General features: G+C 37.2%; 6 protein-coding genes across 8 annotated transcripts; 3 read left to right on the top strand and 3 right to left on the bottom strand.

Moving 5' to 3' along the window:
- Positions 1–5,193: 5,193 nt before the first annotated feature.
- LOC108252177 lies at positions 5,194–6,423 on the bottom strand. Its single transcript, XM_026822354.1, has 3 exons — positions 6,310–6,423; positions 6,005–6,241; positions 5,194–5,480 (listed from the first exon to the last, which is right to left on the bottom strand). Exons 1-3 carry the CDS (start codon positions 6,421–6,423, stop codon positions 5,250–5,252), a joined length of 582 nt encoding a protein of 193 aa, XP_026678155.1. The 3' UTR covers positions 5,194–5,249.
- Positions 6,424–9,290: 2,867 nt separating this feature from the next.
- LOC103507525 lies at positions 9,291–14,341 on the top strand. Of its 2 annotated transcripts, none has more exons than XM_008472002.2 (8): positions 9,291–9,349; positions 10,030–10,160; positions 10,648–10,755; positions 11,212–11,430; positions 12,235–12,390; positions 12,858–13,083; positions 13,477–13,645; positions 13,823–14,341. In XM_008472002.2, exons 1-8 carry the CDS (start codon positions 9,321–9,323, stop codon positions 13,973–13,975), a joined length of 1,191 nt encoding a protein of 396 aa, XP_008470224.1. In that variant the 5' UTR covers positions 9,291–9,320; the 3' UTR covers positions 13,976–14,341. The 2 variants fall into 2 exon arrangements, with proteins under 2 accessions (XP_008470224.1, XP_026678163.1); XM_026822362.1 differs by having other exon boundaries at positions 9,306–9,332; positions 10,019–10,160.
- Positions 14,342–14,457: 116 nt separating this feature from the next.
- On the bottom strand, positions 14,458–19,628 carry LOC103507526. Of its 2 annotated transcripts, none has more exons than XM_026822361.1 (7): positions 19,608–19,628; positions 17,069–17,311; positions 16,534–16,798; positions 15,907–16,234; positions 15,533–15,650; positions 15,054–15,189; positions 14,458–14,834 (listed from the first exon to the last, which is right to left on the bottom strand). In XM_026822361.1, exons 2-7 carry the CDS (start codon positions 17,120–17,122, stop codon positions 14,497–14,499), a joined length of 1,239 nt encoding a protein of 412 aa, XP_026678162.1. In that variant the 5' UTR covers positions 17,123–17,311; positions 19,608–19,628; the 3' UTR covers positions 14,458–14,496. The 2 variants fall into 2 exon arrangements, with proteins under 2 accessions (XP_026678162.1, XP_008470227.1); XM_008472005.3 differs by lacking the exon at positions 19,608–19,628 and adding an exon at positions 17,558–17,702.
- A 567-nt stretch (positions 19,629–20,195) lies between these two features.
- LOC103507527 lies at positions 20,196–26,684 on the top strand. Its single transcript, XM_008472007.3, has 3 exons — positions 20,196–20,324; positions 21,711–24,981; positions 25,136–26,684. Exons 1-3 carry the CDS (start codon positions 20,316–20,318, stop codon positions 26,116–26,118), a joined length of 4,263 nt encoding a protein of 1,420 aa, XP_008470229.1. The 5' UTR covers positions 20,196–20,315; the 3' UTR covers positions 26,119–26,684.
- A 934-nt stretch (positions 26,685–27,618) lies between these two features.
- LOC103507528 (lissencephaly-1 homolog) lies at positions 27,619–33,984 on the top strand. The gene is made up of 7 exons (XM_008472008.3): positions 27,619–27,858; positions 28,263–28,369; positions 29,394–29,599; positions 29,862–30,101; positions 30,844–31,030; positions 32,742–33,027; positions 33,350–33,984. Exons 2-7 carry the CDS (start codon positions 28,332–28,334, stop codon positions 33,617–33,619), a joined length of 1,227 nt encoding a protein of 408 aa, XP_008470230.1. The 5' UTR covers positions 27,619–27,858; positions 28,263–28,331; the 3' UTR covers positions 33,620–33,984.
- Positions 33,985–40,031: 6,047 nt separating this feature from the next.
- Positions 40,032–44,371, bottom strand: LOC103507538 (phosphoacetylglucosamine mutase-like). Its single transcript, XM_026822355.1, has 2 exons — positions 44,312–44,371; positions 40,032–41,408 (listed from the first exon to the last, which is right to left on the bottom strand). The coding sequence occupies exons 1-2, from the start codon at positions 44,369–44,371 to the stop codon at positions 40,260–40,262; spliced, it is 1,209 nt and encodes a 402-aa protein (XP_026678156.1). The 3' UTR covers positions 40,032–40,259.
- Between the last annotated feature and the right edge of the window lie 7,238 nt (positions 44,372–51,609).

The following is a 51,609-nucleotide window of genomic DNA, read 5'->3' on the forward strand; positions in this document are numbered from 1 at the left end:
CACAGTCGTTCCTAAATGATTTAGGTTCCCTTTTTCCTTAAGATTTCCTATTTCCTTACGGTATCCATTTTCCTGTGTTGTTTATTTTCTTCTGCTTTAATACTAATGGCGTCTGTTTGTCATAGGCCACTTTCGATTTTTCACCTATCAATTTGTTCAAAAAATGTTTTCCTGTTAGGTAGGTACTAACAAGTTTTACTGGGCTCTAGACAAGTTTTTTTTTTTTTTTTTTTTTTTTTTTTTTTTTACCATTTTTCGTTTAAAAAATTTTTTTTTTTTTTTTTTTTTTTTTTTTTCTTTTACCATATTCGATTGATAAGTCCCTACCTACACCAGGTGCTTTACCTAGGTACCTACCTTCAACTTTAACCTGTCCTACACATTTGTGAGGAATCCCAGCATGCAGAATGTTATTTTGATATTTATTATAGATTCGTCATAATATCCTGGGGCAAACTTGAACTCGGGAGGTCAGGCTTCTAAATAGTTGTCTATTAAACACGTAAACACCTACATACCTAAATATGTATATGTAGCTATATACTTACATGTTGTAGACGAAATTCGTAAATAACAACAAAATGTATTAATAGACCTATGTAGGTATAACAACTTATTCAGAATTGGAATTTTATTAATGAACTTGAAACAAAGTGTGGATTTTACCTGATGCCTAGGTATGGCCTTGATGATTTGGGTTTGACCTTTGACAACAAATATACCATCTAGCAGCTACAGTGCTACACTACACACCTTCATAGGAAAAATAACATCTTTAAGTACCAGTTTATTTATGTAAAATTTATCGAGGCTGAGGTATTGATCATCTAGGACCAACTCAACTTTGATTTTATTATTATTATTATTATTATTATTATTATTATTATTATTATTATTATTATTATTATTATTATTATTATTATTATTATTATTATTATTATTATTATTATTATTATTATTATTATTATTATTATTATTATTATTATTATTATTATTATTATTATTATTATTATTATTATTATTATTATTATTATTATTATTATTATTATTATTATTATTATTATTATTATTATTATTATTATTATTATTATTATTATTATTATTATTATTATTATTATTATTATTATTATTATTATTATTATTATTATTATTATTATTATCTATTATTTTTACTACCTAATTGATTCCTAGGTAATTTGACGTAGCTCTTTCTGTAAAAGGTCAAGATCACTCCATGGCCAAATTTAAATTTCACGGACTGTGTGATATCAAAATAAAGCCCAAATTATCCATAGTTCATAAGTCCATATCCTGTCCACAGCCAATCCTAACTTAGTGAGCAACATGTCATTGTGATCAGGAACAGTCCTTGTGGACGGTCACCCGTCGAGATGCTCACCATGCCCGACCTTACTTAACTCAGAGGATTGTCAATATTAGTAATAAATGTAATAATACCTTGGTAATTTACAATTTGAATTGAATAAGTTCCTATTTGTCAATCCTAATGTTACTGATGACATGTTCACAGGTGATGGATTAGGTCATAACAACACAACATGTGGTAGGTAGGTAGGTATACATTGTTTTACATTTACATTAACCTAGTAACTATAACTACCTAGTCGGTTGGAATTCAGGTATTTGATGACATCTTGAATTAAATATGGAAGAAAATGCTGTTTTACCTGCTACCTACGTGATTTCTATTGTATTAGGTATTACCTGTCTGTTGTCATTTAATTTGTAGGTTGTAGGTAGTTGGCAAACCTCCTGGATAAGATGGTCCTTGGATTACGTCTTTCCTCCTTGAAAGATACCTAATATCATGTTATGTACCTATATGTGCACTTACAGGTACCTACATAAGGTCTTATACTCGTACATCCAGGTACCTAACTACTTACTTTACTCCTTAAAAAAAGAAAAAAAAAGCAGGTAACTTTTAAATGAAAATATCTGCCTACATTTATAAAACCTAAAACTGTAACTACCTACCAAGATATGTGATTAATACCGTAGATACATATTCATATTTCATCTTTTATCCTGATAATCACATCTTTGTCCAGCAATCCCAGTTCAAACCCTTCTCAAGACTATTTCTCAATGTGGGGTTTTTGGATTGTAGTCACACCCTGTATCTAGTTGCAAAAATAGACAAACCGTCATTCATTCGTAACAATTGAATGAGGCTGTCAGTCAGAAGTCAGAACCATCTTCGGAGATGTTGGGATGTTCTTGTAGAATTAATTATTGAAAAATCCTTCCTATAATCTTTTCACTGATTGAGTCGGGATTTCTCAATGATCACGTAGTAACTAGTAACATACGAGTATACTAACTTCACAGAAATGAGTCTAAATCTATCTACACTGGTTTGCCATGGGGCAGGCCAGGTCTTCTATTTGTCCAGAAACTAGTCATCTTCACTGTTGCTTATCTTCGCTGCCTACATACTTACTTTCTGTCACCGGCTGTGAAGCACAATTTTCCCCTTAAATGAGAGAAGGTCTTGAATGTTCGATAATTTACTATGGTCTGTCTTTTTCAGACTGGTAGGTATGTGTTCTCCCTGAAAGCAATAGTGTTCCGTGTTCAAGAACAAAATAATGGTACCTACAAGCCTACAATTTACACCTACACCTACTAGCATTACGTAACAAAGAATAAATTTGTATGAACGCCTGACAATTGTATAATTATGCAATGTGCTACACATTGACTTTTCCTGGATGATATCGCGCCTACCTTGTAAGCGCTAGGTCGCGGGTTCAATTCCCACTCGGCACTCGGGGGGGAACTTTATCCTAATGAAATAAGGTTCTTTCCTGGAACGTCCTGCCCTCTTCGATTTGGGGACGATAAGACTTCTGTTTTTTTTTTTTTTTTTTTTTTTTTTTTTTTTTTTTTTTGTAATTTATTGTTAATGTAATAAATATGTCTTCTTATGTTTTAGGTTGCCAAAGGTGACAAGGAGTTGGTACTGTCGATTCTAGCAGCAGGGGCGGCCTTAGAGTTGAAGGACGGGGATGGCAATACCCCCCTGCATATCGCAGCGCAGAATAACAGTGTGTCTGTAACTCAGGCCCTGCTAGGATTCGGTGCTGAGGTCAATGTCAGGTAAGAATAACAGTGTGTGTGCTGGTATTTAAAGTACGCCCTCCTGATTACCAGGCGAGTGTCTTGACCACTACACCACCGAGGCAGGTTAAACCACTTAGTCAGCTTAGCCTTTGTTTGAGGCTATTTCGGGTTCGAAAAGCACTCAAGACAATTTACTGACGAGCTGAGCTAATTAATAGATATATAAAAAAATAGAAACTTACCGTCCGACATTTTGTTGTGATAACTAAAACTTCTTATCGTATCTTATCGCTTGGAAATCACAATGATTGTTTAGTAGTTTACTAAGTAGATAATAGATAATAACACCTATTTTAATATGTGTGAACAAAGTTCTAGGTTTGGATCTTCACAGCACAGTGGTCCAAATGGAACTAGAGCCAAATGAGGATTGATCATGGACAATATGAAAATCATTGGAGGTAAACTGCTCATCCCACAGTGGCGTACAGGTGCCATCTGATGAGGGACATGCTACGACACAGAGCTACAGAGCTACAAAGCTCAAAGTTTTTTTTTCCAAGTGTTTAGATTTTAGATGGAGGGAATTGTAACTGCCAAGGTCTACACTTTCCCGAAAGCGAAGAGAGAAGAAAGACAGGATAGGAGAAAGCCAGCCGTTCCGAAAACGAACCTTATCCGTTCAGGATAAAATGCGGCCGGGTGGAAACGAACCTGCGGCCTAGGTAAGCGCTAGCGCTAGGCCACAGGTTCGATTTCCGCCGAAATAAAAAAAGGTGATGAAATACCCGTTTTTCGAGTGGATTTTAAAAATGAAATACCGCGCGGCTATAGCCTAATTAGCTTTGGAGCTGTTAGCGTGTCTGTTTTGTAAGCGCTACGTCACGGGTTCGAATCTCCCCAGGGTGAACGTCATGGTTCGTTCTCGGAACGGTTGGCTTTCTCCTATCCCTGTCCTTATTCTCTCTTCGATTTCGGGACGATAAGACCTCTGTTGTTACAGTTCCCTGTATCACACCTCTCGTTTACTTTTTAACTAGGGTTGCCAACTTTTTTTTCGGCATATACGGTACAAACTAGCAAAATGGTGAAAAAATACGGATTTCCCGATTTTTACCCGGAACAAAGGCATGCATAGGCCTAGAGATCCAGATTTATGAATCATGCTGCATGCATCTGTACGCTGTACGTTATACATTCGTACTATGTACGTTACTACCTACACTACACTACCTACTTGACTCGCGGGTTTTTGTGTTTTTCGTATGTAAATTTCGTATGTACTTACCTACCTATCTTTTTAAACTTTTTTTTTCGTAATTTTTTCTGTTTATTAGTCAGATCCCGTACTTTCCATAGATTTAGAAAAAACCGGAACAAAAGTGTGTTCCGGCGGAACATTTGATTTTTGACAAAAATACGGATTGTTCCGGGAAATAACGTACGGTTGGCAACCCTATTTTTAACCCGTCCTTCCTTTATTAAATTACAAAAGTAATAATAAAAGGTATAAGGGATGGGCTATTGTATTTGCTTCGGTGTCGTCCGTGTGTCTGTCTGACCCCATAGAAGGACTTATCCAAACCTAGTCGATCTATATATCAAATTAAAGGTCTTTTTACCAGGAGCACGAAAGTGGTGGTGCAAATTTTGTAAAAAAAAAAACTGGTTTTTGGGGGATTTTTTTCACATCTTATCACACAAATGAGCTCTGATCTCGAAATTTGTCGCGACGACCTATAAACTCAAAGCGACTTTTAGATAACACTTTAGTCGTTATTTTAAGACCGGTTTTAGCGTCACCTGTGTTAAGCTACGCCGAGCAAGGCCAATAAATGGATGGGTGACTTAAACATTATTCCACCTATCTAATTTTCAATAATTTTACAATTAACAGTGAAATCCCAGTACCTAGGTACCTACTTATTAAATTAAAAAAGTAAAATTAAACATGGCAATGCCGAATCATTAAACCTATTATTAACTCAAATGGTTTAACCACTGACCCACTGGGAGCAATCATTATCATTTCGGTATTTTATATGATTCAACATCAGATGAGTAATACCTAATACCTACCAACTGAGATCAAACTATGAAGGTAACTTACATGTAACGGAAAATCATACCTCCTGACGAATTAATGTACCTACTAACGCAAATTACATTAATTCGTCAGAAGGTATTATTTTCCTTTGTTCATAAATCATCTTTAGCCCTTGGGAAGCCTTTGTGATTTTTTTCCAACCCACACTAAAAATGTGTTTAGTACTTACCACAACATGTAGTGCTGTTTTCTGCTCGTTGTTATACTGATTTACATCATATTGTTTTCTCTCAAGGATTCGATTTACATCGTTCTTGAATTTGATCGAATGATACGGGAATTCCTTCTGAAAGTCGAAATACAAAGCACGTTTTGAGATGATTTTTTTTTTTTGAACATTTAAGAGATGTGTCTAACGTTATGAGTGCTATAAGGTGTTTGAGTAGGGCTGTAACGGGACATTTGAGCTCCATCAGAAAAGCATTGAGTAAAGTAGAAAATTTCTACAAGACATTTATGTATGTAAGGTACAATATCTAATAAATAGGCATGTATTTTAACTTTTTTTTTTTTTTTTTTTTTTTTTTTTTTTTTTTCCAACTAAGCTAACTAGGCTGGCTTTTAACATTTTTAACCAACGAAATGATTCGAGTTAAGGATTTTGTACCTATATAATTTGTTTGTTCATATACGAACCTATTGTAGCACCCTAACTCCGGATTAGATAATCCGATTTTCAGCATTTTCGCGCCTTTAGGAACCATGCAGGAACCCAGTTTTTTTATTCTCCATCCGCTCATTGAACTAGTCTATTCTCTATTCTACTCTAGAAGCACAAGCTACTATAAAACCCCTGGCGATGGCGCTCACCCAATCAATCCAATCCACAGCATCCGGCTTCACAGCATACACAATATCCTTGGCTCCTTTCACTATCTTCTCCGGACGTAGCAGATCTCCGGCTTTGAATCCGGAGTCCTCCTCATTGTTCTTCTTCTCCGCCTCCTCCTTCTTCTCTTTATCATTGCTACCAAACAATCCCTTGGCGAGGCCGGTTAGAGTACCAGACTTCTTATTTCCTGAAATTAAACACCAAACAATACCTTCCTGTAGTACGTAAAATAAAAAGATCAAGGGCTCTTGTAAAAGATCATAATTTCACAAATAACGTGAACCTCTGTCAACAATAGCCCGTTGAGTTTCAACGGACCAGATGCGCTGAAGATGAAATATTTACCATTTTCCGGGACAGGATGTACCGCTTGAGGTTTGGTACAGCCACAGCCCATACTGTGACTACATTGAATGAATAGTCTAGTGACTAGAGACCTTTATTTTAACTCTTTGATTGTATTTCGATTAGAAGATTAGATCAACAGGTTTCTACGAAATTAGGGGTTCACACACTCATGTATTTTGATTCCGCGTAAAATCCTATCGGAAGATTTGAACTTTCCCTTAAGGACAAAAAAAAAAAAAAAAGGCTTTCACAGTGTTAAGTCTCATTTACAAATTCAACATAATGAACCAAAACCAGAGGCGGATATAATAGGCAACCAAATTGCAAGCCTATTAATTTAACTGGGGCACAAGACACAACTTTCCGCCGAGACTGACAGCTCGCGACTGAGGAGCTAAGGAGTTTATTAAACTCTGGCCGAAACATAGACAATGAACATACATATTAGTCTCTGGTCAGAAGTAATAATAGAGTAAAGGTAGAGGTTAGGTATACTCAGCTCATCAGTAGTGGAGCTGTGAAAATTTCTTGGCTTACTGCAGTTAAAGGGAAATACATACCTACTTGCGGTAGATACACATAACCTTTTTAGGATTTTCCAAATAGGTATATCAATAATCTCAACACCCAAAGTTTATCTACAAACCATACTAGACACCGGTCGCCATGAGCATTTGTATTACATAGCTACTCATTTTCCTCACGAGACTAAGTGGGCCCCGCAAGCCCGCAACAGCCAGTCACGGAATCAAGCATGAGTATGATAGAATTTTTCGACCCCACCGGGAATCGAACTCGAGTGTACCGCGTGACCACACCATGGGAGCTGATAGCTTTTTTTCTTTTAAGCAAGTCCACACCAGTGAATGTATTGATCAACAATGTTGTTTACATAAATACCTATGTGTGCGCGTGTTGATGCACACCGGTGTGAATTGAGCCTTACGGTGTCGGGAAAAACGTTCCTCTGAAACTCGAACCTTTGTTCTGACACCGCACTGAAACCCCCCCAGCATTATAAGTTATGCTCCTTCACTACAACATATCGTGCTTGAGTTTATTTTAAGTTCCGACCACCCCAGATAATTACACAGACAAAGATATAGCTTACTCGATTGACAAATAGGAACTTATTCAATTCAAATTGTAAATTACCAAGGTATTATTACATTTATTACTAATATTGACAATCCTCTGAGTTAAGTAAGGTCGGGCATGGTGAGCATCTCGACGGGTGACCGTCCACAAGGACTGTTCCTGATCACAATGACATGTTGCTCACTAAGTTAGGATTGGCTGTGGACAGGATATGGACTTATGAACTATGGATAATTTGGGCTTTATTTTGATATCACACAGTCCGTGAAATTTAAATTTGGCCATGGAGTGATCTTGACCTTTTACAGAAAGAGCTACGTCAAATTACCTAGGAATCAATTAGGTAGTAAAAATAATAGATAATAATAATAATAATAATAATAATAATAATAATAATAATAATAATAATAATAATAATAATAATAATAATAATATGCCCTATTCCAAACTTAGTGCACATACACAGGTAGGTTAAAGTAAGTTACAGGTATAGGTATAAGGTCTAACAGATGTACCTCATTACCTACCTATTAATAGATAGTAGAAGTATGTAGGTACCGACCCAGAGTGCTCTTAACTAATCACGGTCAAATAAACTACGGGCTAAAAAATCCCCAGAGGGACGGGCCCAGCTTGTTATTTATTTATTTTTAATCTCGTTTGATAAATTTAATAAAAAAATCAATATCATACCTAGTAGAAGGAAATCTAGTATAGATAACAACCATATATGGTAATATGTAAATATGCTAATGTTATAATAATGCGAAGTTGTGTGTGGAATGTTTGCCAGAAATCAGAATATCTATCTGATTCCGATTTGCCTTAGGAGCTAGAAGCTAGAAGTGGAAACTTGACAGCACACAGACATAACTAGTGGAGTAGGTTGTGAAAAATATTACCTATGTACTAGATACATAACTAGATACCTATTAAACTAAGGGAACTGTTAATCCCGTGGTAACACTGCACTTGTCATGCAGAAGGTTCCGGGTTCGAAGGTATTGTGTCTCTTCTCTCCCATCAGGTGAGGGACATACTACGGGATGAACATGCTATGCGGCAGAGGAGAAGGACATATCAGAATTTAAACTATGTAGTTTCCACCTGCACATTGCATAATCATTGTATTCATTGTTGGGGAATTTCCCCTCAAATGAAAAGTAAAACAGTGGAAGCCACAATAAAGTAGCAATATTTTGATAAAACCCCTTGATATGAACTGATTATTTTATTTGTTATCAGATCAACATTTTCATCAGACAGGACGTAATAGTCAGACAATTGCAGGGGTGGGTAAACTAAATGAAAATCATCTGCGGAGAATAATAGTCTATATTACGGTAACTTTTTACGTTTATTTGATTTTCTAGCTGGGAACAGAAAAACTTGGTCGCAAATTTTCTGCCTCGGTGGTTTGTGCGCTAGACTTTGGATCTGGAGGTTGGGGTAGGTTCGAGTTCAAGTCAAGTCATGAAATTCAGCGAGGTGTAGGTTCTTCTTGGGAGATTTGATGACAAGGATTCTTGTCAATTGGTCGGCCCCTTGGTTTGGTAACCCCTGTGTAAACCAGCGCTGGGAACAGAAAAACTTGGTCGCAAATTTTCTGCCTGGGTGGTTTGTGCGCTAGACTTCGGATCTGGAGGTTGGGGTAGGTTCGAGTTCAAGTCAAGTCATGAAATCTAGAGAGGTGTAGGTTCTTCTTGGGAGATTTGATGACAAGGATTCTTGTCAATTGGTCGGCCCCTTGGTTTGGTAACCCCTGTGTAAACCAGTCGTCGGGGAAAGCATTAGGAATTTCTAGTGTCCGACTTTACTCGTCATTCCATTCAGTGTTCATAGTTTGTGATGAATTCTTTAGTAAGTCTGAAGTTGACGTAGGTAAATATTTCTGAGGCATCGTAAGGAATAACTGGTGATTCAATGGACAGTATTACGCACTCAGGCATAAGGGCCTCTCCAAATCCCCTAAAGGTCCGAGGTTTAACCAAATTTCATCAAAATTGGGCAAACCGTTCGCGAGTTATGATCAAACTTAAAGGAAAAAAATATTATTTCATTTAGCTCAGATTTTATACGGTAGGTAAATAGGTAGGTAAGTCTTATATCATGGTGATTCAATGAACAGTATTACGCACTCAGGCATAGGGGCCTCTCCAAATCCCCTAAAGGTCCGATGTTTACCAAATTTCATCAAAATTGGGCAAACCGTTCGCGAGTTATGATCAAACTTAAAGGAAAAATCGTACAATTAAAATTTGTAATTCACTTTGTTTAGCAAAATAGTGCGGGGCGGTAGGGTACGTCCCAATAATGTATTCAAGTTACCTACCAAGTATTGGGTTTCTAACCGAGGGATAGCTGTTCGAATCTCAGCAGCTACAATTTCAAACAAATTATTTCCCTTTAATCGGCCTCATACTACACATAATAGGTCAGACAACAAAAATTAAAATATTCAATATACATATGTACATACTGATGTAGGTAAATATCAAGTATTGAGTATTTTCATTAAATGTACAATCCCAATATTACACTCCAAGTATTCCCCCAGACCATGTCTAGGTATTTGTGTTAAGTCTGCCCTGTGGCTCCAAGCCTCCCTATTATTATTATTCCAAGTCCTTCCCCTCCACGCCCGCTCCTCCCACTCAACCTGTGTATCCCCACATGTCTCGTGCAGACTCGGCTCTACTTCCTACAATAGTAACAACTACCTACTTTTATGCAATTAAAAAGACCAATATTTTCCACTGCAGAATTATTTTGTTCTTATATTTTGTCTCTTGACCTTTTCTGTGATTCTACCTAGGTACCTATTACCATTTATCTTCTCATTTCGAAAAATCTTTCATTCAGTAGGTACCTACATAATATACCTACCTATCAGGTCTGATGGAATAATTTACAGGTGTTTGTAGGTAATTTGTGTAATTGTTGACAATTTCTGTACAAAAATCAACAATCAGATAAGAGTAGGTAGTACAGGTACCTACCTAAATGATTACAGTGGTTATAGATTATTTACCGTACAATGACAGTAATTTGGACAATTACACAAAATACAAACCACAGTAGATAATATGTAAATCGTGTAAATACCTACTCTGTACAACTCTCACGTAAAAACCTATAATATTCACACCTCAATATTATACCATTTACAGTATAGTCGGCTCTACTCGACATGATATCCGACGAGACCCGAACAAACCCGGCGTTCTCCGAATTAAACTGCCGCCCAACCCCAATGTGACAGACTACTTGGACCAAACGCAAGGTAAATAAAGTGTTCAATGCTACTGTACTATTAGTTTTATTAACATTTTAACATATGCTACCTAGTAGTGTCTTTTGTTATTGTATTAAAGTTTACATTTTTACCTACATCAATTTTGGAAGATGATCAACACTTGTGATTTCGTTTTTCTTAAAAGTTAGATAAATTATGTAGTAACTTCATGAAAAACACTTTGCTGCTTGATTTTTAGGTTTCTTTGGAAAACCAGGGACTCTGTAGGTGCCTTTTCTACAATTTAATGAACAATTATACTGTCTTGTTAATTTCAGACTGTCTGATTGGTTTGGCTCAGGTTGGGAGCGGTACAGCATTATATTCGATATTATAGTTAGTAATCACAGACTGTCTGATTGTTTGGCTCAGGATGGGAGCGGTACAGCATTATATTCGCTATTATAGTTAGTAATCTCAGACTGTCTGATTGGTTTGGTTCAGGTTGGGAGCGGTACAGCATTATATTCGGTGAGAACTGGACGCACGGGCAAATAGAAAGCAATGGATTCACGCGGCGTAAGATGCGAAAGCCTCACAAGTACAACAAGGCGTTTGCCCGACAGATGGTCACCTACATGCAGGAACACATGGACTTTGAAATGCCACCAAGTACATCGTCCGAGGAGATGAGGCAATATGAAGCAGATTTCATTGCACGTGGTAAGTACGGGTATTCCAGTAGAAACGACGCTCTCTGTCTTTATAGAGGATGAGGCAATATGAAGCAGAGTTCATTGCACGTGGTAAGTACGGGTATTCCAGTAGAAACGACGCTCTCTGTCTTTATAGAGGATGAGGCAATATGAAGCAGAGTTCATTGCACGTGGTAAGTACGGGTATTCCAGTAGGAACGACGCTCTCTGTCTTTATAGAGGATGAGGCAATATGAAGCAGAGTTCATTGCACGTGGTAAGTACGGGTATTCCAGTAGGAACGACGCTCTCTGTCTTTATAGGGGATGAGGCAATATGAAGCAGAGTTCATTGCACGTGATAAGTACGGGTATTCCAGTAGAAACGACGCTCTCTGTCTTTATAGAGGATGAGGCAATATGAAGCAGAGTTCATTGCACGTGGTAAGTACGGGTATTCCAGTAGAAACGACGCTCTGTCTTTATAGAGGATGAGGCAATATGAAGCAGAGGTCATTGCACGTGATAAGTACGGGTATTCCAGTAGAAACGACGCTCTCTGTCTTTATAGAGGATATCTGGTTCTAATTCCTTAGTATTTCAATGAACAATAATAGTGTTTCAATTGAAAATATTCCAGCTGATAAAGGAGGGTAACTCGCGGCGCCGACTCCAAATAAGAAAAGGTGCAGTGAAAGGAGATGATTAAACATTAAATTTCTATATTTTCTGGTGTTCTCGTGTTGACCCACCCAGCCCCTCAATGGAAAGTATTGTTCTGATGAGGGACACACTAGGGAGGTATTTGCATTATTAGGTATCTCGTTTTTCAGGTAACAAAACCACCGAGCCACCCTCTGTAGAGATGGCATGGAATCGTACCTTGCATCCAGATGATGAGTATTATGCATACGATGATCGAACTACCAAGTTCCCCATAACTTCACTGCATTGGCTCCAAAACGACGACTATAAGTGGACCACATCCGGTAAGTATGGGTGTATAGGAATCCATTGTACCTACACGGTGGGTATTTGTATAGTGTGCGTGACTGTCTGGAATAACACACGCTGCTGTTGGCATTGTCGAGGTGAGGCCATCTGAGGCGCTGGTATAAATGCCAGGGAGGAGGGGATGTACGAGTTTAACAGAATGATGAGACCTTTGTTTGTAGATAACAGTGCAATAGTACTAAACAAAGGACGCGGCACACAAGGGATAAAAAGACCGCTTTAAAATAATAATAGAGAGTTTTTGCAACCAAAATTAGCGTCCCATTAATGAACTTTTTAACGTTATTTGACGAAAACTCGTTTCTGCGCATGTGCAGAATTCAATCAACGTTAAAATTTAACCTTCTGTTATAAACTCGTATAAAAGTTTCAGCTTTGTATCAACTATCGGGGTTATAGTATAAAGGCTTAATCCTGTCCGCATGTTTTCCCCCCCTCGCAGCGGAATTCGCTGAAATCTGGCACAAGGTGAAGCTAGCACGCATTGGTAACATTTCATTCGATCCATTCCCCGCCAAGACTACACGGAGCAGAGTACATCAAAAACGCATTGCTGACGAGATGACTGTTGTGGATCATTTTGATATACATGCTATACCTACCATACCTGAAGAGTATCTATTCTTCACCACAACCCCGAAGCACATACCCTCCATCGAACTCAAAATGTGAGTATCAAGAAATACCGACCTGACGTCAAAATTTGTCATAATGTAACATAGCAGAGCGTCGCGCGTAGTCATGAAAAACATGCGTCTAATCCAGTATTGTTAGGGCTTCATAGTCTGTCCCTCCGTCAACACATGTACATAAGTAGAATAACTCCCTAAAATACACAAAACAATGTATGAAACCAAGTTGTATAGAAATAATATTAATGGCCGGGGCCATAGCCTGAGTTTAAACTCTCAGATTCAAGCAATCTGATTGGTTATTTTTATTCAACCAATCAGATAGCTTAATTTGAGAGTTAAACTTAAACCGAGTTTAAACTCAGATTGTGGTCCCGGCCATAAGAAAATCACGAGTCCCATAATCTAATCCTCACATATTCTCCCCAGGGGATCACCGGATTATTTCAACGACTCCATAGATGTGAATCTGCTTCCCAAGCCTAATCTCACTCAATACAAGGGACAGTTTGATTCCGCAGAACATGTCCTCAATGTACTTATCGACAAATTCAACATCAGCTCTGAACCTCTCTACTCATCTGAATACTTCCTTCAGGTAATGTATAACATCAGCTCTGAACCTCTCTACTCATCTGAATACTTCCTTCAGGTAATGTATAACATCAGCTCTGAACCTCTCTACTCATCTGAAGTTTGGTTGGAGCTCTTCCAACCAAACCACACTAATTCCCTTTTATGGAATGATAACAAGGTGTTGATTTGACTATTGCAGACCATGTACAAGAATCAGCCTACATTCTCTACGCCAGAATTTCTGCGCCGACGACACGAGGAGAGAAAGAAGAAGAAAGCAGCGGCCAAAGCAGCCAGTATGGGAATACCGACGCCTAGTCCTGGCATGGAAGTGGAATATCCCGATATATGATCACTTCTAAACTGTTATAAGCCCGATCTCCGCCATATTGTACATGGCTATATGGGTTTCCAGGCAAAGCGACGTCTCGTTGACCAACATAGAATAGAAATACCTTATTTATTCTACTCTAATGAGACTAAAAATTACCACAGCAGTCTAAACAAGGTCTCGTGTTAATACAAATTGGTGTCCTGGTTTTGGTATTGAATAAACAACCAAAGGCTGCTTTATTAGCTACGAAATAATAAAAATTAGTTTTTATTTATCTTTCTGGTTGTTTTGACTGCCCCATACAGCAGCTCCAAGAAAAATTCCACTGAGATGATATTATGTTACTATCTTGTAATATTAACCGAATTTGTATCAAGCAAACCATTTTAATGTTTTTATTTATTTTTATTACCTAAACTGCAGAACGCGTCAGTTATTACTTAGGTTCGGGAGACTGGAAGTTAGTGTAGACAGTAAACTATGAAGAAATAGGCATCATATTTGATAGATCACAGCACAAGAGCTCAAATCTCAGCGTTTTATTTAGGAGTTTTAGGACGATTCTTGGTAACAACGGAAATATCATTGTATAGTTCATGACTATCATAGTGTGACTTGACTGTATAGAAGTATTCGCTCTCCCGGGGTGGGGTGCGGCTTGCTATCTCTCGATATCTTGGTTTATCCGGTATATCAGTCAAATCATCAGGTAGGTGATAGATGGAATCATTATAGTCCGGTTTAGGAGCAGAGTTGGCATAGTACTCTTCAATAGTATCGGACCCGGCCGGTCCAAATTCAGACGAATAGAATATATCCGAGTGAGGAGAATTCACGTAGACATCTGGAGACCAGGATACATTGGGGCGGGTAGTATCTGAAGATATACACAAACCAATAGAAGACAGTAAACGTCGAACTTTTTTTCAGGGCAACATTGGCAGACTTGGATTTAGAACACTTTTGTTATGATTTTAATTGTTTCTACAGTAATTGGCCCTATCTAAATATTGCAAAATGTTCGACCCACTACAATATACTATTTATATTATAATATACTACATGTGTCATGCAATAGATATAGGTGTGTACTTACAGTAGGTCCAGCCCTTGTATTTGGCTCGGGTTCGAATCCTCATTCTCTTGGTGAACTCCATTGAGCCGGGAGTAACAGATTCATCTGAACTAACACTCTCATTGCCTATGATGTATTCCTCTATTTGTCGTGCAACCTGCAACCAATATAGGAGGAATTTTAGTTGTGTTAAGCATACATGATCGTCACAAATGTTGTTCCCCGCTTAATATACTTCTCTAATTAACTTGGACTTGAACCACCAACCCTCCAGATTCAAAGGTTAGTAGCAATATAGGGAAAGCTATGGTTTATATCAGTTTTTGATCTAATATAATTCGTAAAAATTCGGAATTCTACTTTTCCATTAGCTATTACACTTGTAATATACTTTTCCATACTTTGGTGATATAGGCCACAGGAAGACATACGGCATTTTTAAAAAGATTTTCGGAATCGAACCCCGAACCTTCTGGCAAATGTTTGCATTGCTGTTGTACCTTGCGATGGAAGAGAGTTTCATTGGATACAGGATCATCTCCAAGCCAGGAATATTTCCTCTTCACTTTGATCCGAGTACCGTTTGGATGTCTGAGGGGGACAGGTCCTGTCAGATTCCTGAAACAAGAACCAACAAACTGAGTTCCAAGTTTAAACTCAAAGAGTTTGCATTAAGTTAGCGTTATTGTCAGTTTCACCATAATTCAGAACTCTCGAACGGTTTGTCAGATTTTGTTGAAATTTTGGCAAACATGTTCAACACCTAAAGGAGATTTGCTCATTATTGTTTGAAACCGATCAGGGCTTCGTAATGCCCATCTTAATTAAATGGAACTTCTGTTTTCTGTAACTGAAAATAAACAAATAGACTCACGTGTCCTCAGGTCGATTTTTCATAATCCACATCTCGCGTTTGTAGTTCTCGATTCTCTCCCTTGTATCGAATTTGTACACGACAAAGCTGAATGGATTTGGACCATCTGTTGACCAAAGTCTTACAGTTTCCCTAGTAGGATCCGTGGTCCACATGTAAGGGGGAGGATCTCGCCGCCAATCGTACTTCTTACGAGTGCTGGACTTCGGGTGTTTCCGATGACCTTCGGAAGGTGTATGGGAGGAGTGATGGGCGGAGCGTCGGTTCCGATGATGAACGAGTGCGCCCGAACTCGGGTCCGTGATGAGCGTTCGAAGATTGTCTAGCACTAGGGGGGAAGGCAAGAATGAAACGAAGTGAGGTTAAGGATTTGGCCCGTGGCACAATGTCAATCTAATTATTCTAATTCATTTTAGTGAGTCTGTCTGTAATTCCCTAAGTAACGGAAGTTAGTTAGGTCGCAGGTTAGACTTTGACTTAATTTCGCAAAAAAAAAAAAAAAATTCAAACACAAAAAAGGCTCAACAAAGTTTGGGTCGATTGTCGACTGGGTCTTTGGAAGCTCCGTACAGGTCCCTTTTCTAAGTTCTATTGAGTTGCAAGTTACAAGTATGAACTAAATGTTACCATAGGAGGGAGATAACAGTTTAGGGGATCCCTGATATTCCGCACTAGAGTTGAGTGGAAGAGATGAGACACTAGCATTGACGAGATTTTCTTGTGAATTATTACTCAACAACTGGCTACTTGAATTCTTATCCAAAGTACTTGGGTTCGAGTCCAATAGAGGAGATATGGATATACCGGGGGGATCCGAGGTGTCCGGTTGTCCTTGTACACACAGGGTGGGGTAAGCAGTCAACTGTATCGTTATAACTATGGTGTATATCATCTGGCAATAAACAAACATACATTATCTTGCTGTTATACAATGGTATGAGAGTGTAAAGTGTTTGTTAGAGAATGTTTGGAGACAGTTCGGGTATGGTTTCCGAGTATGCTTAGAGTTCAATAACACGATATTGTACAGTGTAGACTATGGTCCTTTGGTATAAGATTTGGTGGTTATTGTGCCATCAGTTGTGCACATATGTAGTTATTTATACAAAACAGCGTCAGATATTATATTTAAACAAAGTTGATCACAAGCAATCAGCCTTACCGAATTGAATTGTGTAGTAATTGTCATTCTGATGATATAAACTGTATTGATCATGAGATGATGAAATCAAATGTGTAGATAGGAAACAACCCAACGGTTTTGTTCTTGGTTTATTCTCTTTGTCCCTCCAATGGACTTTCCTCGACAATAATATAAACAAGGGGTGTTCTGGTTTTAGCATTTAGTCCTGCTTACACTTGGGGGCGAATTCGTTGTGACTCATTGTGAATAGAAGGGATTGACCTGGAACAAACACAAACATTAGGAACCCATTTTATTACCTATTGTTGTTGAATTTTTCAAGCATATGAGAAACAACTAGCTTTTTTATTTTTCAAGCATGACAGCTACCCGTCCAAAGACCAACCAGCAATTTATGACAAAAAGTCGGGACTAGACAAACAGTTGACAAAATGTTATTATTTGATTCCTTAATATAACAACTTAGTTCTTAGTAAAATAACTAAAGGTAAAATACCACGCCTTTACCTGGATTTAAAGAAAACAATTTAAAATTTCAATTAAAATACGGATTTAAAAGCAATTTTTATTTCTATTAAATAAATTTAGTGATTCGGACAAACACTCAACCGCCTGGAGAAAATTTTGAAGCCAAAGAGAATCACTCACACATTAATTAATTTTCATTTAGGCAATATTATTACTACATAAAAACATTTTAGGTGAAAATAAAACACCAAAATAAGGCAATTGAGTAAATGAAATAAGAAGCAACCTGACAAGGGGAAAAATCAAAACATCTAAATAACATATAAGACAAAAATACAATTGTATCTTCAGCCCGATTCGATGTCAGTTTACAAAATGGGCAATACGTAATATTTCATTAATGTTGGTAATCATAAACAACAGACTTCTTGACGTTTGCAGCTCGACATTTCTACTTAATAGATTAGAAAAAGTCAGTCACCTGTGTTAATAACATTTGCACGTTGCTTTCCACGAAAACAATTTTATTATACTAATGAAATCCACACCACCGTCAAATTGATCAAATGAACTTTGGTTAATATAAGTTCTCATTGAACGTACGAAGTGAGGTTTAAGTTTGAATTCCATGAATTTCGCTTTAGTTTGTCTGTTTGTTTCGCAATAACTCTTCAACGAATTGTCCTCTTTTGATGAAAATTTACAGAAATGCTCAACATACAAAAGAAATACATACACCCAAATATAAATGAGAAGTTCAAAAAATTAAATGCCTGTGCATAGGTCCTCGAGGAAGCATAATGCAGGAAACTATTTGAGTGTGATTGTGAGTTCAATATTATAAACGTGATGCATTACACATTACAGTATATTAGCGTGTAGCGTCTAATATAATAATTTATATTTAAACGTGATATTCCAGCGTTAAAATTCATATTAGAGGGGTCAGTATCACACACAATAGTCAATACATATCACACCCTTGTAACGTTGGCTTTTAGAGAGTAATTGCCCCTCATCAGATGGGCGAGAAGAGTTGGAAAGTTAGACCCCAAATGAAACGTTAGGTTCTATATTTTATTATTGTTTTAAAGGCTCGACTCCACAGCTAGAGTGGTCTGGAGGATCTGGTTGTCTTTTCCTAACCTTGCTCTATAGCTATAGGCTTGTCCAATTTAGAGGAATGTAGAAGCATTTTGATTGCGTTAAGCATAAATGCTTGTCGCAAATGTCGTTCCCCACTAAGTATACGAGTACTAAGCTAAATTTTATGACTTGACTTCTACACGAACCACCAACCTCAGAGTCCACCTTGCTAACGACTGCACCTTTGAGGATGGTAGGTTTGAATATTTGGACCATGGTAGCTTTAAGAATGGTATGGTTGGTATCTGGACTAGTTATAGTTCAAGTCCTCACAAACCATCACTCCGCTATAGGGCTGACATATTTTTCTTCTTAAAATAATACTAAAAAAAAAAAAAAAAAAAAAAAAAAAAAAAACGGTAAAAGTTGCACAAAATTAAAAATTAACCAAATTAAAAAAAAAAAAAAAAAAAAAAAAAAAAAAAAAAAATCGGTTAAAGCTGCTATAAATTGAGAATTAAGTCAAGTTAGATATATAAATATACAGATATTAATTTGTTATCCTGAACTGGTTACTAGGTTGTACCAATGTACCACGTACATAGCATACTAGCAGATGATATAATGCAATATGAAATAATTGGCACATTTTACGTTAGAGACGAGCACATTATGGCATTTTTTTTCTCTCTCTTAAGCGCTTTAACAATGCTTATGGACATGTCGTTCGCGCTGTATGGCATATTTAAGAATTCCATTGTGAAATTCTTTCAATGCAAAACTCAGGCACGGGTAAAGTAAATGTTGTGTCATTCGATAGTTTTGTCCTGCACATTGCCACTTTGATTAGATTTTTCCCCATCTAAATTTCCTCTGTAGTCTGTACCCTCCCACTACTTAATTAACATTGAACAGAAATTAAGTCAAATTTACGGAAACCGCGCATTCACTGAAAGGATTTTTTTCCTTTGTAAAGAAAGATTAATGAACATGGATAACTTACTCAATTCATTTCATTTTGGTACATATTCCATTTTCTTCTCTTCTCTCTCTCTCTCTCTCTCTCTCTCTGTCCTCCTCATTAATTTAATTTGCCCCAGGGATCATTGGATCTGTTGAACTTATTTTATATGTCAAGCCACTGTCTAGCTCATTGTCAGCACATTTGTACTAGTATGGGCTCTAAGAGAACATCAGGAGAATGGAGAATTTAGCGAATTAGTATGATTTAGATCTATTATGATTTAGAGAGCAGCAGATTGCCTAAAGGTAAGGTAAGAAGATCATTGAATATCTTTTAAAGAATTATCTACATATTATATAAATAAAATAAAATTGTAGATTTGTCTGCACATCGCTTAAACCTTAGAATCATGAAATTTTTAGTTATTCTTACTCCTTATGCATCCACGATTCCAAAAAGCTCAGTAGATTTTTTTTTGTCTGTCAGTTACGCGAATAGACCTGCCTTTGTCATCTTTTCACGGGAAAAGATTGTTTGATTCAAATAATCGTTATGGTCACAGCAGGCCCAGGCAGGGGTAGGTAAGTTATTTACCCCCAGGCCTGAGTACTACTTCATTAGGTTGGGGTATGGAGACCACAGCAAAGCCACATCAGATAAGATGTCCCATTGATTACAGACCTAGAGGACTCTGGCAAAACCTCTCCTTGCAACTCAGTCCATGAAGCGAAACAGCCCATAGGAGTTATGTTACCGGTGAGTCCCTACTTTGTTTACATACTGTAGTTTTTACTTTTAAACTAGGATACTTCGTACTATACTCCAACTTTTGGCCAAGTCAATGTTAAATGTTTCATTATTATTTTTTTTAATCGCGGGAACCATTGGCCCAATCAAAGGTCTCGAAACTATGTATGTAACTACCTACACGTTGTACTATTAGACAATATGACTCATATTTAGCTAGTAAAAAGTTACAGTAAAGTTTGGCAAGCGTATTTTTCCCTCCACACTGGCTTTTTTCATAATAAATTATCTTAACAAATTTGTGTAATGAATGTTTATTTTTTTATAAATTGAAGTAAGCTTGAACATAAGGTTCGCCTTAAGCACTTTGTCTCATGTTCCTTCTAGGTGATGTAGGTACTCTGTGAATGCAAAATCACTTTACATTTAAACTACTTCGTACTACATATACTCCAACTTTTGGCCAAGTCAATGTTAAATGTTTTATTATTATTATTATTTTAAATCGCGGGAACCTTTGGCCCAATCAAAGGTCTCGAAACTATGTATTTAACTACCTACATGTTGTACTATTAGACAATATGACTGTCATATTTAGCTAGTAAAAAGTTACAGTGTAATTTGGCAAGCGCATTTTTCCCTCTACTGGCTTTTTTCATAATTATCTTAACAAATTTGTGTAATAAATGTTTATTTTTTTTATATAAATTGAAGTAAGTTGAACATAAGGTTCGCCTTAGCACTTTGTCTCATGTTCCTTCTAGGTGATGTAGGTACTCTGTGAATGCAAAATCAAATGAATAGCTAATAGCTACTCGTATTGCAGCATTACTACGAGCGTTTAGTAAATGCAAAATCAAATGAATAGCTAATAGCTACTCGTATTGCAGCATTACTACGAGCGTTTAGTAAATGCAACATCAAATGAATAGCTAATAGCTACTCGTATTGCAGCATTACTACGAGCGTTTAGTAAATGCAAAATCAAATGAATAGCTAATAGCAACTCGTATTGAAGCATTACTACGAGCGTTTAGTAAATGCAAAATCAAATGAATAGCTAATAGCTACTCGTATTGTAGCATTACTACGAGCGTTTAGTAAATGCAAAATCAAATGAATAGCTAATAGGCACTCGTATTGCAGCATTACTATGAGCGTTTAGTAAATGCAAAATCAAATGAATAGCTAATAGCTACTCGTATTGCAGCATTACTACGAGCGTTTAGTAATGCTGTGCTAGACATAAAACTTGGAACAAGCTTTTTTTTTGACAAATAATGATAATTCGGGGAGTAATTCAACTCTTTGAATGGACCTTGATTATTCTGGCTCAATAGCAGCAGGCTAGGAGGCTTTGTTTATGTAGTTTGATTGGAGTCCGGTATGTTGCAGATTGTTCCCACGTGCGCTGTGGGCGTCACCATACTCCTATGTATCTCCTACACCGAGTCTGCCTTCAACTGGGATCATCTCGGCGGACCACCCCCTGAGATAGAGGAACCCATTGCCTATGAAACTGTCCCTACAGCGCAGCCAACACCACGCTGGGCCAAACGTATCCGAGACTTCCTCAAGACAAATCGACCACGCCATCCCGTGGAGATGTTATTCCCAAGTAACGAGACAGCGCTCGCTGAGGAACATAAACAAATCAAAGCCAACATGACCAAGGATCCATCTTGGGCGTGGAGACGCTTTGAGGAACTCAAGAAACTCAAGGGAACCACAGTGGATCAGATCCCTGATAATATGAAGAACTTTACATTTCCAGACATGAACATTGGCACGTACGATTGTTCCAAGACAGATGAAGAGTTCAACAAATACCTGGACAAAGTTACAATAGAGTCCGACTATGATAAACTCAAAGCCAAGTATGATCCATATGATATTGTGAACAACAAGAGTATTGACTGGGGACATCCAACCTATGATGATGAGGAGTTTGATAATTTTGTAAAAGACAGAATAGGTAGGTTGCTGTTGAATTTATATAGTTTTGTAAATACTGAGGTAACATCCCCCGGTACAATGGGTTCTGAGACACGGGTAGTAGATATGTTGCGCACGATAGATACGTTGACAAGGGCCATCGTGACACACATAGACACACAGCGCGACACAGGTCTAGTATTCAAACACTACTTCCTAGATAACGTTCTCATAGAATGTGACAAGTTAGAGACATCAAATCTCATAGCTCCCAGCTTTTCCAACCTCATCAAATCAGTCGTCAAACAATTACGACGCTTCCACCTCAATCAAATTGAAATCCTATTGGAAAAACTCGCACATAACCATGAACCCATTTTCCAACTTGTAAATTCTCTTTTACTTACCGATTTTCACACAAGCGAACAAAAAATTCAACAATCCGTAGAAACTCTGTTTGCAAACGTTTTAAATCCATTAATTCCTTCGGTAAAAAAATTCAACTTAGCAGGAGAACAAAACGCTGACAGTGACATGGAAGGTATGATTAAATCGCGAGTAGGCACATCGAGTGATATGGATGATAGATATGAAATCAACACGAATAGTGCGTTAGGTCAGGTTCAAGATAGAAAGAATCCGATATCATCTTCGGGAGGAAGGAAACGAAAAATCTCTCAAGTGAATCAGATCAACAATGTAGTCAACATATTCATTAACAAGCCACATTCCTATCACAAGAAGAGAAGATCAGTCATGGAAACAACCACCTATCTACCGCCATGGGATTTCAATTTCAAAAATTTCCCCGACCTTAACATCGAAGGGATATCTAGTGATTCCGGAACAGATGCTAGAGCGAGAGACTTCTACGCAAAGAAACGAGAAGCCTATGAAGCTCACATGAAGCGAAAACTTTTCCTCCCTAACAACCATTCTGTAGAGAGTTTCATCTTTGAAACTTTCGAGTACGAAAATCCAAACAAGACACGGAAAGCAGTGAAAGCACAGAGAAGTAACATTGAAGCTATGAAAGAGAAGAGCAATAGGTTGAGACAGATGAGACAACAGAATGAAACCTATCAGCAAATATACAACGCTCGGAGAAACGAACATCTGGCGAGACAAAAAGCTAAACAAGAACAAAAAAATAAACCAACTGACGTAGAGCAAACCAAACCAAGTCACAACAAGAATCATGAAAGCCACAAGAAGATTCACAAGAACAATGAAGGCTCTGAAATAAGAACAACACCCGAACTCCGAAATGTGAGCATACAAGACATCACAAATGTGGAGTGTTGGTTCAAAGAAGCGGACATCTATTACTCACGTGTCCAACATCCGGAAAATAAACTGACAACTACTAGCAAGTCTACAGATAAATCTAAACCAAGAACAAGCGTGGATGAAAGTTATGAAAGATACAAGCGAAGAAAAGAGCGGCGCAGAAAACACAAGGATATCTCACGACATGATAGCTCTAGTTCAGATGATAGAAGCCGAAGTAGAAGTAGCAAGAGCAGTTGTCAACATTGCAAGAGGAGAAGACATAGGAAGCATAGGAAACATTCCAAGTCAAGTGACTCAGAAACAGACAGTGAGAGTTCAAGACGAGATAGAAAGAGGAAGAGGAAGCAAAAGCGTAGTAGTGAATCCAGCGCCAGCAGAAAACATCATTCCAGTGACAGCTATAATGAAGAGAGCTTGGAAAGACATTTGAGTGAACTCTCCAGGGAAGACAGAAAAAACAAAAACAAAAAAAGCAGTTCTGAAGAGGATGAAGAGCCCACAACACCATTACCCAGCACGACGACAAAGAGAAAATCTACCAAGAAACTAGATAGTGCCATTAGTGCATTGGATGAACCTTCTGAATCTCTCTCGGATGTTCCTTCTCATGAACTCACTAGTTGGCATTATTGGAAGGAGTGGAGTCTGCATTACTTCATGCATCCCAACATCAGTGACTACAACATCTCCACATACAACGTATGGAAGACGACCTACCCATGGACAACCAGGAAGGTGCGCGTTACCAAGTACAAATATCATCCTAACATAACCTGGCCCACCATGTCAGATAGTGACAGTGGTTCCAGTCAAGATAGCTATAACTGGGGAAGCGGACAGAGCTGGATTCAAAATCAGAAGAGAGAAATGAAATCCGTTGAACACTTTGTGCGCGACAATTTCTTCTCGGAAATCAACGAGGCTGGCATGCGTCTGCAAAGTATGAACATTACTGGTCTTGGTGGAAAATCTCAGGAAGAAGATCTTGAACTGTCTGAAAACGAAGACAGAATGGCAGACTTTAGTGCACGCTACAGACAAGACTTCCGGAAATTGAAGGAAAAGGAAAGAGAAAAGGCGCGAGAATATGAAAGATGGTCGAAATCAGGCGGCAACTATTCGACAACCACTGAATTTAACTGGGAAATCAAAATCACCAAGAACTACTCGCAGAGAAGTTTCAGGAAAGGTGGTCACGATATTGTATTTGATATTTCCGGTCTTACATTCGATCCACTGTCCATCGAACAAATTGAGAAGAATTTGGACGCTGACTATCTTTGGAAGCATGGGAAGAATAGAACCAAAATAACCACCCGTTCAACTACCGTAAGTACCACAAGTACCACTACAACTACTACTACTACAACCACAACTACCCCAACCCAGCAAGACAACGTGTTTTTAGGAAATGAGGAAGAAACTTCCTATGAAGAAGGCAAGAGCAAACTACTACAACCACAACTACCCCAACCCAGCAAGACAACGTGTTTTTAGGAAATGAGGAAGAAACTTCCTTACAACCACAACTACCCCAACCCAGCAAGACAACGTGTTTTTAGGAAATGAGGAAGAAACTTCCTATGAAGAAGGCAAGAGCATCATCAATTCTGATTACGAACGAATGACATCGGAAGAAAGGAAGAGAAAAATTGCCAACTTCGAAAAGAATTTCGACCAATATGAACAAGTAGGACGTACAATGTTTGTACAAGACATGAATAGAAAGAAACGTGACACAGGGAATAGAATGAAATCTCTTATTGAACAAGTACTGGAGAACAAAATCACTGGGGAAGATTTGTATGTAAAGAACAAGAAAGCAAAGATGTTATATCTACACGAAATGCCGAAACTATCCCCGCCAGAAATTCGGAACAAAGAACTCGCACTCGAATCCCAACTAAACAACTTCCTAGAGACACAACATCAAATCAAACCTCAGGTGAACTTCATCAGAAATAATAGAAGAAAATTATCAAGACATGTAAGACGCATCAGACGAGGTGCTGCGCCACAAGCTGAGGAGAAGAAGAAAGACGAAGAGATTCCTTATAATGAGGCAAACTTTAACCAGCGTGCTCACCCTGACCATCCTGTGTTTATTCTAACGCAAGAAGATATTGAGACGGGCAGATATAAAACATACAACATGAGCTTCGTGAACGACAAGTTCCATGAGTATCTAGACGAGATGTTTGAGGAGTGTAAACTGAATCATGACACGAGTGAAGAGGAGAAGAATGCCAACAGCATTTACTATAGGAAATATCTTCAGAAGAGAACCACAGCATTCTTTGATCATCTGAAGCGAGTCATTATGGGGGGAAACAAGAGAGAATTGCAAGAGTTTACCTATCCGCCAGACTATGACTTTGGTGCTGCCAGTCTGCGGGATCCTGAGAAAGAACCTTACCTGATGCAACTCAAGAATGAATATCGGCAGCACCATGCTGCTAGTATTGAAGCCTTGGAGAGAGATATAGAACTTGCCAAGCAAGGGAAACTCAACACAGCCTCTTGGAGACGAGAAGCAGATGAACATGTGAGAAACTTGCCCGATGATGAGAACTGAACCTGAAGGACGCACCATGGGTATTCGTATTATTATTTAATCTACCGTCTGTTCTGATTAACATATATCGGTATGCCTAGTCAATGATTTTCAAATGACGAGTTTCATTACCTATTGTTTTCATGGTAGGTGCCGTTTCCTCAATAACTATGCAACTTCTCTATTTCAAGAAAGATCCGTTGACATGACGTACAAAATTCATTTTATTCTAAAGATTTAATAACATAATATACAAACCAATAAATAAACCTAGGTTGATAGGTAGGTATTAGCAATAAATAATTACTCTACCAAACAATAATTTCTGTACACATAAACTTACAAGCTCCACAGATTCTAAATTTAACACTTGGTTATCCATCTAATTGAAGTTTCAAGAAAAAGTTTAGGCAGACAATACTAATTTCTGATTTGCGTCGGACTTTATGCGAGCAGAGAGGAATTAAAAATTAATCCAACATTTGACACAAAGCTTCAAACAAACTCACGAATCTTAAATTCAAACAAAAATGAACATAGCAGACTCAGACCCACTTAAAATCGCACACAAACCTTTGTTTAGTACCTCTTAATTTTTTTTTTTTTTTTTTTTTTTTTTTTTTTTATTCTTTCACTTCACTGGAGAAATGTCTACTTGCCCAACTACCTATTGATTGGACTTTCATTCATTACCAGTGTGAAAGAGGGAGACAACAATTAATTTGTGCAAAATATTGAATTCCAAATTTCCCCAAAAATAAATCCTGACAAAGAAATAATACCTTATCTAGGATACCTGTTATATAAGACAAAAATGAAATTTGTTGTTTATTTTTATTTTATATTCTTTTTCATTATTATTTTTCCCCCTTTTACAGTATTTGATTTTTATTGTAATCTTATTTGACGTAGATAGGAGTTTTAGACCACAGATGTCAAATTCCTAAATAAAACATTAAAAAAAAAATAAAAAAATAATAAAAAAAACATTATTCAAATGATTTCAGGGTGAAAATACATGGTAATTTCACATCATGGGGTTCAATAAACTAGCTGGTTATTCTCTTTGGATCCAAATTTATTTCATTTTGGTTTTGATCTATTTTGTGCCAGAAGACCTGTGGAGCCAGCAATTTTTGCAGATCTCTTCTTCTGATGCATTGGTATTGGCCTGGTGGGCATTGGATCCTTCCAATTTAATGCTGCAAGCTTTGCAAGTTCTGATCCAGCTTACCCACAGTCACTGGCAATGGCAAACCGCAAATTTTAAAAATGTTTTCCTTTTTTTCTGCAAAACTAAGTTCAAAGTTCACTGTTCAAATAGGTATTCAAAATTTCAAATAAAATCTGTTTTCGCGGTTACTTTTTGAAAAATTTGAAATGCAAGCGATTTTTTTCATGTGATCATTCGGATCCATCGAAACGCAAGAGGTTTTTGAAAAACCTCCCCAGTCCTCCAGCTGATTTTTTAAAAAATGTTCAGGCATGCGCATATTTGTTTATGTTGAAAATTTAATGGACGTCGTCACCTCTTTTTGTAATTTTTTGAATATTTTTTTATTGGGCAAAAGTAAAAAAAAGTTTCCATCAATTTTTAACAACATTTCTATCTTGATAACTTTGGATTAAAAATAATAATTTGTTTAATTTTAAGACACAACCTCTCAATCAGATTTTACTCGATTGAAGATTTCGTTTTGCCAATCTTCATAAGCAGCTGCTGGGTTGGATTGAATAATGAATGCAAAATTCACCAGTAAAGTAAGTTAAAATGTTGCAAAAGAAATGCTTTTGCTTCTTGTCTTGCGTTTTCCCCATGACTAGTTATAATCATGTTTGACATTTCGTTTTCGAAAATCGATAAACACTGGCAGACAAGTTGAAAATAGAAATAAAACATTGTGCAATGAGATTTAGGTATGTACCCTACCTATATTTTTTAACTGTCTTGCCAAATGATAACAAGGGGGTGAGAAGAAAGGTGTTTTGTCAATTGGTTTGTAATAATGTTTGTACTTGGTAGTTTATGATAACCCAAAGTTATGTTATTTAAATTGTTTTGTACCTATTTTATCACCTGATGTTGAAAAAATTACATAGTGTAGTTACCTAATGCTCATGTTCAGGTTAAAAACTTCAAAGCTATCTTTCTTTCTGATTTCCAGATTCAAACCACATGCTAAATGATATTTAGTTGAGCAGTTTTGTTCCTCATTATTGTCTGTATACACATCATGAAAATGGTGTTATCACAGAGGCAACGGGAAGAATTGTAAGTATAGTCTGAGGGTTTTAAACAAGTGATTTAATGTTGCTATGAAATCATATCTCACTTTATAAAAAAAGACAAGGATAATAGAGTGCTTTACACTATTAGACATTTTTGTTGTCTGAATAATTCATCTGGGTCAGCTTAGGTTTGGGCAGAAATAAATCATGGTTGAACAAATGCCATTAGATTCTTCTGACCAAATTGTTGACTAAGAATACTGAGAAATCATTCAGTTGGAATTCAGATGTCAACCCTACTAGTGACTATTGGTTGTATTTGTAAACCACATGACCTTGAGTTGATAGCAGATGATAGTAGGTAAGTAAGTTTCCAAAAATCAATAATCAGCGAGGAAAACCATTTGATTAATCAATGTATGGGTACTTGTGCAGAAGTCACATCCGTGGAATATTGCTACCAAAGGAACTGGCATAAACGAGCAGTGACCAGTGTTATCATAGGGTGAGGTTAAATGCAAGAAGGAGTTTTCACAATTAGAGCAGTGATTAGTGTTATTATAGGGTTAGGTTGAATACAAAAAGGAGCTTTTCTTGGTACCTATTGTTCATGGGACTAGCTGACTAGCTTATGGTCCTGAAGAGTATACCTACTTTTATTCCTTATGTTTTGTTGGCCTAACATATTTTCAATCTCTCCTGTACATACTTATGTTCATGTATTTGTAGCAGCATAGAAAATCCAAGTACAAAGTACAAGAAGGAATTTAATTTTCCCCTATGAGTAAATTTATTTTCTGAAAGACAGGTATGTGGTTCATGGGGTAGATCTCATTGTATCTGTAAAAAAAAAAAAAAAAAAAAAACTTATAGTGCCCATGTCACTAGTTTTTTTCATTATGTATGTAACCTATTGCTTTTCTTCATCACCTAAAATACCTATTGGTTTGAATTTCAGAAATTGCCTAAGGCAATAATCCCACCTTTTATAAAATTTCTAAGTACCTACTTGTATGAAATTTGAACATTAAAGACCTCATTATTATTATTACTATTATTATTTTCAGAAACAAAGCAGTGGCTGATTATCTCCTGAGCAATGGATATCTCAGTGCATTGGAAGGATTCAAAAAAGATGCTGACTTGCCAGCAGAAGTTGAAAAGAAATACAGTGGCCTTTTAGAGAAAAAGTGGACATCAGTGATTCGATTACAAAAGAAAGTGATTGAGCTTGAGTCAAAATTATCTGAAGCTGAAAAAGAATATGTTGAAGGTATAAAATATTTTAAGTAGATACCTACAGAGTATGTCTGTTTAACTTAGCATATCAGATCTATTCTTGTGTCTGTGTCTATCATACTGGTAGCATCAGTACTGTGGGAATAGTTTCATTTTGAATCTAATCTTATTTCCAAAAAGGTGGTGGGTTGAGATTATTTGTTTGTATGTGTCTACATCTACATTACACAAGGAGCTTATTTATATTGTTTTATTGCTCAACAACTTATGTTAATCTCTCTGTCCTCCTCCTCCAGGTGCCCCCACACGAGCCAAACGTTCACCCACCGAGTGGATCCCCCGGGCTCCGGAGAAGTTTGCCCTGTCTGGTCACCGCTCCCCAGTGATCAAGGTCATCTTTCATCCAGTTTTTAGTTTGATGGCATCGTGCTCAGAGGATGCAACTATACGACTGTGGGACTACGAGACCGGAGAGTATGAGCGAGCCTTGCATGGACATCTGGACTCGGTGCAGGACATTGCTTTTGACCAATCAGGTAAACAAATTGGGATCCTGGTCACTTGATAAAGTATAGCTACTAATAATAGTACTCAAATGAGACTGGATAATGTAGCTGTCATGTTAAATTCTCAGATTATATTGACAAAATTTCTTACTTTAGCTGATATTGAACCCATAATCTTGTGTTTACCAGATTAGTGTCTTGACCACTACACCAAGGCAGGGTAAATGTGAATGTGAATTTTTTCTTGTAAGGCAATAAATCCTTTTCACAGATGAAGTGCACTTTTAATTCCAAGTCAAAGCCAAAAACTTCAACTGCACAGAAGATTGAACCCAGGACTCCCACTGAGGAACACTGGTGTGATACCCACCTGGTTATGGGCTCACTTTGAAAATTTAATTCACCAGGGATTCTCTGGTTTTAGTATTCACTTGAAATATGAAAGTTTCAATAATTTTCCATTGGTTGTTCATTATTCACTTGAAATATGAAAGTTTCAATAATTTTCCATTGGTTGTTCATTATTCACTTGAAATGTGAAAGTTTTAATAATTTTCCATTGGTTGTTCATTATTTACTTGAAAGGTGAAAGTTTCAATAATTTTCCATTGGTTGTTCATTATTCACTTGAAATGTGAAAGTTTCAATCATTTCTCATTGGTTGTTCATTATTCACTTGAAATGTGAAAGTTTCAATCATTTTTCATTGGTTGTTCATTATTCACTGGAAATGTGAAAGTTTCAATCATTTCCATTGGTTGTTGATTTGCAGGCAAACTCCTGGTATCATGTTCGGCAGATATGTCTCTCAAGCTATGGGATATGTCTACGTACCAATGTCTGAAGACAATGCAAGGTCATGATCACAATGTCACCGGTGTGGCATTTCTACCCAACTCAGACTTTGTACTGAGTGCCTCGCGTGATAAAACCATCAAGATGTGGGAGGTGGCCACAGGGTGAGTTTATTCTTCATCACAATATTCACAATCAGCATCTTATAATTTTATTATAGTAAGGATAAGATCAGTGAATAGATCAGTTGCGCTTACTTGGGTGATGTTTCAAAGTCATAGAGCAGGAAAAATGAGGACCAACGGAATTTTTCTTTTTCTTCTACGACTTCTAGATACCGAGATAAATCGATTTAAAAAATACCGGTAAATCATAAACTTTGACGTCACGGCATACGCTCCTGTAGGCGATGACGTCATAATTCATGACTCTCACTTCGTTTGTTTGTGTGCAAGCGTTTCTGCGCATTTTGACGTGAAATCTGACGTCACAACTCTTCAAACTTTTTCATTAGAACGGCAAATAAAAATTGAATTTTCGACCTTTTAAAGTTACTTTTTCCGAGTTTTGACCTCAGATTTGGATTTTTCACAACTTTTTACGTAGGAATCAACTTTTTATTATAATATTTTCCCAATTGCAACTCCTCCATTATGGTATTCTCCTACCTTAGGTACTAGATAGGACTCGGTCAGTCAAAACAAAGACTGAACCTCTTTTTAGAGTGAGTTCCACAGTAAGTATGCAACCAGAAGTACCTGTTATCAGTCAGTGGCCACACATTGGAAGCTGTAGATAGTGGCGCTTTCAGTTTCACAGAGCTGTGCAATGCTGAATAAAATTCAAACCTATGAAAATGATGACATCTCCCACTGGAGTCTTGTGTCTAGTTCTCATAGAGCAGCCATACTCAACCTTTTTCGGTCACGGCCACATCTGAGTTTTCCAAGATACACGCGGGCTGCAGTTCAAAAAAAGGTGTAGAACAGAACTGTAAACTGTATCTGTGTATAGGTGTACAGCAGGTATTCCTACTATACATATTTGACACCAATTCGAAAAAAAGCCGTTATTAAAAAGAAAAAAATGACTAAGGGTTGTGTGATAGAGGTTGCTTTATATTATGGAATGGAAAGGCACATAATTATGAAATGACATGTGCATTCACAAATCTATTAAAAAAAAATTGTATAAAAATTGTAAACCTACCTACCTATGTACATTGTACCGTTTGCTAAAACAATCATGTGTCCCGAGATCTGATCCATCTCACTTTATAAAAAAAGACAAGGATAATAGAGTGCTTTACACTATTAGACATTTGTTGTCTGAATAATTCATCTGGGTCAACTTAGGTTTGGGCAGAAATAAATCATGGTTGAACAAATGCCATTAGATTCTTCTGACCAAATTGTTGACTAAGAATACTGAGAAATCAAGATCTGATCTGCTCAATGTGATTTGTGATACCTTTCGAGGGCCGCAGGTTGAGTATAACTGTCCTAGAGTGTAAAGCGTCTTAGTTGTGTCTCACTAGACGCACGACTTATGGTAGCACGTAGTCGGCTGCAAAACCAAACCTATGAGGCCTCGATAGAATAGAATAGACTCTATATCATTTTCATAGGTTTGGTTTTGCAGCCGACTACGTGCTACTGAGACTCGCGCGTTTACGCGTCCAATGTGCAACGGGCCCAAGAGGCCTCTATCAATTTTATAGGTTTGGATTTTCAGGCGGCATAGCGTGACGATGCTTCCAAAGTTGGTATTAACCTATTAATGAATGCATTGTGTTTTAGGTACTATATGTTGTATTAATCAATACATTGGGTTTCAGGTACTGTGTGTTGTATTAATCATTGCGTTGGGTTTCAGGTACTGTGTGAAGACACTGACAGGTCATCGGGAGTGGGTGCGTCAGATCAAGGTATCACCGGATGGTACTCTCCTAGCTTCGTGTTCCAATGACCACACGGCCCGTGTCTGGTCTCTGGCCACTAAGGAAACAAAGGCCGAGCTACGTGGTCATGATCATACAGTAGAGTGTGTTGCATGGGCACCTGGTGTGGCCTCGGAATCTATCAGCGAGGCTGCAGGCCGACCCCCCGGCCAGGGTGGAGGCCCTTACCTTGCTACTGGCTCCCGGGATAAAACCATCAAGGTAAGACTTGTACAGGGAGTGAGGAAGAGGGTGGGATACGTTGAAACTTTCACCTGAGGACTAAAGGTCTGAAGTACAAGAAAACTAAGTTACCCTTACTATCTATCACATAAATGATAGACTGATAGAGGATCACCTTTCATTATATGAAAAGTGAACTTTTACAAACAAACAACAGCATTGCGCCGCGCCTATAGCAATATTGAAAAATCGGACTTAACGGAGAACATAGTTCTAATTTGTTACATTGGGAAGTGGTCTACTCTAAATGTTTTGGTAAACTTATTAACTAATATAATACATAATATATTCTTCTCCTCAGCTATGGGATGTGGGTTCAGGTTCTCTGCTATTCACTCTGATTGGTCACGACAACTGGGTGCGTGGTGTTACGTTTCACCCAGGCGGGAAATATCTCGTGTCATGCGGTGATGATAAAACCCTGCGCGTCTGGGATACGGCTAACAAGCGCAATATGAAAACACTGGAGGCGCATTCACACTTCGTCACGAGTCTGGACTTTCATCGCGCGCACCCCTATGTCGTGACGGGCAGTGTAGATAAGACGGTGAAGGTGTGGGAATGCCGCTAGACTAGAACCTCCGCACCGCCCTGCTTCAAGTCTGATTTACACAGAGCCCATGTCCACTATAGACTGCAGGTCCCAATATTACTACTGGAGATTATATGTAAGATTCATATTTGTATGTTCACTCCTATTTGATCCCCTGTATCAATGGTTGACCATTCGTTCAATGTAATATGACTGGAACATGATCCGAACTTCTGAAGACATAGTGGGGTGTGAGCTTTACACGATACCAATGTCCGATAGATTTCTAACTCATCAGAATTTCATCTAGGCGCACGACAGTGCGCCAGGCCAAGTTCCGGCCTCAGCACGCCAGTGTGTTATATTACACGAAACATTTCGATGCATTTTTACCCCTATCATAATTCCAATGTTTTTCCTTCTCAAATTAATTCTTTTAAAAACATTGCCAAGTTGAAATTGAGAGAAGGTTGAAGGAATTGAGATCCAGCATTTCAGCAGATACGAAAAATTGGGAATGCAGACTTGGCCTTAATTTTCTGATCTCACCACTTTTAAGGGCCGACATTTTTGGATAGGCCCATACCTAAGGTCCTTATCCTTAATTCGAGGCCTTGAATAAAAATTAGGTACTGATAGATTCTGACGTGACTTTGTGAAGATTCATCTTGAAAAGAAGAACACAAATACCTACAAGAAATACAACTGTGAAGAGTAAAAGCTGTTTGTGTAGGTAATTGTGTTCTTCTTTTTAAAAATTAGGTACCTACATAGGTATTAATAATAAAATATTATGAAAAAATCTGGTGTGAACATCACACGACTTTCCTTATCCTATTGAATGATGCTTATTTGAGTATTATTTTACCCTAAATTTTATCATATGTATCTCTAACCGTTTAGTCGGTATAGCTGAAAACCGCCAAAAAAAGCTCGCGGTCAAAATACCGCCAAGCGCAGCACCTATCTCAACTAAACCTTTACTGTTGCATTCTTGTCGCATTTGTGAACTACATACCAAATTTCAAGTCTTTAGCTTATACCGTTCCTGAGATATTGTTAAATTACACCGAAAACCGCCAAAAAGCTTGTTTTGTGGGGGATTTCATTTTCGAAATACTCTCCTTGATTGATGAAGTCCGATTCTCACTACAGTGTCGGTCAAGCTTACTATTTTTACATGCGATTCGATGAGAGTGAGCAATGGATAAATGAGCGTATTACTGTGACTTGAACGGCAGATGTGAATATTCTCACTGAATCTCCAGTAAGACTATTTTGAATGTACTTGACTGGAGTTTAGGTTTAGTAATCTGGGAATCGGAAGCGAAATCGTGTGAGAATGATTCAATGGGCAGAGGGATATCGGGTTAGTGTAAATCAGTCTAATGGAAGAACAATGCTTGGCGCCTGTCGCTTGAAGGGGAAGTTTGGTTTGAAATGGGGTAGAGAGGTTGATTTCGCAAGGAAATGTTTGGGCTTTCACTTGGGAGGGGTTAAGATTGAAAAGATTCTGAGCAGTTGCAAAAAGAAGATACATCTTGTACTTACAGTTCAAATGACGAATACATAGATGTATTTGGTGGGATTCTTGTCTTGGAAATCGAAAGAAGTAGGTATAGTTTGACTATCTTGAACAAATCCCCCGTCACTCCAAACAAATCCCCCTGTTTTGTTTGCTGATATTTTATCGCTGCCTTTTGTAGAAAGAGAAATAAATTGCGAAATTATTGAGAGAATGGTTCACGAATAAGTTCAAGTCAAGAGAGTTATGAAAGGGCTTGGCGGCTTCGTTTACATGATACTTTACTCTGTGGCCCCTCCCATTAGAAGAAAAATCAGTGAAGATGTTTCTTTCTCTTTGTCTCAACTTACTCTTGATCCACTCTCCTCTACTCTTGACTCAAAAATATCTTGCGTATTGCACCCTACACAAATGCCAGTTTTTTGTTTTCAACTTTAAGTAATATAATATTGAATCACTTATAAGCAGAGAGGTTGATTTAGTTTCAGATTTTGTAAGCGACATTGACAATAAATTCTCATGAATTAAAAATTTGAAACAATAAAACAATCGGCTGTGGACCCCTTGCTTAAAAATGCGATTAAGTTTTATCTAAAGTTAGTTTAAACCAGAGAAAAAATTGATTCTGGTTTTGGTTTTAACTGTTGATAGAAAAAATGGGACAAAATGTAGGCAGCTTTGCTTTATTTGGGTGAACTGATAATTTTGGCGTCAAGGGCCGAATGCACAGTCGTTCCTAAATGATAAAGTTTTCCTTTTTCCTCAAGGTTTCCTACTTCCTTAAGGTATCCATTTTCCTATGTTGTTTATTTTCTTCTGCTTTAATACTAATGGCGTCTGTTCGTCATAGGCCACTTTCGATTTTTCACCTATCAAACTGTTCAAAAAAATTTAAAATTACATTGTTCACTTGAATCACTTGGTCAGATTCACATTGACAGCTCAGAAATGAAAAAAATAATTTCTATATTTTCTTCTCTTCAATTTGGATACTAATCGCGTTCATTTTTACCAGCGACCAGTTTCGATTGATTTTTAGTGCCAGCCTAGTTAGCTTAGTTGGTAGTGCGTCTGCCTTGTAAGCGCTAGGCCGCGGGTTCGATTCCCGCCCGGGGCGGATTTGAAATGTCTCGTGTAGCTCGTGTCTTAAAATTATTATAACTGTGATAAAATAAATGTTAAAATAATAAAGTGTTTAAATGTTAATTGTATTAATGTATAAATCCCTCTTCTTATTTACCCTGACATATAACGTGACGTGATATGACTCATATCTGGCAACACTGTTGCAAACCTCATGCATCTGGCAACACTGTTGGATCCATTGGAAGTGGAAATGGAATTCGAGGTTAGATTTGTAGGCGATGACGTCATAATTCATGACTCTCACTTCGTTTGTTTGTGTGCAAGCGTTTCTGCGCATTTTGACGTGAAATCTGACGTCACAACTCTTCAAACTTTTTCATTAGAACGGCAAATAAAAATTGAATTTTCGACCTTTTAAAGTTACTTTTTCCGAGTTTTGACCTCAGATTTGGATTTTTCACAACTTTTTAAACTTTTTATTATAATATTTTCCCAATTGCAACTCCTCCATTATGGTATTCTCCTACCTTAGGTACTAGATAGGACTCGGTCAGTCAAAACAAAGACTGAACCTCTTTTTAGAGTGAGTTCCACAGTAAGTATGCAACCAGAAGTACCTGTTATCAGTCAGTGGCCACACATTGGAAGCTGTAGATAGTGGCGCTTTCAGTTTCACAGAGCTGTGCAATGCTGAATAAAATTCAAACCTATGAAAATGATGACATCTCCCACTGGAGTCTTGTGTCTAGTTCTCATAGAGCAGCCATACTCAACCTTTTTCGGTCACGGGCCACATCTGAGTTTTCCAAGATACACGCGGGCTGCAGTTCAAAAAAAGGTGTAGAACAGAACTGTAAACTGTATCTGTGTATAGGTGTACAGCAGGTATTCCTACTATACATATTTGACACCAATTCGAAAAAAATCGGAACGGCTGGCTTTCTCCTGTCTTCCTTCTCTGAGGATCTTCGATTTCGGGACGATAAGACCAAAGCAGTTACAGTTCCCTCTGTCAAACCTCTTTAAAAAAAATGATTTTTAGTTTCCATGGATACAATATACACTGGAATGCAAAAAATTTAGGACAGTTTTCAGTTTTTATTGAACACTGTTACAGCCATTTTAAAGTCAATCTGTTCCAAATTATCTGCACGTCAGTGTATTAAAATTAAAATGTAAAAGAAAGTCGGAATACACATTGCGCTTGCGTAATTAGGAACTTTCAGGAAGAGTTTAAGATCCACTATGCATATATGAATTTTGGAAAGCACTTAAAGGAATACCTAATCATTAAGGTACGACTGTGCATTGGGCCCTAAGTGTATATTTTCCTGGTTTTGTATATTGAGGACGACAGATAAATTACATTGCAGATTAATTTATTTCGCATTGTCACTTTTGTAAAGCAACGGCGTTTTGTTAATAAAAATAAGAGTCATGACCCTCGTTTCCGAAAGAACTTCATACCTTGTATTTATCACTTCGTAAAAGTTATTATAGGATAAAAACATTGAATAACCTTTGTGAATAGTTGCTGTGACGTAGTGCAAAGTTTTGAAGTTGCTTTCAGAAATGGGTCAATGATTATGAATCTAGGGTTGATCACAGTTGTCCATTTACCTGTCAACGCTCCTGTTGTTGGAATGGTAAATGCTCTTTCCAGTTCTTTTGGGCATTGTAAACAAAAAATATTTTCTTCTACTCTTTTTCAATTGTAAAAAAAGTGTGAGAAGGTAAGGGTATAGAATAAACTATGTATAACTATTTCTATCCGTTCAACCGGCTTGGTATAAAGTCCCCCGCACGGTGTTTTACCTTCCTCCCAATCACACTGTCCTGTTCAGACTTAGCCTACGTAAGAGCACTTTTCAGTCTCCTATGAGGACAAGCAAGATACATTGAATATTTATTTATCCTGAATGTAGAAACGTCCCTCATTAAATATGTGATGTAGACATTGTCAAGAGTCAAGTACACAATTCCTTGCTGGACTTGCATTTGCTTCAGAGGTGTTGCTCAATCACTAAAAGATAATTATTGTCTATAAACCAAAAGAGAAGGGAAAGAATGGAAGAATTATTCAATAAAAACTTACATGACACAAGAACTAGGGATACAGGAAGTACAAGCAAGACCAGCAAGAAACTGTGAACTCAGCTCAAAATAATAATAACATGTAAATTAGATGAATCAATTAATATTATTTTTAAAAAACAAACCAATAATTTAATTACCTGTGAATTCGATGCGTGTGTATGAAGTTTTTTTTATTATTTTAATTAAAATACATTTGTAATTCATAACCTTTTTGAATCTCACGACAAAACGACCAGTGTGTTGCGATTTCTATCTTTTTCTTAGAATAGAAAACCAAATCTGAAACCTACCTCTTATGAGGTGAAATAGGATTCAGAGTAGCGTTTCTCCTGTACTTGATTCCGAACCACGTCACTACTTCAGACGTGAATGGAAATACAAGGCTAAGTGCAACCTGATATTAAACAACTGAAAAACTAATCTCGTAGGATCCGTAGATCATTTTGAATCCCTCAAAGCAAAGCTTGGACGCCGGTGTTATCCGGTTCAATGTCCCGTTTGGGTAAAAGTTTTTTTTTTTTTTTCTTTTCGGCTTGGGTTTCCGGTGCACTTCTCTCGTGAGGATAATCAAGTAGCGAATACAGGCGGTACTAGGTATTGGTAGAGTAAATGTTTATCTCTAGTAGCGCGGTCAAACTTTCTTGACTTGGCGGGGCGGAGCGCTACCGCGCTCCTTAATCAAATTCGATGAAAAGAAACCCTTCTTGATAACTTTGGGTGTACTCGTAATGTAGGTAACTACCATTTCTCGTCACAAGAGGCGAGAAATTTGTGTCAGGAAGACAGCAAGGTTTCTTTCCAAAAGGAATATCCTCTTCTCATCTTCATAATCATCAGATTGAAAACAACTTTTTGTTTATTGTAGATATCTACCTATATTAATGTTTATTTCTTAGAACCTCCATATTTTGCTTTCCCTATATTTCCTTTGTTTAATTATATTGCTATTCTATCATGGCTTCTTTATTTTGCTTCCTAAAAGAACAACCCTCATCCTTTGTTGGGTTGCCCAACAAAGGGTTACTCTAGTGACAACATGCTGGCCTCACATACAGAAGGTCCTGGATTCAATCCCCCTCACCTTACACAAAATGATAATGTACCTCGGTACGTTCTTTGAGGAAACTTTGTTAAAAAAAATGAACTAACCAACTACTGGTAATCATTTTTGTATGAACAGGAAAGGACGAAAGTTGGGAAAAGACACCTCTTGATAAATAATAAAAACGAGTTTTGTGCAAAATTAAAAAAATCATGTAAAAATAAGTTTTACTTAACATTTGAATATCAGCTATAATACATTATATGGGAAAAAGAGAAGAGATGGAGGAGGTAGAAAGGACGGAATAGGAAAAAGAAAAGAGATATGTATACATCAGAGATAGAAGTGGAGGTGGTAGACAGAAAGGGTTAAGCAAAGTACACATTTAAGAGAGAGGCATTCTGCAGGTATATCTGTGTACAAGAGAAGAGAAAAAGAGATGAATATATTTGATGAAAGAGAAGAAAAGGGGGAAGAAATAGCATAGACGAGGGAAATAGGAGAGATGAGGGAGGTATAAAGAAGAGAGGAGAAAAGAATAGAGGCCGTAGTAGAAGAAGGAAAGACAGGAAATATATATATAAAAATAAAAAATAAAACCTACTTTCCTACTTAAGCACTTGTATTCTTTCTAAGTCATATTTATAAATAACCAATTTCTTTCAGTAAAAACTTGAGTACTTTATCAGGTTGTAAGTACAGAGGTAGGGTACTTGAAACTTGAAAGTCTGGGAAATTGGCAAATTAAATTTAAAAGGTAAGTACCTCCCAAGTATTTTTTGAATCTTCCCACAAGATCTGAGAGCATTAATTAACATAAACTTGGTTAACCAAATATGTAGGTACAGTGTTTTCCCAGAAAAATGCTGATACATAACAAAGGATGCAGTAATATTATGACACTTCAAGTCCTGCAATGAGATCTCTAGTTAAAGATAGGTCTTGACTACTTGCTGAATTTCTTCTGTGAGTGCATTGACATCCTCACTTGTCTCTGCCTCTACATAGATCCTAACAATATCCTCTGTTCCCGATGGCCGTACAAAACTTCTTGCATTGTTGAACTTTGCCACACTCTTGTTGATACTATCCTGCATGCCTAAGGGTTCTACAATCTCTGTATCTGCATTGATAGTCTTGATTAGATTCCTGTTGGACACAGTAGCAGTGGACAGTTTATTGGCAAGGTCAGAGTACAGTGCATACCATTGTTGTAAACTCAAATCCTTGGCTTGTAGTACTGTTTCAGTGAGTAACATAATGGAGAAAGAATCTCCGACAGTTTCATTGGTCATTTGAATAAAGTTCAGAAATTGATTGCTCTCCTCTGTGTTGATTTGCTTCAATAAGGATTTCAATTTCTCACTGAACAACACAGTACCATGTCCATTTGCTTCAAAATAAACTCCTACATCATATTTCAGTGCTTCATGGTGCAAGTGTTTCACTCCTGTTGAGGTGAATATGACATCAATGTTCAATGTGTTCTTAATGTAATTTGTACAATTTCCATTTGTATAAGCAGTTTGTATGACTTTGATGTTTACTTTATCTTTCAAATTACACCTGGCAATGAGTTCATTGATATACATGGCAAATAGAACTGCAATACGGTCTCCATCCAACAGATGAATAGTATTATCTTCATTAGGATACCAATAGATAATTCTGTCTGCATCACCATCAACAGATAAGTACTTGTTGTTCAAGTTTTTAATGTTCACTCCAGTTGGCACAATCTTCTTTGTTTTGGCAAAGTCTGCACCACATTGGAAGTTGAGTTTCCCCTGAGTTGTCACATCTTGGTTGTACACTTCAATCTTCAGTTTAGATTCTATGATTTTTTGAAGCTCTTTAATTTTCACACCTCCCACACCATTGGCACCATCAAAATAAATGTCTTGAGAATATGATTTGTTATCTGTCAGTAGGAATTTCTGATAGGATAAATATGCATTTCCAAAGTGAGTAAAATATTCACTCTCTTCAAACACTCTGCTGTTGACATTATGATTGCCATTGGCACCATCAAAATAAATGTCTTGAGAATATGATTTGTTATCTGTCGGTAGGAATTTCTGATAGGATAAATATGCATTTCCAAAGTGAGTAAAATATTCACTCTCTTCAAACACTCTGCTGTTGACATTATGATTATCATTTTTGTATGAACAGGAAAGGACGAAAGTTGGGAAAATAAATAATAAAAACGAGTTTTGTGCAAAATTAAAAAAATCATGTAAAAATAAGTTTTACTTAACATTTGAATATCAGCTATAATACATACATAGGTATAGGTACCTATTCGGTATTCAACTATTCATCCTCTTGTTCCTGTCTTGGCGATCAGCCTAACTATCACAATGGAAACTTCATTTTCTTTTTTGTACCATTTAAGATGTGTGCATTTATTGATGAAGGCAATCAGCAAGACCAGAACACAGAGGAGACATTAAACTCTACATACAAAAATATTTACAATAATAAAGTCAACGAAATAACATGACCATCTAACTGTCAAGTTGGATACAAAATGGCGGCTCATTTACTATTTTTTTTTTTTAATTTCTTAATAATCCGATGAAATAGGTATTATTATCCTCCTAAATTGTAAAGTCATGATTCATTTTAACTTTTGAAACATAAGATCTAGATTCTAGAATGTCAATGGATATTGAATGTGCTGTTGTCACTGGCTAGATGGCTAGTGGAGAAAATTAAAAATCAGCACCACATACTATCTCAAGTTAAAATGGAACAACGAGGACTATAATAGCCTGAAGATTAAATTTCATGCAACTATTGCAGGAACCGAATGCTAAAATAAATAATTTTATATATTTTGAAAACAAGATGTACTGACTACTGTTTGAGTTTTTATTTAATTTCTGATAGTACAGTCTGCTCGGAGTAAAAAAAAAAAAAAAAAATTGCACTCGAACTTTGGTCACAATTATTTTGTTCTATTGATTCAGTCTTGGAATGTCAGTTGACTTACAATTTACAATGTAACCCAGTTACACAAAAGCTTACTGTATTGACAGAAGAGGACGTCTATTTCAAATAGGACTCACACAAGTTGAGTATTTCCTCATAGCTGAGTAGTTCACAGCTCATTATCAAATTCCCCACCCTCACTGTATCACTAAACGATTTATTTTGTACTTTTGGCACATCCACTAATATTAATTTATTGTACCTAGGTACATATATTTTTGAAATTTCTCTCTTGACCAGGATTGTTTCTCTATTCTCCTACTTTATGACACGAACAGGGGGCATGCACATACACCTAATTACCTATTATTATTATTTTAATCTTTATGTCAAAATTTCAACATTCCACCCTGAATGATGGTGAACATAGTTTGTGGGGGCGGATAAGAAGAAGTGAAGTGTGATCCAATTCTTGTTATTATCTCTAAGGTATAAGATATTCTTCTTTAGTAATACCTTTGTTTGGAATTAAAACATCTTGAGATATATACATACGTACATAGGTATTTTATTCAAAAGGAAAAAGAAAAATTCCTCAATGGAAAGGTGTTCATTATTGATAGATATCTATACCTATCTACATACCTGATGGCTTGAAAACATAGTATATTATGCTTCAAATAAATACAAACATAGGACCTGTCTTGTGTGAATAACTTATTACCTAGATGTAGGTAGTATACAAGAAATAATTTCCTCAGTGATACTCTAGAAACGAGGGATGAACGGGGGTTGAGCAGCAACAAGGTGTCGGTATTTAAGAAAAGGCAAACCATTTTGCATTTTGTTCATCCATTCAGTGTAGGTTATTACGAGATGTAGGTACACTGTGGGCTATGTCTATGTCGCTATGGGTCGCTACGAGTATCTTACGGTTACTGCAGAGGCCTGGCGTGTGCAGTTCAATCCTTTCCGGAAACTGTAACGTAGGGTAAGTGTACCATTTATTCGCCCACCTAAAAAACGTACCATTTATTGGCCCACCTGCCCACATTTATTTTTCTAATTTTTGTTTTTATGACTACAATTTTTGAATAGCACTGGTTCAATAGCAGTCTTTAAGCCCTTTCTTTTGATGAAATTGGATCTTGAAAAAGTTTATCCAGTTCAGACTTATGTGGCGTATGGTACAGGTGGGCCAATAAATGGTACGTTTTTTAGGTGGGCGAATAAATGGTACACTTACCCTATATGGTGTTAGATTCAACAACATTCATGAGTAATGTTTCGCTTGTGATACATACCGTCATTGCGATACTCATCATGATAAGAACTTAAACACTCTAATGCTCTATCCTACAAGTCTGAGATCTACTTCCCTGGTTGTGATATTGTGTGAGATGCCGCTGTTCTTATTATGATGTACCTCAGTAGAATACTTACCTACACATCACGATAAAGTGTTGATATACATGACACGCTCACTGGTTCACACATAACTTACAGTGACAAAAATATATTGTGGGCCAGACAGTGGCGAACTATGAGGGTATGAGTAACACTTTAGAGACTGTCCTGACTGTCTGGGCGTCTGAAACTTTTTGCATTTGTCTCAAACCTCATTGGACCAGGAAGACACAGCGAAGTAACTTTAGAGTTAGAGATCCAGTGGCGTAGCGTGTATGTATGGCGTGTATGGCGGCCATACAACTCAAAAGTTCACTCTAATGCCCATAAATATTAATGGCATGTACTGTGATGGGACTTGGTAGACCTGTGCATGAGCCCTACACGCCCTACACTTGAATTTAGACCACGCTACGCCACTGTAGAGATCACAACACTAGCTCTAAGTACACCAAAGACAAACCAGAAAAGATGCATAAAAGTCCCTACAACTCCACGGCTGACGGCAAATTGTTTGGAATTAAAACATCTTGAGATATATACATACGTACATAGGTATTTTATTCAAAAGGAAAAAGAAAAATTCCTCAATGGAAAGGTGTTCATTATTGATAGATATCTATACCTATCTACATACCTGATGGTTAGATTCAACAACATTCATGAGTAATGTTTCGCTTGTGATACATACCGTCATTGCGATACTCATCATGATAAGAACTTATGTCTATATGTAACTAATGGATGGCCGGTGTTGAAGGATTAGTCGTTATAAATAACGGTCCAGGTACGCCCGATTGCTTGGATCTAATATGCAATCTTCGAGGAGGCTCGTTCTGTGTACCCAAAGTGTAAAGTGGAATCAATATAAAATTCTTACAGGATAATTTCATCATGTTCCATTTCCATAGTGCTCAGCTTTTGGAGTGATGGCGTTTCGGAAGACCAATGTCAAGATGTGAATAGACTCTTCATATTCACAGTGGTCTATAAAATTGTGTCAGAAGTTAAAGTTATATCAAGAGGACTGTTTGATCTGAGAACGTACCGAGATTCCGGTCCAGGACAGAACAGGTTAGGCACCACTGAGCTGAGTGACTAATACAGATTGCAACTTGTTTCTCTTCTGGCCATTGTAACTAACTTACTCTATGCATACCCCCAGCCTTGACAAGGTCGCCGCAGTAATTTGGCATCCACTACGAGAAATCATTGTTTATATTCTCGGCAAATTTCTTGGAAACATAAAAACGATTTTTCGGTCCGGTTTTGGGTCCGGTTTATGATTGTGAACTCTATTCCATACTCGAGGGATAATGCCCACTCTAGAGAGTGTTCTAGGTTCTTTGATAAGGTTGTAAAGAATTTTATTGAACGCTGTTACTGCAATGTTTATTGAGCTGTGAAATAATGTCTTTGTTATCAAAGTAAGTATCGTAAATGTGTCATTATGCTGGATGATGATTTGGTAGAGCCTTTGAGCTCTACTCCGCTTCACTATAGGTACCTACTGTGGAATTTTTCGAGTGTTCAAAATTGATTTACACATTCTTTGATATTTTGTGAGTGTTACTCGTAAACGGAATGAATGGAATCATAATTTTCGGCTTTTCTAGGCTCTTGGGCATTATGACGGATAAAATTGGAAAATATTATTATTGTTCTTTTATTTATATATATGTATTTTTTTTTTTTTTTTAATTTGATGTTTCTGAAGTATGGTAGAGTAGGTATACAATGTACATAGATTGAGGAACGAAGAAATCAAGCAAAATGTCAAAAGGCACTCTTACATTGAATTATTGTTTTTTGTCCACTCAGATAAAATCAATCAAACAGCTGTAGAGCATAGAAAAGAACTCTACTTTGAAAGAATGGACAAATTGAAATGGAAATGTCCAAAAATATTCATGAAATTCCAGAGAACAGATTAGTGCCATAGTAGGCAGGTAGGTAATTAGGTATCAACATTTGCAAATATCTCACCTTCTCATTGCATTGTTTTGATTAAATCTAATACAGCTATTGACGGCAAAGACAAACCAGAAAAGATGCATAAAAGTCCCTACAACTCCACGGCTGACGGATTCAGCTATGGAGCTGTGGGAGGAACAAGAAGATCTAGCACTGACTTTAAGGTTCGGCCCAGAATACCGACATGGTGTCATGGTATAGAATTATTTTACAATATTAAAAAGTTAGAACTTTTAAGGGTGGACACAACACTTGGTAAAACAAATTAAAATCAATAGGTGAAAGGAAAAACAGATCGCTTTTTTGTTTTACAATATTGTAACATATTTTACAATATTGTAAAACAAAAAAAGCGATCTGTTTTTCCTTTCACCTATTGAATTGTTTTACCTAGATAATAGTGACTGTTCAGGAGTTACAAGCTCATGTACAGTAACATCCTATAGGTATAGGTACATAGTATGTGCAGTGCAATAAGTGTATGTGTTTTGAATTCGAAGATATTAAACAAGAAAAGGAGGAAATGCAAGATGCAGACATGACAAATCCAGAGGAAAATTTAATACAGTAGAACCTCGATTATTTCAACTAATTGGGACCGAGGGTAGTTGAAATAATCGAAAGTTGATATAATTAAAATTCGGTATATAACAATGAAAAAGGGACAAAATTTAGATACAGAAGAACAAAAATGGTTAGTAAATATGTACCCTATTTTGAACTGATTTTGGGGTTGAAATAATAGAGAGTTGAAATAATGGAGGTTGACATAATCGAGGTTCTACTGTCATGAAAATTTCAGTGGTTTGGAATCAAAAGGATTGCAAAATTAGTCTCCTCTCGTATTTATTTGATAATGTATACTCTGCTGTCTCCTTTTCTAAATTGGAACATTCGGGTACTTTTGAAACATCCACTAAAATTGTCTTATTTTGAGGGAACCTTGAACAGGTATTTTGAGCGTTTAATTTCACTCCGATACCTATGTATAGGTTTTGCTAGATAGAAATATGAAAAGTTAAACTAACTAAATATTAAGTAAATGGCTCATTAGAAGATGTGTCAAAATGAAGTCATCAAACGATGATTCCCAACATTATATTATATGTAACAGCCGGGAATTGACCCATTGTACCACAGATAATTACATAGGTACATAGATTCGTTCTAAGTAGTTAAATACACAGGACCTATGGTCTAATACACTTCAGTATAAATAATGTTTCTATTATTTATTAATTTGATAATTTCTCACAGGAAGGACATCATTATCAATCAAAGACTTGGCTACACCTTACTATGAACACGACATTTTCCTATAGCTACAGTCTGTACCAAATGTTACACTTAGTGACTGGATTGCACGAGGCTAGTCGCCTGCTGCCCGTGTTATCCAGGTCGAAAACATCGGAGAAATTTAGATTGTTAGGACAATTATTAAGTTGGTCGAGCCTTTGACAAAGCTAATTTCCCAGAAACATGAACTTTTCAACGTGGGGTGGTTCAGATGGGCATGACGGTTAATGACAGTACAAGTTGAACTGTTTTACTAACCGAGTTTGCCAGTATTAGAGGCTTTTTTGGCCCATTTCCTTTTTTCAGATATGACGCGGGCAATACTTTGAACACAGTCAGTGGGTAACTATGGTTCCATAGCTTCTTATACTTAAGTTTAGGAGCAATAGACACGACGACTATGAACCTATCATGTCGTAATATCCTTGTCCAATGCGTCCTGTTTATGTATTTGTGTCCTCAGGAACTTGAAGACAACTCCTACCCCAGCGGTACTCAACATAAACTTACTTTCAGTACAGACATGTGAGGGGGACAAGAGCAACTTTATCAACAGGTAACACTCTACAAGGTTTTATGATAGCTTGCCTTTTTCTCTGAAATTTATGTGACCTTCTCAATTTTCCTCATAAGGCTGAGTGTACCCTCTGTCATAGTCAGCATGTCATGTCCTAAGCGATCATACGTCCAACTGCAACTCCACCGGTGATCTGGTGCATTCTATTTTTTTATTTTATGACATGTTTTTAGGCCTTTGAAATAATTTGAAATAGGTACTTAAAAATGCAAGCAAAGTAGTAAATATCAAAGTTATTTTTAACAAATTACTTTTGATATTAGGATTAGGTAGGTCACTTGAAAAAGGTCTCAGGTGAGTGTTTAGTTTGAGAAGCACTGTGTGAGTGTGGAAGTTCTTAATATGTTTATTAGTCTGGCTTCTACATCCTTTCCCAGGTGAGCAATAGAGCACTATACAGCTATTCATCAGTTTATCTCAACGATACTGAGCCATAGTAGTTAGGTAAGCCATAACTTTCCAGATGATCACCTGTCCAGAAATGTACATGACAAGCTCCAGGTTGCGTTCTATGTATAACTGGTGTATCCTAGGTCTACCAGCCCACTCCGTCTTCATTTCATTTTTTATATATTTTGAACTTCATACATAGATCAGACTTCAGACAGAATCATGACGTTCTCACCAGAGATCCAAGCATAAAAACCGAACGCGGATATTTATTACAGTGTTGCCTTGCACAAAATTGATTTCCCATGACGATTAAATGTCTCGAAAAGATTAGCGACCCCTATAGTCCCGCTTTGGTCAGGTACTTGGATAGTTTCAGCCATAATATTATTATTGATAACATTAACAATGCTAATAGCCGGTCATACGTATATTAATATAGAAATAATAAAATGCACTTCACATGAAGGTCATGTTTATAGTGGTGTGGGTGGGAATGTGGAATGTTTGGGAGGGTGATTGCCAACCTGCTACTTACATTCTGTGTTTGGTAGTGGTACCACCTACCCTCTTAGGAATTCTAGTGATTGGCGATTGACATGCAAGGCGATTTACACCCAACGGCACCTTATGTAAGAACATGAAGAGAAAGATGAGAATATTTGCCAACACCACGTCTTTACTTTGATTCAGTAAAAAAAGAAATCAATTTTCCCAAGAGTCTCAAGTAAGCATACATACATGAGCTCGTATGAATTTTGGACCTGCATTCAAACGCCACTGGTTACTTAATCCTGGTTTGCCGAATTTGTTTCCATCACTCCGCCGCCACTGCCATGGTCTATCCAAATCCACAATGTCCGTGAAGGTTTCGTCTCGTTTGGTAATTCAAGATCAAACAATTCATACACCGAGATATAAGTTATGCGAGGAATTCCAAACATTTCGTCTGAAACTCAATCAGGTGTGACTTGGCTCAATGGGAATCGCCGGTCATAACCATTTCTTCATAGTTCATAACTATTTTATATTTTTATCATGTCAAAAAATAGAGTATACAGATAAATTCAATAATAAAGCGTGATATTTTACAATGATGATCATTCTTGTTCATAAATACGAGTGTTAGATCTACTATGTAGCTTGCTGTCTAGCTCAAAATGACAAGTTGTACATTTCCATCATAAGGCCACAGATTCATAACTAAAAACTAAAAATCATTACAAAGCTATTTGTCTTCCTCTGAGAAATCTTCCCAATTTTTCACATTTGGGAGGTATAACATCTCCACCATCTTCTCTGTACCTATAATTATGGAAGTTTTGTCATCTCCACCATTTCTTCAATATGGGAATTTTGACATCTCCACTAACTTCTCCATGTTATTTTACGAATACGAAGGAATAACAGTACAGTAACAAATCATAAATCATGTAATTGTCTGACATAGTAAATATGATGCGTGTATTATGCCTTCAAAAAGCGTGTTTGGGGTTGGAAGGAGGAGCAGTAAGAACTGTGCAGAAACGTATGCGCACAAACACATTAATGCGTTGCCTGTGAGGGAGCTTTGCTTGGGACATTTGATTGACGTCATCACCTACGGGAGTGTATGCCGTGACGTCAAAGTTCACAATTTACCGGTCTTTTTAATCGTAGAAGAAAAAGAAAAATTCCGTTGGTCCTCATTTTTCGTGCTCTATGACTTTGAAACATCACCTAAGAAAGCCCAACTGATCTCTTGATACGGTTTGTTTATATTTATTTATCATTATTTATTTATTAATTTATTTTTTTTTTTTTTTTCAGAAATTCGAATGGTTGTCTTTTTACTTTTTTTTCATTCTTGTCAGATTTTTTTTATACCCCTAACCCTAACATAATTATGATCAACCGCAACAGTTTTAATACTCATTGGTCTCATTGCGAGGTTAATCGTTTAATGAATGACGTCATCACCGCGACTACCGCGACCCCTAACCGATTCGACTATGCAATGAGTATTCAAACTCACCCGTTTTAAAGAGACTCTACCTAGGTGTCCGTGTCCGGCATTTTTCTCCATTCTGATTGGAGTCATTGGAGCATCCAGCGAGGCTACAGCGACTAGCGAGGTTAGGAAAAACAATAGCTCTGCATAGGGACCCCTAGGTCCCCTCTCCCCTAGGCCCAAGGCGGTCCCTGTTTTAAAATGTGCGATTTTTTTACGTTGATCAAAATGTCAACAAGCGATTTTTGATCAGTTGGTGGCGTCCTCTAGCGGCTGCTACACAAGTTGATCGATCAGCTGATCAAAGATGTATGGGTGCGCTGGAGAATGAGAATCAAGAGTAGAAAAAACGTGAAGCCCATCTATCCAATCATTCCACCATGTTTTTTTACCTACATTCTCTACTAAACTTTATGAGAACTTTCGTTGTGGGAATAGAACACTATTGCTCGTGTAATAACTAACCCAGCTACTTGATACAATCCCTAGTTACCTAATTATAGGTAGGTACCTAAATAGTTATAAAGGTACTAGGCAGTGCCTACTAGGCACCCATAATATATGACATTCCTCCTCTTATTTTTACCCACTGAATCTACAGGGTGTCCCAGAATTTATGCTTTAATTGATTTTCTCGGAGCCTGTTCGAAATTTCGAAAAACAAAAAAACCCGTAACTTTTAAGCCATTATAGTAAAAACATAATCATGTGGAGTATTATTTTCGTAGTAGAAGTACCTAACTTGTGACTAGCAGTACGTTGAACTTAAATATACAGGGTGTCTAAGGAACGATGGTAAAATCTGGTAACCCGTAAGCTAACTATAGTTAGAGAGATGCATAGATATAGATATAGAAAGCCATTATAGTAAAAACGTAATCATGTGGAGTATTATTTTCGTAGTAGAAGTACCTAACTTGTGACTAGCAGTACGTTGAACTTAAATATACAGGGTGTCTAAGGAAATAATGGCACATCATCTGTTCACTCCATAGCATAATAGACGCTAGACGACTACTGACTTATTTAATAAACCAGTCTGTCTGTGTTCCAGTATAGGAAACTACCTTTAAAAGCCTATTGAAAAAAAAAAAAAACGAAAATATACGTATACGTATTTAACTTAGTTGTCTAAAAGTTCAGCAAAGGAAAAAAATTAGAGTTTTTTTTTAGTTCAACTGACTTTTCACTGTTGACAGAAAGTCTCTAACATTATCCTTACCAACAGGAGAAATTCATCCTGAAAGAGCCAGCCACTACGTATAGGTAATGTGTCCAGACATTCAAATATACCGAATTCGGTGATATGTCGCGGGAGACGTTACTTTATCCAATCTTAGCTCCCTCAGTGACTTACTCTCTTCATGTGAGTTTCACCCAGTAGTCCCGGATTAGAATAGAAATGATTACCTATCACGTCACTCTATGCCACAGCATCAGGTTCAAACAGATAGATGATGATTATGCAGGCTAGTGCTATAGTAATCCAGTCCACCAGCAGAAGATACAATTTAAAACACACACACTCATAATATTATATTGGTATAGAGCTACAGATATAACAGCTATACAGACCTGCCTGGGCCCTGCATCCAAACACCTGATCAAATTAAACTGATTGCATCTCCTAATAGTCATAGTAATAGTAAAATATAGTAAAACTTTTTCAACCCATTACCGGCCCAAACGAGGCCAGGGTGTTGGTCAG

This window comes from Diaphorina citri, unplaced genomic scaffold (assembly GCF_000475195.1).
Source record: "Diaphorina citri unplaced genomic scaffold, Diaci psyllid genome assembly version 1.1 scaffold320, whole genome shotgun sequence".
NCBI classification, from domain to species: Eukaryota; Metazoa; Arthropoda; class Insecta; order Hemiptera; family Psyllidae; genus Diaphorina; species Diaphorina citri.

Excerpts from the sequence above, each read along its gene's own strand:
- LOC103507538 (XM_026822355.1), bottom strand. The coding sequence starts at position 44,371 with ATGACGGTATGTATCACAAGCGAAACATTACTCATGAATGTTGTTGAA. Across the intron at positions 41,409-44,311 it reads TTGTTGAATCTAACCATCAG|AAATTCCTACCGACAGATAA; the intron begins GTATGTAGATAG and ends TTATCCTATCAG.
- LOC108252177 (XM_026822354.1), bottom strand. The coding sequence starts at position 6,423 with ATGGGCTGTGGCTGTACCAAACCTCAAGCGGTACATCCTGTCCCGGAA. Across the intron at positions 6,242-6,309 it reads ACGGGCTATTGTTGACAGAG|GAAGGTATTGTTTGGTGTTT; the intron begins GTTCACGTTATT and ends TACGTACTACAG. Across the intron at positions 5,481-6,004 it reads CTGTGGATTGGATTGATTGG|AAGGAATTCCCGTATCATTC; the intron begins GTGAGCGCCATC and ends TTCGACTTTCAG.
- LOC103507525 (XM_008472002.2), top strand. The coding sequence starts at position 9,321 with ATGAATTCTTTAGTAAGTCTGAAGTTGAC. Across the intron at positions 10,161-10,647 it reads CCCACATGTCTCGTGCAGAC|TCGGCTCTACTCGACATGAT; the intron begins TCGGCTCTACTT and ends TTTACAGTATAG. Across the intron at positions 10,756-11,211 it reads CTACTTGGACCAAACGCAAG|GTTGGGAGCGGTACAGCATT; the intron begins GTAAATAAAGTG and ends GGTTTGGTTCAG.
- LOC103507527 (XM_008472007.3), top strand. Across the intron at positions 24,982-25,135 it reads AGAAACTTCCTATGAAGAAG|GCAAGAGCATCATCAATTCT; the intron begins GCAAGAGCAAAC and ends CCTATGAAGAAG.
- LOC103507528 (XM_008472008.3), top strand. The coding sequence starts at position 28,332 with ATGAAAATGGTGTTATCACAGAGGCAACGGGAAGAATT. Across the intron at positions 28,370-29,393 it reads CAGAGGCAACGGGAAGAATT|AAACAAAGCAGTGGCTGATT; the intron begins GTAAGTATAGTC and ends TATTATTTTCAG. Across the intron at positions 30,102-30,843 it reads CATTGCTTTTGACCAATCAG|GCAAACTCCTGGTATCATGT; the intron begins GTAAACAAATTG and ends GTTGATTTGCAG.
- LOC103507526 (XM_026822361.1), bottom strand. The coding sequence starts at position 17,122 with ATGATCAATACAGTTTATATCATCAGAATGACAATTACTACACAATTC. Across the intron at positions 16,235-16,533 it reads ACTGTTATCTCCCTCCTATG|TGCTAGACAATCTTCGAACG; the intron begins GTAACATTTAGT and ends CTTCCCCCCTAG. Across the intron at positions 14,835-15,053 it reads ATACAAGGGCTGGACCTACT|ATACTACCCGCCCCAATGTA; the intron begins GTAAGTACACAC and ends GTATATCTTCAG.